The following is a 72,089-nucleotide window of genomic DNA, read 5'->3' as shown; positions in this document are numbered from 1 at the left end:
GACCATCTCAAGGTTGTTAGACCTTCTAATGATTCAATCTCTTAAACCAATTGTTGAGCTCGTACAAACAACTAAATATGCCAAGAGAGGGTGAATTGGCCTTTTACCAAGTTTGGTGGAAGCAATCGAAAAATAGAACTTTTTGCACAACGATTTATAATGGTTTGACTTTCCCAACCAAATTCTACATCCACTACCTTAACTCCACACTACGGATTTTAACAAATTCACTATTTTGTTCTTTCTTTTTATAGGCTCGAGAGTAACCTTTACAATTCTCTAGTTTTTTAAGGCTAAACCATAATCACTCCCCTTTTACAAAGGATAAGAAATGTAAACAAGTAACCTCACAAGGTAGGTGTTTACAAAGATTTAAGCTCGAAAAAAATAAAAACAAAAGATATTCAATTAAGCTCTATACACTTATGTACAAGAGAAAAATGAAGGAAATATGAATGAAAACTCTTTTCTTTTGATCTCTAAGCTTGGATAGGTGTAGTAACCTTCTTCAAGTTTCATTGGAGTGTTTTATTGTGTAAAATGAGTTTTTAGCCATTTATGACCATTGGGGATGCGTTATAGCCATTGGAAAGCTTTAAATCCATGCAATAAAGGCTACATGAACATGCAGTTTCGAAACTTTGAAAAAAGTTTCCAAACTTTTGAGAAAGTTTTGAAACTTTGTGAAAGTATTGAAACTTTTAAACACACTGTTCTTGAAAGTTTTGAAACTTTGATGAGAGTTTCGAAACTCTTAATTAAAAATATGACTGTTGAAGCCAAAGTATCGAAACTTTAAGGAAATCTTTAAAACTCTTGAAATAGTTTTGAAACTCTTGAAAAGTATCAAAACTTTTTGGGAAACTGTCTTGGAAAGTGTCGAAACACTTATAGAAGTTTCGAAACTTCTGGTCAAAATACTCATTTTAAGGTTTTGACTAGACTTTGAATTATTTTTGAAAACGTTTTGAAAAATTTAATTAAGTCCAAAAATCAATTTTTCAATTTAATGTTATATCAAAATATTAATTCAACAATTGGGTCCATACGTACCCTTCAGACAATAGGGCCATTGGTCGAAGCACCACGACGAAGATTAGGTATATAGAGGCACCCGAGGGTTCCATGCATTGGTTTCGTAGTCGCCATGGAGAGAACATGGAGGATGAGCATGATGAATATGAGCATGACAGAGATGATCACATGGACGACGCACATGATGACGTTGGCGAGGAGCTCGAGAGAGCGCCTCATATTGACTCGGCACATCATGCATATTTCTTTTTAGGGTTTGAGGAGAGGATATTAAGTATTTTGATTCTCTTCAATCTCATTTCAATTCCCGCCTTGACGAGATAGTGCGTCGTCAGGATGTTACGACCGAGGAGGTTCGAGCTATTAAACATCAGATTGACAGATTTTCTTTCCCTCATTCGTCACCATCTTAGGCCAGACATATCATATCATTGTTATTGCATTTTTAGACTTTGTTGCATTTATGTTATTTGGATCTTTGATGTTTATTTGATATTTGGTACTTGAATGTTTTATTTGGTTATTTGAATTTTTGTTATTACTTTGGTACTTTATGCCTTATATGGATTCATCTATTTATGTTAAAGCACCTTGATGCTTCATATATATAATTCTCCATATGTCTCTAATTGTTTCTAGCTTTATTTTAATTACTTTATCTCCATTGTTATATACTACTAACATTGCTGAATTATTTTTTATATAACAAAAAGGGGGAGAAGTAAGTATAAAATGAAAATTGATTTTTCAAAATTAAAATTAGAGGTTAAAATTTTTTCACAAATTCTTAAATATATTTTACTATTTTTCAAAGGGGGTATTTTTCAAAAAAAAATCAAAGAGTTTTGTTATATCAAAAGGGGGAAATTGTTGAATTAATATTTTGATATAACATTAAATTGAAAAATTGATTTTGGACTTAATTGAATTTGTAAAAAATTTATCCAAAATAATTCAAAGTCCAAATTAACTTGAAAAATATTTTTTAAATGTTTTTCGACTTACTTGAACCTTTTAAAAAACAAACTCGATCGTTTTCACGCTTTAAAGTTAAGTTTCCAATGATTTTTGGCCCAAAGGATCGATCCACTTGAAAAAGGATCGATCCCTTGGATAATAGTGAGTTTGGGATCGATCCCTTTACAAAAAAGATCGATCCCTATAGTAAAAGGAATGATTCTTTCACCAAAAGGATCGATCATTTACCTTAAAGGATCGATCCCTTTCTTACAACAGTCGAAAATTTTGAAAAAGAATCGATCCCTTGTGCATTAAATGTTGTTTTTAGTTATATGTAACGTCTACAATGATCCCCAACGGCTCCAAACAACTAGATTTAATGGAGAAGGTATAAATTGAAGGTATAAGCTTCCCAAGGTCATCAAGAATCATATTGAACCAATCTACCAACATCAAAGCTTAGTTTTGTGCTTAATTTGTAAAATTCTTTGTTGTAAACACACTTGTGAGTTACAATGTTTATTTTGCTCAAGTGTAATTTAGATAAAAGCTTAATTAGTTTAAACTTATTTGCCTTTGTGAGGTTTTTCTTTAGTTTGCTAAATTTGTAATTACTCTTTGGGAGAGAGTGTATTCAATGTTTTGGGTATAAACCTTAAAATGTTTGTAAGGTTACACCTTGTCCTTAAAGGTAAACAAATCTAGTGGATTTGAGAAATCCTTAGTTTGGATGCGAAGGTAGTGGTTGTAGAATTGGTTTAAAAGTCGAATCACTCTAAATCATTGTGCAAAAAGTTCTATTTTTCGATTGATTCCACCAAACTTGGTAAAAGGCCATTTCACCCTTCTTGGCATCTTCAGTTGTTCGTACAAGCTCAACATAATTTCTTTAAATAAATTTATGAGTAATTACTATAATACCCCAACTATTTATTATTTTTAATTATGTTCTTATTTTATATCGAGTCAGGTCGGTTAGATTTATACTCTAAAAATTTAGGTCGGGTTAGAGTCGAGTAAATGATATATATTTTTCTAGTCGAAAGAAAGTTATATAATTTTTTAACCGGGTTGGGTTCGAATGGAGGATATATATTTTTCGATCAAGCAGGATTAACTAAAAATCTGACACAATCTGACCCTTGTCATCCCTAATTTTATCTACTTTCAAATAGTTTCAATGATTGAAAAAAGGTGAGATTATAGAAGTGTGGAGTTTTTTTTTTATGTTCATTTAATAAAAGAATAATTAAAATATAACATATTCTCAATTGATTTATGTTTACGAACAAGCTCACCTATTTGTTAGTTTATAATCTCAATTATCAATTCTTTTATTGGATTCTAATTTTCTTTTTATATTTACATTTTAAATATGGTAAAGTTATGGACTAAATTGAACATAAAGTAAACTTTAAAGATCAAACTTTAAGGATTAAGAAACTTAAAGACTAGTGGTACAACTTATCATATTTCGTTGGCACGAAAATAAAAGAGTAAAAAGAGAGTTTTGTTTGTCGAACATTTAACAAATATGTTTGCGAACACTAAATGAATAAAAACAAATACTTGTAAAAATAAATAAAATAACATGAAGACAATAATAAAAATTTAAATGAACATGAACGCTTTAAAGATTAATCAGACGAACACAAACAAAATTTTATTTGTTCAAGCTCTAATCATTCATACCCTTAAATAAATTAGGCTTGAACATATAAGATTTTGTTAGTATATGATTCATTTTTAAAGTATTCATGTTCGGTTCGTGTTTATTTAAATTTTTAACATTATTTATGTATTCGTCTATTTATTTTTTAAGGTTTCGTGTTCGATTCGTTTAGAATTCGCAAACAAGATCATTTAATATTCGTGAACATATTCATTTATACGTTCGTTAACACGTTTGTTCCCTTTTTACATTTTATTTGCAACCCAAAAATGGTGAAATTATGCCATTAGACCTTAAACTCTTTTAGAATTCAAAATTTAAACTCCAAAATTTATCTTATATTCAATTTAATCCTTACTTCACCAAAATTTAAAATATAAAAAAAATGAGAATTGAATAAATGAGTTTTTAAATGAGTTTGTTCGTAAATATAAACAAGCCAAACATATATCTATTTATATTTATTCTTTTATTAAATAAATATAAAAAATATTCATATTTATTTATTTAAATTAAAAAAAAATATAAACGAATATTATAAGAATAATTTACAAATAATTCATCAAACATTACGTTTTATTTACCTCCCTAATTTTGTGTAATGAAAAATAAAGAAGGGAGAGGGAGAGGGAGAGGGAGAGGGAGAGAGATGATGAATGAAGAAGTAAAAGGCACGTGAAAGTAAATGGAAGGAAAGGGCTGAGGAGAGTGGAAGTACCTGCCCAACAACTTCACGTGGTGCACGGGCCCGCCCTTTTCCTAAAACTTCCTCGTTCTACGTGTCAGGCATTAGGGGTGTGTAAAAAAACTCGATCTTAGTGATCCGATCCGTTGATTCGATTCGAAAAATCGGATATCCGATTTTTTAATTTTCGGATAGTTCAGATCGGGTATCTGAATTTTTTTTAGATTATCGGATCGAATATGGATCGATACAAAATAATTTTTGGATTATCAGAAAATTCGATTTTTTTTTTGCTATTTTAGATAAAGAGCTGTTGTTGTTTGGGAGGAGTTGTAGATAGGGGTGTAAATGAGTCGAGTCCAGTTCGAGTATTGATGAGCTCGACTTGACTCGAAAACTTTGAAATAGAGCTCGACTCGACTCGAAAACTCGCGAGTTTAAAATTTTCAAGTTCGACTCGAACTCGAAATCCTAAACTGAAACTCGTGAGCAGCTCGAAAAGGCTCGAAATGAAAAAAAAAATTCTTAAACTTAACTCGATTGAAGCTTCAAACTCAAACTCGAACATGAACCATAAATACATAAAAATCTTACTGTATTTTTTAAAATAAATCAATACATAAATATTAATATTATTAATAATTAATTTCTAAAAAATAAAATCTTAATATATTATATTTTTGAGTTGCTCACGAGCTTTTTGAGTCGAATATCGAGTAGCTCGTTTCGGCTCGTTAAGAACTCGAGTCGAGCTCGAGTCGAATCCATTTGATCCGAGTATTTATCGAGCCTTAATCGAGTCGATCTCGGGTAGCTCGCGATCTGTCTCGTCTCACTTACAACCCTAGTTGTGGAGCTCTGCTGACAGCATTTGGAACCATTTGCAGGGTCTTTTCGTATCTATTCTTCAACATGCTGCAGAATTTCGTCTAGCAGTGAGTGTTTCTTCTCCACAAATAATCTATATTTTTGCCAAATCAAGCTAACTTTTCTAATTGAAATCAAACATTTTCAATAACTGAATTTTCCTATTTGTACTCGCTGCATAAGAAGAAATATTAGATTTTCGACCTAAGGTGTTTGTCTTCATTTGTTTTCCACCAATGTCAGTGTTTCATTATGGTGCATATATTTTTTAAATGACCATGGTATTGTTTTTGCTGATATCAGGGGTATAGAGTAATAACAAGATTAGTAGCTCGAGTATGGTGTTTGATGGAGATTTGTTCGAAACCAGAGATAATAAGCATAATAGTTGATCCAACTATTGAAACTGCAAAAATAGGTATACTGCTTTCATTTCTAAATCAAATAAGAAAGTCCCATCATATTATCTCCATTGCTCCGTCTCTTGTCCCAATGAAACCATCTTTCGCCATTTAAATTTCTTCTAATATTTTGAGCATTAAAGGAGATCCCAATCTCTTCAATATTGTGTATGATCGACTTACAACTATTTCTATTGTTGTGAGGTATGGAGGCTAGATACAACTGTTGATAAGAAATCCATAGGTCATTCATGTCAAGTAAACTTGGGAAGGATTGGCGTGGAGGACTAAAATTAGATTCGGATCCGAATATTTAGATATTCGATCCGAAATTTCGGATATCTGAATTTTTGGATATCCAATTTTTTCGAATCAAATACGGATCATTACTTTAAGTATCCGAAATATTCAGATATCCGAAAATTCAGATCGGATAATATTTGATATCCGATAATGCACACCCCTACCAGGCATTGCCTCAATCACCACAATCATCTCTTCACCCACTTTTTCTCACCGCGCGTGGCTTCCACTCCCAACGTGGAACTCAATCCGTACAAAGCAGTTTGCACTGTGCACGTGTGCATTAGTGACGTCAGTAATGAAGGATAAGACGTATGAAAAATATGAAGGAATTAAAATTGGGGGCGGCCGCAAGTAAATCCCGACACGTCATGCCTCCAAGGTGGACTTTCCAGGGAGCGTAGATGCCACGTAGGTGGTTTTCATTGAGCCACGAGTCCAGGGCTTTCCTACTTTGACTCCAGCTTTGTACACGTGGCAGATGCATGTTACAAGGGGAACCCATTTTTTTTCCTTCCTAATCCTAATGCCAGGGAGACGTCATTCACCAATGGAAAACCCTATTTCTCCATCCCACTGGTTCGGGACTCGTAATTGGGGCTTTTCTAAGAACGGATCCTTTACAATAAAGTCTGCTTTTAGTAATATTTTAAACAACGTTCTAATGGAGCAGCGAGGTGAGAAATTCGACTGGGTTTGGAATATTGAGACTATCGAAAGGATCAGAATTTTTATCTGGTTAACCCTTCATAATAAACTCGACACAAATAAAGTTAAAGTGAAAAAACAAATGACCCAAGACCCAAACTGCAGTGACTGTCAGAACAAAATTGAATCTATTGAGCATATTTTAAGGCTCTGCCCTTTGCAAAGCCTACATGGAAGGAGATAGAAGTGCAAAAAATGAACAGAAATTTCGATTCAGGAGGTTTTAAGGATTGGTTACATAGGAATTGTTGTTCGAAGATCGAAGGGAAAGAGGATATGACCTAGAAAACGTTGTTCTCGGCAACCATATGGGGCTTATTGAAGGGACGGAATGCAAAAATTTTCAACACACAACAGTCAAAATCCAACCCAGATTAAGAGATATAGCTCAAGATTAGCAACAGATATAAAATCGGCGAGGGAAAACTTACATGCAAGGATTACCAAAGAGCCAAAATGGGTAAAATGGAGACGTCCACCTTCGGGTAGCTGGAAACCAAAATCCGATGGAGGCTGTAAATCAAACACATGTGATGCAACTGCTGGCGGAATCATTCGCGACGATAAGGGAAACTAGATATAGGGATTTATGGTGAACATCGGGAAAGCCTCCTCTGTAATGGTTGAAATTTGGGGCCTTCGACAAGGATTGTTGTTGGCCAAATCCCTAGGTGCTCAAAACTTGATCGTGGAAACTGACGCCTTGTGGCTAGTGGAAACCCTAAACAAAGATAGAATCGATGACATTCAAAAAGAGATGATATTCAGAGATTGGAAAACTAAAAAAAAGAAGGTTGGATTTCGGAGATCTGCCATACCTGGAGGGAAGGCAATAGGTGCGCCGACCGCCTCGCTAACCTTGCTTTCGAAAAAGGAGGAGTTCACATTCTGGCATCCCCACCGGAGGAAATGAAGAAATTGATTCAGGCAAACAAAGTGGGAATTGAATTCATTAGGTGGTAGGGTTAAACGCTGTCGTTTTTTCCTTTCTTTTGTACAAAAAAGGAAAATAGCTTTTTTTTATTTAATGCAAATAAATGATTTCGATAATTAAATATATGATTATTATATTTAGAAAATTTTAATTTAGATATAACGTTTATGAATATATTTAAATATTTATCATTGAATGATTAAGAGTTGTTATCTTAAAAATTATAATCACTTCATACTAATTTAAAAAAAAAACTTTTTTCTGCTTATAATTTATAAGATAAATTTCACTCATGTTCCAATTTTTATTACAATGCTTTCATATTGAACTTTTGAAAGTCATGGTTGTTATAATTTTTCAATGCATCTATTAGAAAATAACAAAAAAATACAATGATAGTCCAATAAAATAGATATTAATATTTTATGTAAAAAATTCTTTCGAGAAAAATCACAAATAGAAGAAGAGAATTTTTACTAATGTCAAATATACATATATATAACCTGGAGGACAAAAAAGAAAATATATACTTCTAATCAAACTAGGTTTTATACTATTTTTAATTATATATTAATTAATTTGTATCATATTAAATTCGAATCAAACGTTTGGTCCGGTAATTCCATATAAAAAGGATAGATTACATTCGAGACCGAAGAAGATTTGAATTAAATTAAAAGTTTCTGAAACTCTAGTGCATTCATCGTTCGTTTAAGAGTAATATCATAATTAAACACTGAGAAAGGAGAAACAACAAAGAGCTGGAAAGAAAGCTGATTGATCTTGAACTGTTTCCCCATTGCAATTTCTTTTTAGTTTCCCAACTATTCGATAAAATTTCTATGTTGTTTATAGTTTAAACTCTATTTACCCAACCTTAAACTAGAGTTCATAGTTAATCCTGGTAGCTCCACTCATTGCTATAGCAATTGATTATTTGCCTACTGTGTTACATTCATAGTTAGAGTGCACAATGACAATGAATCGATTAATGTTAGTTGAAAAAATTTATTATGAGAAGTAAATATATGTATCTTGTTAGAGTTGTGATCCGATTTTTTTTTGTTGGATCCAGCCATGAAATTACAATCAAACAATACCCTCATCGTATAGGCCCGCAAACCACTGTTTTCATTGTAGCTTCATGACCTGATCCAAAAAGAAATTGAGTCATAACTTTAACATATCCTTCCACGAAGAAGCTTAAAAATGGAATAAATTACAATATGATATATCACTAGGGCTTTATCCCACGAGAATGGTTATATCCTCTTGTGATCGATATGTATGCTTGGTTTTACCATGAGATAGTTTTAGAGTATGTTGAAATGATTCAAACATCATATCATACTAAGGATCATATGTGATTAGAGTTGTATCTAAGATAAATATTCTCGAGGGGACTGAAAATTCAACTGAATTACATGAGGTATCCTGAAATTATGAAGATTGTTGGCATAATTAAGAAACCAATAACTCTAACTAATTAATGATTTGAAGATATGTTGACCGGTGAAATAGACAACAACAGTAGATGACGGTGAGTTAATGGTCCTAGTGGTGATTTTGGTGGTTTTGATAATGTTGATTTGGTTTTGTGGTTGAAAAGAGTGTACATGTTTTTATTTTCTCTTGCATGACTATTTGTAATATTTTGGATAGACGTCGATCGAGAATTGCTGTGATATTAGTATTGAGTAGATGTCTTAAAAAGTAGTGATATAGACTAGTTAGTCATTAAATGAGACCACGTGTATCAAAAAGTGATTAAATGTGATTGTACGCGGGACATGTTCACGAGAACCATACGTTCCTGACACATGGCAGTTGATGGTCGCTCGTGTTGTACACTCTGTATATTTAGAGGTTCTCATGAGTGTTAGTCTCACATGCTGAAGATTCATATAATCAGGGGTTCGCAGGTAATAACAGAATAAGATTATAAGTGTTCATATTTCCATTATTCCTACGAGGAATACGATATTAAGCAAAATTACTCATCCTTATTGCCACTAGGGCTTGTAGAATTGAGAAAGAACGAAGATATATGTGTTAAAACCAAACCATAAATAAATATGAAAATCTAACCAGGATCTAATCATGTCAAACTATCAAAAATAAATGTTAGATTTGCAGAAGCGTACCTTTGTTGAAGATTATATAGAAGGTTGAGTTCTTGAATATTACCTAGAAGGTTGAGCTCTTGAAGATTGCTTTCCGGTTGTGCTTTTCTAAGAATATAGAATTTCCTTTAGTATTAAATCTCTGACGGGATAAGAGAAATACGAGATATTTATTTCTTGGGGACCATAACTCCTTTATAAAGTTGATTGAATACGTTATTGTTTATACTTATAACTCTGTCCCTCATCAAATTATAAATACAGCTTTAATAGTGTCTATACTTTTATTTCCATGATACTTCTAATACCTTGTGACTTTATAACATAATTGTTACCTTAATTTATTCATATTTTATAATAACAATATACATTATAAACATGTGCTCATAATTATGGATTTTAATCCAACAATCTCCCACTTGGGCAACATATGTTTCTTGATAAATGTATAACCTTATCAGCTCAAAATTTGTTATCATGCAATAGATATTCTATAATAATCTCGTCCATCAACTATATCCATATAGGATCAAAGCGACCTTTACCATAACTATCATGACTAGACACATCAATGATCACGTATACAAACACAATCAAATGACATAGATCAATCATGAGCGTAGCATGGAAATTACATGCAATGTGAACCACACATGTCTATTTCCAACTAGTCCTCTTTAAACATAAGTGAGGTCAGTCTCTAAACAATAAAAGAGAGCGAATAAATTGAATACTTTATTTCTGATCAGAAAATAACCAAATACTAAATGTTTGAAAACTAACATAAGTAAACAAAACTCCCACTCAAACAATGATATCATCAAGTGATATAACACCCATATGAGTAGTGCGCTCATGAAAGACCTTAGGTACTAAACCTTTTGTGAGCGGATCAGCTATCATGAAGTTTGTTCCAATGTGTTCAGTGGATATTTGTCCATTTTGCACTCTCTCTTTCACAACTAGGAGTTTTATCTCAATATGTTTTAACTTAGACGAGCTCCTATTTTTGTTGGAATATAGAACTACTGACTTATTATCACAAAATAATTTAAGCAGTATTTCAACATTCTCCAAAATATGCAGCCCAATGAAAAAAAATTATGCAGCTATATTCCATGGTTTGATGCCTCATAGCATGCTACAAACTCTTCCGCCATAGTGGAAGAAGCTACAAGTATTTGTTTGGCACTTTTCCATGATATAACTCCTCCAGCTAGCATGTAAATATAGCTTGAAGTGGATTTTCTACTATCTTGGCATCCAGTGAAATCAAAATAATAATACCCAATGACCTCCAAATGATCTGATCTCCTATAAGTGAGTATGTAATCTTTTGTTCTCCGAAGATACCTCATAACCATCTTGGCTTCCATCCAATGGCTCATACCAGGGTTGCTTGAGTATCTTCCTAACATCCCAATAATGTACGCAATATTTGGATGTGTACATACTTGAGCATACATAAGACTCCCAACAGCTGAAGTGTAAGGAATCTTTTGTATTTCTTGAATTTCAAGGTCGGCTTTAGGATATTGAGAAAGACTAAATTTGTCTTCTTTAGCTACAGGGACGTCAGCTGGTTTACTATTTTGCATGCCAAATATTTTAAGTACTTTATCTATGTAATTCTTTTGTAAGAATATAAGAATACCATGTGATCGATCTTGATGTATCTGTATTCTTAAGATAAAAGAAGTGTCACCAAGATCTTTCATTTCAAAATCTTAAACAAAAATCTCTTTGTTTCATGTAACTAAACTACATAATTTGACGCGAGCAAAATGTCATCAATATATATAACTACAAATATGTGCTTACTCCCATTGAACTTGTGATATACACAATCATCAACCATATTCATCTCAAAATTGAATGAGATAACTACTTGATGAAATTTTTTGTACCATTGAAGATAAGCTTGCTTGAGTTCATATATGGATTTAGTTAATTTACAAACTATATCCTTTGGATCTCCCAACTCAAAGTGTTCTGGTTGCACCATAAAAATTGTTTCTTCAATGTTGCCATTTAGAAACGCAGTCTTAACATCCATTTGTTGCAACTCAAGATCAAAATGAGCAACAAGTGCCATGATTGTCCTAAAAGAGTCTTTTGATGAAACTAGAGAGAAAGTCTTTGTAAAGTTAATGCCTTCCTTTTGAGTATACCCTTTAGCTACAAGACATGCCTTATACCTCTCCACATTACCATTTGTATCCCCTATTGGTTTCAAATATCCATTTACAGCCAATTGGTTTTTCACCTTCAGGTAATGGGACAAGTTCTCAAACTTTATTGTATTGCATGGACTTATATTCGTCTTGCATGGCATCAATCCACTTTTGAGAGTTAGTACTTTCCATGTCCTGATGAAAGTTGATTAGATGATTTTCTTTCATTCCATTATCATCCTCATTTTCTTAAAGAAATACAATGTAATCATCCATAATATCATTTCTTCTTTGTCTCGTGGATCTCCTTAATGACACATGTTGAGTTTGTTCTTCTGGAACAATTACCTCATCTTGAATAGGGAGTTGTTCAACATTCTCTTGTTGAGGTTCTCGATTCACTTACCATTACAACATCAAAAGTGATAGTAGGAGCTAAATTGGAATTTAATTCCTCATTAAAAGCAATGTTTTTAACCTTATTTCTCCCTCCGAACTCAACATCCTCAAAAAGTGTTGTAATTCCCATCTAGAATTTTTTCTTAATTGTGGGATCATAAAATTTATAGCCCATAGATCGCTTAGAATAGCCAATAAAATAGTTGCTCACTATTTTTCAGTCCAATTTATCTTTATGTAGCCTATAAGGCATTGTCTAAGTTGGACATCCCCAAATGTGAAAATGCTTTAAACTAGACTTTTTACCTGTCAAAAGCTCATAAGGTGTTTTTACAACTGTTTAAGTAGGCACTGTATTTAGAATGTAAATTGTTTTCTTTAATGCTTCTCCTTAGAGAGACTCAGGTAAAGTAAAATGAAGAATCATACTCCTTACCATATCCTTAAGAGTCATGTTATGTCTCTCAGCTACACTATGCATACTAGGTGATCCTGTCATGGTGTACTATGGGACAACACCACATTTGTAATACCCAAAAAATTTGGATTATGACCAAAATGAAAATTTTGAAAGTTTGATGGTCAAAGTATAAAACTTGGGAAAAGTTTGAGGAATTAAGTGATAAATTTCCTAAAAAGAATTTTATTCCATAAATAGATGGTTTACTCTTGAGAGTGGGGTTTTATGGAAATCATATTTTTTTGGAATTTGAATTTTAGTAAAGAAAAATTTGAAAGAGCTAAAGTCCAATAAGGATCGGTAATTCCGATCGAATTGAAATTTTACAAAAATTTGAAGGATGTTATAAATTTGTTGGAAATATTATTTTAATATTTTGGATCAGAGAAATTTGGTTTGGAATTGTGCAATTTTTCAGATTTAATCGAAACAGTGGAATTCAGTGACTAAAACGAAAGTTTTGGAAATTCAATGGGAAATTCGGAAATAAAAGTCAAAATAATTCATGTTTGACTTTGTAATATGATAATGATCAGATGGCTTGGTTTTATGGTAATTATGAAGTTTCATTAAGGGTATATTGGTATTTTCCCAAGTTAATGATTTAAATATGATTTTAAAAGATGATAAGCATGATATCAATCTAAAATATCATGCCAATGTTCATCTTCTCCAACATCTTCACGTGAGAAAGCTTCCAAGGTAAGAAAAATAATATTTATTTTCCACTTTTGAGCTAATTCCTTTGGAATTGGAGTTACGTCATGAGATATGAAAGTGATCTAAGCGGAAAAACGTTATCATTTGGTACCAATATTGCTTTCTAATCTTGTTGGATTTCAAAGATCCCAAATCTAAGGGTTTATGTTCATGATAAGATTCATGAAATTGATGATGAATCTTGATTTTTTAGAGTTTGTAGATTCATTTTCAAGTTTGATTTATGGTTATAACACGTTCAATCTTCCTAAGAATTGATTTATGTTTTAGAGCTAATTCTTCAAAATTTCGGCCAAATCATAAGTTGAGAAAGTGAAATTAAAGAAAACAGTTTGGATTTTGAATATGAAAGTAGGTTCGAAAATTCATCGGAAATTATATAAAAATAATTTCTAGGTTATTTTTATGTATTGTGTTCATATATCGATCTAGTTTTGTTTAAAACAAACGGGGATCAATTTCAAGGTGTGTACAAAAAGATATGAATTTTTAACCAAGAAAAGGTCAGAAAAATCGGACAGCAGATTCTGCAAAGCAGATTCTGCAAAACAGATTCTGTTGATCAACTTTGAAAATTCACCATAAATTGTACAGAATGAATTAGAAAGAATTATTTATATGGATAGATTCATATTCGAGTCTAGTTTTTCAATGGAAGAAACAGATTTGAATTCCAGTGTGTATATAAATAGATATTGATCTTTAAAGGTAGTACGAGCTGTCTGAATATGGAAAATTGATGGGTTGTTGTGTAAGTGTTGTATAATTGATATACTATGCTGGAAAATGTTGTTTTGGAATTAAAATGAGAGTTAGATGTGATATATGACTGTTTTGGAAGTTTGAAAACATTTGTGGTTTAAGTAAAATTTTGTATTGTTGGGGTACTTAAATGTAATTATGCTTTTGTCAAAGCATTTGAATGGTAATAATTTCAATGATGGAATTATTGGTATTAAGAATCTAAGTGATGAAATGGTGAAGGACCATTTTGTAAATTGGAAAACTTGGTTCCAATGTTAAAAGGAATTATTAAGTATTGAGTATTTGGATAGAAAATGAGTTCAAATATATTTTGGAGTTATTTTGGAACGTGTTTATGTCAGTACAATACTAACATATGAAATCGTTATGAATGATGATTTATACAGTTTGTGATTGAATTGTGTGGACAATAGTGAGGCTCATATATTTTGGAAGACATAAAGTGTCAAGGTGAGTGCAATACATGCATGAAATTATACATGGATGTTTTATACATCATCAGGAAGACTTGTGATAAGTCGACCTTGTTTTATTAGCATGATATTATATCATATTTTTAGAAACTGACATGACATTGATATGTCAGAGTATGAAATTATAATGCATTAGTTTTGGAGAATGTGATATTTTACCATGAATGTTATTTCGGGTATGAACTGCCCCATTGTTAAATATTGATAATATACTTTGTCATGGATGGATTAAATAAAATAGATTGTACGCCCAAGTAAGTCATTGAGGGACATGATATAGTTGGCATGCCATAGAGTCCAGCAGCAGACTGCATATCCGGGAATACACTAAAGGATACTAGTGTATATGGTGGGCACGACCTATGTGTCATATTCGGACTGTACTTAAGGATACCTAGTACAGATGGTGGACACGACCTTATGTGTCATACTCGGGATTGCATTACGGTGCATATATTTGACTCGTGTACCAGGGTCCTCATGGTTTTATATTGGGCTATTGTCTATGGTTTATGGTTTATTGGTTAATAAATCGTAAGCATGTAAATAAGCTTATGAGCTTATGGAGTAAATGACAAGTATATTGGTAAGAAATTTTATACTCAATTTCATTATTTTGATCATGGTAAAATATTGGATATGTTGGTAATATGATTTTAAGGTATTTGGTTTTTATAATGAAATTCATGCATGAGTTGTATTGCACTGTTATTGTTTTAATTGCCTCACTAAGTATATACTTAGCGTGTGATGATTTTCACGCGTAGGTAAAAAGCCAGTAATGGAATAAAGAATTTTAAGCGTCATCAAAGATCAAGAAGTATATTTCAATATCAGTAAGACATCCTAAGTTGTGTAATTTTATTAGGTATGTAATTATAAATGTTTTATTTGTTTTGTTGAACAATTTTGGGAACAAAAATGAAATTTTTATGAATTTATATGTATTTTCGAAAGTTACTGTAGCAGTTACTATAGCGGTTACTGTTTATTGCTACAATAACCACGCTTTAGCAAAATTTTCCAAAATATAAAAGGGGAACCGATTCCCCCTACAGGGAACCGATTCCCCCACTGTTCATCGCCACTGTACAATGTTCACTGTTCACGGGTACTGTTCACTATTTATAAAAAACAATCTTTTGAATTAAATTTGTTTATAACATAATATAAATTATATGATATGATATTTTTAAAATATCAATTACCAATTAAGAAATTAAAAATTCTAAATCGAGTTTTAAAATGAAAATGGTTTTCGATATTCGGGTGACATCTATAATCTGTATAGGTATAATTATACGGGTTATGGGTGTTACAACATTCCTCTAGGAATTTAGCAAATTGTCCTTGTTAGGATTTATGAAGCTTGATCGATCAACTGAAATATGCCAAGAGGGGGTGAATTGGCTTTTTGAAAATTTAGGGAGAAAGGAGATAAAGGAAAGACAATTTACACAATGATTTATAATTGTTCAATTTCCTCAATGAAGTCTACATCCACTACCTAAGCTTCTTGCTTAGGATTTTCCAACAAATCCACTAATTTGTTCTTTCTTTTTCAAGGATCAAGAGTAACCTTTACAACTCCCTAGTTTTTCATTTGGCTAAACTAGAACCAAAACCCTTTTAAAAAAGAATAAGAAATGTGTAAACAAGAAGACTCTCTAGATAGATGTTTACAAAGATTTAGCTCACAAAAAAACCCTAAAGATATACAATTGAGCTCAAAACACAAATATTTACAAGAGAAAGAAAATAAGGATTGAAAAGCTTTTCTCTTGTGTTTGATTGCTTGGATAGGTGTTGGTAACCTTCTTCAAGTGTCTTGAACTTGTTTTTATATGTTGGAATGAGTTACTAGCCGTTTCTAGTCATTGGGAATGTTTCGGACGAGTCGTTGGGGATCAAAATAGTCATTACCTGTAACTTTTAAGGCACAATGGATCGATCCCTTTACAAATATTTCGAACGTTATACCAAAGGGATCAATCCATTTTGGGAAGGGATCGATCCCAATCTCACTGTTGTCCAAGGGATCGATCATTTTTAAAGGGGATCGATCCTTTGGTCAAAGGGATCGATCTTTTGAGCCAGAGAAGCTTGGAAACAAGACTTTAAAGTACGAAAACGATCAAGTATGTTTTGAAAATGTTTGACTAAGTTTGAAAAACATATAAAAACATATTTTTAACTTTTATTTAGACTTTGAATTATTTTTGAAGACTTTGAATAAATTCAATTTAGCCCAAAACATTTTCCCTTATTTGTTATATCAAAATATTAATTCTACAGTCCTAGAATTTGTTCACCCGAGCCATCATAAATTACCACCACGATCAGATTTGGCTTTCTTAATTCTTTTGTTTTGTTGATTCCCAACTTCAGCTTTATAAGCTTTAAACATGTCTAAATACTGAGCTTTTATCATGAATGAGATATAGGTACCCATAACGTGAGTAGTCATCTATGAATGTTATAAAATATGTTTGATCATTCTAGTATGCCGTAGGGAATATCCGTATGAGTTAATTCTAAGACGGCTGTAGATCTGTTGGCACCTAATCTCTTAGTTTTGATCTATTTTCCCTTAATACATTCAACAAATACATCAAAGTATGTAAAATCAAGGGACCCTAAAAGACCATTAGACACTAAGCGCTCAATTCTACCTTTTGAGATGTGATCTAAAGGCTTATGCCATAATGATGTTAAATTTTCCTTATTTAATTTTCTCTTAGTACCACATGATTCCACGTGCAAGTTTTCATTATAGGATGCAATTGTATCGAGTAAATAAAGTTTGTCATACGTATTCAAATAACCAATTCAAACAAAATTTAAATTTAAAAACAAAGTAAACTGATTGTTTCCAAATGAACAATAATATTCAGATTTGTTCAATAAAGAAATAGAAAGAAAATTCTGCCTAAAAGACATTACAACGAAACTGTCTTTTAAATCCAAATAATAACCAGTTCCTAATAGCAACATAAAATTTTCAATTGCTTCCACCTCTACCGATTTTCTATCATCCATAAAAATGTATATTTCACCATCATTTGGCTTTCAGAAGTTTAGGCAACCTAACATAGAAACACTTATGTGAGTAGTAGCACCAGAATCTATCCACCAAATATTTCTAGGTACTAAAGTTAAATTAACCTTAGAACATACCAAAGTAAGAATCATACCTTTCTTTACACGACAAGCGTTACAATCTTTCTTCACGTGTCCAGACTTATTACAAAAGAAATAACTTTCTTTATCTTGTTTTTGTTTCTTTTGAGTTGGACCCTTAGCAACTTCATTCTGATTTTTCCTTCTCTTGCCCTTATCTTTAGAGGCACAGGCCAAATGATCACTTTCAGTTTTTTCTTGCTTCAACATTTCTTCCTCTTGCATGCAATGAGAACTATGCTCATTTAGAGTCCATTTCTCCTTTTGGCATTTATAACTGATTTTAAATTGGTTAAACCGCATAGGAAGCGATACCAAAACTAGAAGAACAAGTAGATCTTCAGAAAGTTCGATCTTAACTGCCTTAAGTTTTGAAGCAATATGGAACATTACCATATTGTACTCCCTCAATTTTCATTACTCTCTTACTTCATAGACATCAAAGAAGTCAGAAGTGATGTCATCTCAACCTTATCATTTTTAGCAAAATGTTTCTCAATTTCATCAAGGAAAACCTTAGTAGTAATCCCTTCAGATTTTGTACCCCTAAAGGCTTCCAAAATACTGTGTTTCATGATCATCAAACTCATGCGATTTGAACAATCCCACCTCTCAAAATCCCTTTTTGTATCAGGGTTGCTTTTCGCAGTGAGAGGTGCATGTTGTTCTTCCCTTAATGTAAGGTCTATGTCCATAAAGCCAAACACTATAAGTAACTGCCTTTTCCATTCCTTGAAATTTGTCCCATTAAGAATGAGAATAAAATTGATGTTAGCAATAACTGTGGCAGCAAAAGAACTAGCTCAACAAAATAAATAACAAGCTCACATAAGCAAAAAAAAAAAATTCGTAATAATGGCTAATTCCCATCACAAAATATCAAACACTACATTAATACAAAGTCTTTGGACAGTAATACTAACAGTAAATGGTACTCCTGTTGTAGTAATCAAACATTGATAATAAACTATGTCGAACAAAAGACTAATCTTTGGACTAATGTAATTCTCACATAAAGATTACCTTATAATTGTCACATATTTATTATCACATGTGTCACTTGAAATCCGGCCAAATATTAACTTTCATTTGAGTCAATTAATAAACGCATGAATTACAAGAACACATAATCATCTTGGTATTTTAAATTAATTAATTTACGCAAAAGATGTCACTTTAGCAACATTTTATTTCAATGAATTTACTAAGATATCAGACATAGCCAAAAGACGAATTTATTTGTTCCTAAACAATTTCCTTAATAATCAATGATTAAAAGTGAAATTTTAATCAAACCAGATTTAATATATATTTTAATTTTAAATATATATTCACCATATGACAAACCACAGTAAATTAAGAATTAACCAAATTTATTTTTTATACGCAAAATCCAGAGCATAACAGAATCAAGAATTAAAACAAATTTTTAAATAAAGGCATGCAACATTACCACCCAAAAGTAATCAGGTTTAACATTAAAAAATTAAAACAATTTGAATAATCCCACAGATGTGAAATCACCGAAACTAGATTCATGAATTGAAATTAATCATGAAGTTAATTTACCAAAACTTAATAATTAAGTTTATCGCACATGTGAAATTAATTCTGAGCAATCGACAAACAAAAACATAAATAAAGAAAAACAATTGTTTATCGCAAAGTGGCAGGTAGTTTATGACATACTTTTTCTAATCAAGATTTTAGTCTCAAAATTATAAACCTTAAAATTAATATATTCTTAACGATATAACATGATAAGCGATGATACCACTTGTTAGAACCAAACTATAAATAAATTTAAAAAATGTAACCAGAATCTAATCATGCCAAAGAATCAAGAATAAATATTAGATTTGCGGAAGCGTATATAAATCCATTGTTGAAGATTACCGAGAAGGTTGAGATATTGAAGATTGTTTTCCAGTTGCGATCTTCCAAGAAGTTATAATTCCTTTTAGTATTAACTCTCTGACGGGTTAAGAGAAATGCGAGATATTTATTTCTTGAAAAGCATAGCCCCTTTATATAGCTGATTGAATTAGTTATTGTTTGTATTTATAACTCTGTCTTTCATCAAATTATAATACAACTTTAATATTATCTACACTTTTATTTTCATTATACTTCTAATACCTTGGGACTTTATAACATAATCAGTCACTTAATTTATTCATTATTTTGTAATAACAATATACATTATAAATATATGTTCATAATTATGGATTTTAATCTAACAATATTAAGAGGTGGAATGATCAAAAAGTTATACCATTATTAAGAGCAACTGGTCATTGTTTAATAGCTAATAGATGGCTGACATCAGTGGCTAAAAAGTTAGAATCCAAGCTTATAAATGACTAATAAAAGGTTTTATCTCTACCAATACTTAAATAACATGATGGGGGCATGAATTGATGTGTTTACTTCGACTCAGGTTATGAAAATTTGACCAAGAGATAATAGCTAATAATGGTATAACTTGGGTTTACCATTGAATAGTCATCTACTATAAGTCGGAGTTAGACTGATCGATGCTATAAATATAGAGCATGCTTTACTCTTTAAAATTAGGTGAGAGAATTATTCAAGAGAAATGTAATATTTTATGCGATATCTATAAATTTTCGAGTTTATGTTGCATGATAAGTTATAATTAGATACATCCTTTTATGTTTAATTCCTCCATATCATTATTATAATTTGAGTTTAAATGTGGAAATTATGATTGTTTTGATTTAGGAGATGAAATATAGATGTAAAGGTGAAATTTGACTCAAAAGCATGTTTTTAGCATTCTATGTGAGATTCAAGTCTTTTGGGAGAATGTGGAATTGAGTCGAAGACTATCTTTGATAAGGTGTGACCACGTCTTGTCACACCCCAAAAATATTGAGATTTAATTATTAGATTAAAGCAAGTTAATTAGGGACTCTATTGTGAGTTTTTGAAATAATAGGTTAATATTCAAGTTCTCAATAAATTTAGGGACTTAAACCCTAATTATTCCATCTCTTTAACTATTAGGAAAAATGTGATTACAGTGAATGAACCTATGCCCTTCTAAAGTGTTCACCTAATTCCTAGCCGTCTAGGTTAGGTTACTATAGTTGATTTGAAAAGAGAATTTTTCTTAAGTTGTTCTAGGTAAGATTTTATAAGTCCCTTTTCACCCAAACCTAAAACTCTCAATCTTGAAAACACCTAAAACTTCAGAAACCATCTCACTCCCTTAGGTCGTTGTTGTCTTGTCGTGTGCTGCCTCTGGTCAGCGATGGCTTGCACTGTTGTCACCATCAATTTATTCAGTGTCTCGTGATCATAACCCCATCCACCAAGCACCCAAATTAGCCATCTTTGGTCACAAATCGTGGAAAACCCCATTCGAAGATCCAACATTAATCTTCGTCTCTGTTGGGTGGTGATTGTCACCACTAGTATCAGTTTGAGCGCCAGACCACCACGACCAAAACCCCGGTGGTCGATCGTTGAAACTCTTCACCGTTTGTCGTGGAGGACCGATCGAAGATACATTGAAAAATTTAACACCCATCACTATTTTAGTCAATTTTGGTCACCACGATCATTCGTTTGCCTTATCGTCACCACCGTTGGAGTCCTCGCACCGTTCAAACCAAAACCAACTAGTGGGTTGCTTCATAATCGTCGATTCCTCCGTCGTCGCTGTTGGGTGAGTTCTGAACTTATTTTCGTCAAGTTTCGTCAACGTTTTGGTTGAATTTTATATTGATCTGGATTGTTATTGGTATTTGGATGCCTTCCGAGTAACTGATCATTCGAAACCAACCCTGATGCCATTGCACACACCTCCACCACGCGTGGGGCTGCCTTCCCAAGCTAAATTCTTCTAAAACTGGTCTGGTCAAACCGAACCAATTTGAATCAGCTTGAATTGGGTTTGTCCGAACCGGCAAAACCAACCAAACTGACAAACTAAACCATTGACCCTCTAGATCATTGACTTTAACCAGACCATTGACCTAACTATTGACTTTTTGACATGACTGTTGACTTGACTTTGACTGTGTTGACTGTTGACTGTTGACCGAAAAGTCAAATTTTTCAAAAATCATATTTTATCTTTTTCGACGTTCTGAGTCCAAATCTGAAGTTCGTTTCACCAAATTTAAACCAGATAAGTTGTTTTCTAGCATTTTATCTTTCGATTCGAATAGTTTACCTAATTAGGTTATGTTTCTAACGTAATTTGTTTGCTTTGTATCTGAGATATTACGGGATGTTGAATTCAAGTTCAAAGGTGATCGAATGGAATTTAATTGGTCGATTGATATGGCTCATAAATTGAGGTAATACTTTTCTACCCTGTGTATGCATTATGGTATATGTTGGTAATTTATGGATGTATGATTTAAAATGGTTGGTATAGTAAATCCCGATGAGTATTCTTAAATTCGTACTGAATATGGGAAAATGATATTAAATTGGTTAAGACTCGATTGAAGTGTATAGAAACTAAAAGATCAATAAGAAATAATTTCAAGGATGGTGATTAAGCAATAAATGAATTAACCTCATGATCCATAAATTTTGATTATTCTCGTTAAAGATTAAATATAAAAACTTGGTTAAGAAATTATGGAAATACCCTTGAAATGAATCGGGACCTGGATCTCTCATGATAGTGAAACTGACATAAAAATTTATTCTTGACTTGATAGAAATATGGACCCACTGATTAAACTTATGATCTGATTAGAAAATTTTGAATAATTAATGCCTAACCTTTCAGAAGTCACAAGAACTAGAATTTCTGGTTCCTGAGCAAACACCCGGAGACTAAACTATTGAAAGTACTCTTTACGTGTGAATGTTTGAAGTGATTGAACTTTCTGAAAAGATGATCGAATAATATGATTAAAATACCTCAGGACCGAAATAACCTAAATACCCTCATGACCTAGGAATAAGTGGATGTCACTAGATGAACTCTAGAAACACCTACAAACTTAAGTGATGTACTGCCCTTAAAGGATTTGGAGCATGACCCAAGCATACCGATCATTTTGAATATTGTTGCAATACAGAAATAAATAATATCATTAGAATCATGTTCGTCCCCTCGAGATCTATTTAATGGTGAATTTGATGGAGATCAGTTCAACTAGTGTTGTCAGTATTAAGGAATGAATATTCTTGAAACATATCGATCTAATTGATTGGCAAGAATCGTAGTATAGGGGTCTGTTAGTTCAATGTGACTCTAAATCCTAAGAATTGATATAGTTTCAGAATACTACAAATTATCGGTTTATGCTTAATGGGTTATTTTACTAAGAATTCTACCAAAATCAAAATGTCTAAAATATCCCTAATGGCCTAAGTAACGGAATCACTCTTATTACATCTGAATCTTAAATAATTCTGATGTAAGGTGCCTGAAATACCTTTATATTTCCCCTAAAATTCTAAATGCTCCCGAAGCATCAATTTTTGAATATCTGATTAGATCTTTTAATAATCGGACCCTTTTAGTAGGACCCTCATTTCTGAAATTTGATCAACTCGTAGAAATTCGTGTTTCTATTCCTAGTAATCACCGCGTGCCTCCAAAAAGATATTTGAATCCTCTAGCTTGTTCTTTATGCAATAATTATTTTCTCTAATTTTTAAGAAGTATAACTCTGATATTTGAAATAAAAAGATGGTTTCTGATCTCTGGTTTCTGATTCTAGATACATCTAGCTCTTGATTATGATATTACTATTTAACTTATTTTATATTGGGGGTACTATCCAGGATCTGTTATGGAGTTCTGTAGGTTCAACCCCAATCAGATTGGTAAATCCTTATGGACCTAAGACGACCCTTGGGTGGCTCTTGGACCCAATGGGCGTAATGGTAAGACTTTATGGACCCTAAGGCACTTCCTTAGGGTGGCTTCTTTTCTTTGTGCATTGGGTAAGTCCTTATAGACCTAAAGTCACTCCCCTTAGGTGACACTTATGCTTTGGCTAGGGTAAGTCCATATGAACCAAAGGTGTTCCCTTAGGTTGGCTCCTACGCCCAATAGGCCTAGGGTAAGTCTTTATGGATACAGTTCAGGGGAACTACATATGGAGTGTTTGGTTAAAGGGCATTACTATGATTTTAAAAATCTGTTTTACTGAAATAAACTATTATTTATGGTTGTTTTGGAACACACTAGACTCCCTAACTCCATCTTCTGAATATGTCTATCTGAACATTTTCTCTGAACTATAAGCTTTTTAATTGTAACCTGGAGAATTAATTAGTGAAACCTCAACTCATCACTATGATTTGTATATGCTTGTATAACTGAGGAAATGTTATGTCTTTCATATTTGCTTGTCCTTTAGCATTCATCTAATAGTTTTGTATTATTGATCTTTCCTAAAACTCACTTTGTTACTCACTCTTTCAGGTTAAAGAAATTGATCCTATGCACAATGTGGAGGTTTCTTCAGCGTTGCTTACAGAGTATGGTATCGGTATAATTAAGGGGCATGTATGTCAAATTTGTTTTCATTTGGAGTCTGTAACTTGATTTGATGTATGCATTATTGAATTATCTTTTAATGTATGTAGATTTTTTTTAAATTGTGTTTTTATTTATAAAATTTTATGATTTGAAATAGTTTATCAAAAATTTAGTTTTTGTATTTTTATTGTGGGTCGCTCCGATGGCCCTAATATGATACCTCGGATATCATCAGGTCATCAATATTGGTATGGGGGTTTTACACACCTTCTTAAGAATGCGTGAATGATGTCTAATACACAACTGAGCAGAAGACCATTTTTGATAAGGCGTGACCACACCTTATGACTTATACAAGAATGTTGTATGATATGAAGGGTCCAACTTTTTGGAAGCAAATCCAGGATGAAACTCACTTTTATGGACATTTTCATTATTTTCAAAGTATATGGTCAAGAACCAATCTCTTTTCAATTAGGAATTTATTTATTTGAGTTTATTTTAGCTTCTTCCTTATTTTATTTAGACTTTATTTAAAGGGACCTACCATGAGTGGCTAAGCTTTTATTTCTTATTCAAGCATGAAACGATTCTGCTGTAATTTTGTGAGGCTTGTGCTCAACTAGTATTTATCCTTTAATCCAAGTTATCTTTATTTATTGTTCTTATTTTATGAATTATTGATATTGATTAAATTGATAACTTAGTTCGATATTGAATTTTCTATCTCTAATCACAAGTACATGTAAATTTCATGATTTGTATTTGTTACGGTTTAATATCCGAACTTTGCATCACGTATGATAGTCTCTAGGGAAATAAATATACAAAATTAATTGATTTTTTTAGTTGTTCCCATGATTCTAAATGCTATCATTAATGGTAAAATTTGATTTGAATGCTTGATGCAAATGAGTAGGCTAATCAATTATAAAAGGGGAACCATACTTGTTACGGTTCCAAGCAAGTAACTAATTACTTGGATATTGAAAAATTGATCTTTTAAGCTTATGATCAAAATTATAGTCTGATAAGGAACACACCTTTGAATTAGAAGTTTGATAAGAATTGATTTTCCTTATTTATTTTTAGCTTTAATTCTCGATTTTAGTTTCATAAACCAAAACCCCCATTTTACTTTTATTGTTTTAAAATTGAGATTCTAATTTTAACTCTCTTGGGATTCAACCTGATCTCGCTATTACTACAAGTTAGTTTAGTAAAATCAATTTTTATTTTGTAGGACTTCGACAATGTTGTCAAATTAGTGTCATTCCTGAGGAGATATTTTAGTTTCTCATTGCGTTTTTTTTATATTTTATTTTCTATTTTTTAGGAAGTTAAAGAAATAATGGTGAATAGGACTCTCAAGGAGTTGGGTGCACCGAATTTAAATCAACAACCTTTATGCATTATTTTCCTGATTTTGAAGGTGATTTTAAGTTAAGATTTAGTTTAATTCACTTACTTCCTTTTTTTCATGGACATGCATGCGAAGATCTATACAAACATTTCAAAGAATTCCATATTGTTTGCTCCAGAATGAAACCACATGGAGTTGCCAATGATCAAATCAGTTTAAAGGCTTTTCCTTTTTCATTAAAAGATCAAGCAAAAGATTGGCTCTACTATCTATCATCCGGATCAAATACTAACATGGAATGTGATGGAGACACTATTTTTGGAGAAGTTTTTTCCTGTGTCTAAGGCTGCAAACATCAGAAAAGAATTATATCATTACACAACTCACCATCGAGAGTTTATACGAGTATTAGAGAGGTTCAAGCAATTAAGTGTTAGTTTCCATCATCATCAAATCTCGGACTAGATTTTAATCCAACTAGGAAGCGAGTATTGGAGAGGTTCAAGCGATTATGAAGGCTTGTGCTCAACTAGTATTTCTCCTTTAATCAAAGTAATCTTTATTTATTGTTCTTATTTTATGAATTCTTGATAATTATTAAATTAAAGACTTAATTCAATATTGATTTTCTATCACTAATCACAAGTAGCAAGGGGTAAGTTTCATGATTTGTGTTTCTTACGGTTTATTATCTGAACTTTGCATCGCGCATAATAGTCTCTGGGAAATAAAGGTACGCAATTAATTGATTTTTTAGTCATTCCCACGATTCTTAATGTTATCATTAATGGTAAGATTTGATTTTGAATGCTTGTTGCAAATGAGTAGGACAATCAATTATAAAAGGGGAACCATAGTTGTTTCGGTTCCGACCGAGTGACTAATTACTTTGATATTGACAAATCGATCTTTTAAGCCTATTATAAAAATTATAGCGGATGAGGATACCTTTGAATTTGAAGTTTGGTAAGAACTAATTTTTTTATTTATTTTTAGCTTCAATTCTCTATTTAGTTTCATAAACTAAAACCCCCAATTATACTTTTATTCTTTTAACACTGAGATTCTAATTTCAGCTCTCTTGGAGTTCGACCTGATCTTGCTATTACTAGAAGTTAGTTTAGTGAAATCAATTTTTATTTTGCAGTACTTCAACAATCCTGTTGTAACACCCTTATCCCGAATACGAGTCAAAGATGTCACATAGCTCTACATACATTCTAAGGTTGAAAATCCAGTAAAAGTTTGAAAATTTGAAATTTATCCAATTTAATCCTTTCAATAAATAATGTAATCATGTAAAATCATATTATAGTATTTAAGCCTCCAAATCAATATCAGTTTCAGGTCATAACTAAACAATTCTATATTGTTCCATATCATAAGATAAAATGTCTAATTTAAAATATTTTTGTACTTTGTCAAATTTTAATTTTTATCTAAAATACAAAACTTAAATTCATATTTATATCCATAATAACATATCTTAGACTTTTCTTATTTTTGTATACATTTTATCTAGAAAATTTAAAATAGTAGGATGATATTACTGATAGTTGTAATTTTTCCTTATTGATTGATGCCCACTCAGTTCCTTACGTTAGTTGCTTTTCTTTACCAACGCGTGAAAATCATCACACGTTAAGTATACACTTAGTGAGACATTATAAACAACTAAAGTGATATAAATATCAAACAACTTAACAACATCCAAAGAACATATTCACTTATAACATTAATTTTTAGTATAATACTTTATGTATTGAATAATTACATATCAACCCATAACTTTTCAAAATTATTGAATAGGTCGCCTAACTTTTTCAAAATTATAAATTGGTCCAAATAACTTTCTAAAGCTTGTACGATCCTTCTTACATCATTTCTAACCCTTGTATAGTTTTTTCCATAATTGTTCTCACTACCAAAGCTTAGGCCAAATGTTAAAGGGGGTTTTATGATTTCAATTTGATTAGAGCATGAAATCAACCAATATTCAACATTTTAAAACCTCTACAGTCAAACCCCTTACTCACTTTCATCAAATCACAAAATTCCTCTAATTTAGGGTATAGGCTGAAAATCAATATAGCATTTCTAGGTGGTTTTGACCATCAAACAAGCTTGGAAATGATTTTACATCCTCAACAACCTCAAAATCTATCATCAACTCATAAAACCCTCACATGAACATAAACCCTAAAATTTGGAAACTTAACATTCAAGCAATATTAGCATGCAATAATGGCAACAAATGATAGAGCTCTTCGAATAAAACAATTTTCTATTCCATGGTTCAATCCAAAATCCAAAGAAAATTGCTCAAAAATGAAAAATAAAATTTTTCTTACCTTGGTTATGAGGAGCGTGAAATGGAGGTTAAAGGTCTTATTTTCATGAAATTTCTAGTTAATTTGTCATTTATTAAGTTTAAATGAATTTAAAATTCATTTAATTAGGAAATGGAAATTTTTACCATTAATGAAACTTGATAATTACATCCATACCAAGCCACATGTTGGTTATCATGTTCCAAATTCAAAGATTAACAAAATATTATTCCCTTGAAAACTTTATCCATGCAACTTTCCAAGAATTTCAATCTTGTCATTTTCATCCAACTATCTAAATTGAGATGACAATAAATTCTCAAATCCAATGCTCCATATTATTTTCCATCATTTTAAAATGTAGAAATAATATTGCTAAGCTTAATTTAATATCCTTGAAATTTTCTCAAAATTTTTGTTCAATCTGATTTACCTAATTTTATTAGATTTTAACACTTTACAACTTTTAACATAAATTCCGGATCAAAAATTTGATTCCCACCAAAATGTCATTCTTGGGGGTGAAATATTCATTTATGGGTTAAAAAACACCTAACTTTTGAAAATTACATTTTTGATCCCTGAAGTTTTCCATACTATATACCTTACCACTAAGCTTTCGAAATTTACATTTTGCTCACTAACCAAAATTTTTGGTGTTTCAATTCTTCCCCCTTAGGAAAATTCATCCTCGATTTTCAATGCACACATGATGTAAATAGATGAGGACACTACTATTTCATATCTTGTTCTCTGTTCCAAATAGTTTTTCCAACTTTTGATTTCTCTAATGAACTTTAATAAGTACTGATTTAATAAGTACTGAATTTAATATCCTCCAGAGTAATAACATGAGAAATATATGATCGATACTTTAAGAACACTTATCACCAAATTAATAGAATATATCTTTTCTTTTCAAATCTGAATGTCTTTTGTAGATCGGCAACTATCTTGAGATTATCTTAAATAATCTTTACCCATTACAAAGTCCATTGTAACTCATTCCTATTACCACTAAGGGTTGGAAATCGATTACAATAATCCAGAAGGCACTTAATGCTCTACTTTAACTTGTTGACATATCAGCCATTTAGAAATAAACTCGATGATGCTTATTTCCATGCCTGCCACTATTATCGACTTTTTCCTCGATAATACAAACATACATCAGGCTCAACTTCAACGTCTTTGGTTTCAACTTTTACCGCTTGTTCAATCTTTCACAAGCACTTTTCATCATTTCTTTGAAGATCCTTTACTCGATCTAGCAAATTTAACTTTAATTCTACAATTAAAGCACCATTTTTCTTTAAAGACAATTATGTATTCAAAACTCCTAGAACATAATTGTCTTTCGATCTTATTATATCAGCAACCACATTAGCCTTTACTAAGTGTAATCAATAAGCACATCATCGTTATTTAAGGAATTTAATCCATTTACTTTATTTTTCACTCTTTCAAGTTAACACATACTTTTGGCCTTTATGATCAATGTAAATATAGCATCACTCACCATATAAATAGTGACGTTATGTTTATGAGGTGAACACAAATCTTGCTAACTCAAGATCATGAGTTAGAAAATTTCCTTCATAATTCTTAATTGATATAAAGCATAAGTTATAACCTTTCCTCTTGCATGAGTACGCATCCCCAAACCATTATGAGACGTGTCACTATAAATCACACAATCCTTTCCAAATTTGTTTGCACTGACATTGGATGTCTGTCAGTATTCACTTTAATGCCTCATAATTTCTTGTCACTTATCAGTCTAAAGGAATGACACATCTTTTCTCAATAGCTTAGTCAGAGGGGAGACAATCATTGAAAAGCTCTTTATGAACCTTCAATTCAATAGTAACCAACAAGTCACATGAAACTTCAAATCTCAGAAAAACTCTTTAAACTATAGCTTGTACTTTCTTGAGGTCTATTCTTATCCCCTCTTCTAAGACCACTTGGTCAAGGAATGCAATTTTAGACAATCAAAATTTACACTTTGTCAATTTAACATACAATTTTTTTCTCTCAAAAAGTTGAGAGAATTATGCAGCAACAAAAAAATACGCTCGTATTATTTCGTAGTCTTAAATAGACCAACTTATCATAAATACTACAACCAAATAATCCAAGTATAATTGAAATACTCAGTTTATCATATCCATGAATATCATAGAAACATTCGTTAAACCAACTAATATTAGTGTAAACTCGCAGTGTCTATACTTAATTCTGAAAAATATCTGAAAAATATATTCTTCCTGAATCTTTAACTATTAATATCCAAATCGGAAATGAATCATAGAAAACATAAATACACCTTTTAACTGATCAAAATATCATCAATCCTCGGAAAAAGATACTTATTTTTTACTTTTCCTTATTTTGATTGACAATAATCCCTACGTAATTGCATAGACTCGTCTTTTTCACAAATAACATTGGTGCGTCCTAGATGAAAAGTTTGGTCTTGTAAATATTGGATCCTAACAATCCTAATAAATATACCTTTAATTATCTAGGCTCGGTCAGAGAAATTCAATACGAGGCTATAGAAATAAAATGAATGTCTGGTAACATCTCCTTTCTATATCTTACATCTCAATCTAGGGGTAATCCAAATAATTCTTCTAGAAACATATATAATACTCTAAATTAGTTGGAATATCTTCCAACCTAAACTTTAAATTTTGCATATCCTTCACATTGATTAAGAAGACTGAACAAATTTGTAGCAATAACTTCTTGGCAATTACTGCTAAAATCTCATCAATAAACGGATTTACTTCCCACTATAATTTTAAAACCTTTTGAGTTCTTTAAATCAGTCGCTTTAAGCGATAATTCATTATGGCTTGGTGGGAACCAACCAATCCATACCAAAAATTACCTTCGAAAGGTAATTTTATCAAGTCTGTCAAGACTCAACACTTTCAACCTTTAACAAACAGTTAATGTCTACAAATATGACTTACCCTCGCATTCTGTCCTAAAGGGTTAGTCGTACAAATATCACTTAGGGTCTATTCTATTAGATTATCCCTTTTTTTAAATCAGTGTGGTACTTGTAGATGAACAAGAGTTTCTTAATCTTACATTGGCACTTCTTATTGTGTCGGTGCATCATGTTAATCAGTTTAATCAGGAGGATTATAATTAATTATATTATTATCACCATATTCCTATTCTTGAACATTTTATTTGATCATTTACCTTAAACATTCAATTTCAGATATTTTATACATGTACTATACTTATCCACTTTTGTTAGTAAGGATTGGCATCAATCAAATCACATAAACATCAAATTAGTAGTAATGACATTCTAGTGGCATGTATACACTTTTTGACTTAAAATAGGCTCGATTTAGGCCTAGAATCGGCTAAACTTGTACTGAAATGTAACACCCTTAACACGTATACGTACCCGAATATGAGTCAAAGATGTCACATAGCTTTACATACATTCGAAGGTTGAAAATCCAGTAAAATTTTAAACTTTTAAAATTATCCAACTTAATTCTTTCAATAAATAATGTAATCATGTAAAATAATATTATAGTATTTAAGCCTCCAAATCAATATCAGTTTCTGGTAACAACTAAACAGGTCTATATTGTTCCATATCAAAAGATAAATTGTCTAATTTAAAATATTTCTTTACCCTATCAAAATTTAATTTTTATCTAAAACACAAAACTTAAATTCATATTTATATCCATAATAACGTATCTTAGACTTTTCTTATTCGTATAAATTCCCTCTAGAAAATTTAAAATAGCAAGATGTCATTATTGATACCTGTAACTTTTCTTTACTAATTGATCCCCACTCAGCTTCTTACATCACTTGCTCTTCTTCACCTACGTGTGAAAATCATCACATGTTAAGTATACACTTAGGGAGACATTATAAACAACTAAAGTGATATAAATATAAAAAAAACTTAACAACATCTAAACAACTTATTAACTTATATAAAACTTAATAATATCATAACAATTTAAAATATTAACTTAAATTCCAATAAAATCATTAAATATCCAAACCAATTTATTCAAGCCATTTTTCCTCATCAAGGACCTGAAAATCATCATCTCATGATTTTATCTAAACCATGATAAACAATATCATACATAATAGTCAGATCATAGCCATGATAAACAATATCATACATAATAGTCATATCATATTCTTTTTCATTCATATACAATACAAAACTTTCATATCTCATTTTCATCTTTCACTTTCACATTTCACTTTTATAATCCGTAATACACATTTTAGAACTCATTCACATATTCAGAACTTGTTTTCGGACTCATAACTTAATTTCATATTCATAGATTATTTTTAAATTCATATCCCAATATGCATATTTATGAGAATGCAAGGTACGTGAGTCATACATAATGTGCGCATTAGGTACTTCACGGTTCCAATCATCATCATAAGATGCACTCCAAGTGTAAAACATATCATATACACCAGCGATGCCATATGTAATGTACACGAATGTACCATAACTTGACTTAACCTGAACTTTACTCAACTTCCTGGTATGCCAAGTGTACCTACGACTCTCAATGCAACATACAATGGGCTTTTCCATTAATTATTATACATTATTGAATATCAAAGATATCAATATATCAACATAAATGACTTTTCATATCATAACAAAAGTTGCAGTTCATACCCTAAACATTTCATTTCCACATAACATTTATATATCAAAATCATCATCAATTACCTTTCTTGAACATAAACACATCATATTCATCATGAAATAAATAATCTTAACTATCATTCCCAATATAAATTTGATTCATTCCAAACATTTATAATAGCATATAACAAAGAAGTAACATGAAAACATAATTTATGGCAAGTTTCATAAGTTGGTAGTTTGCACTACCTTTAAAGAAATATTATTCTGTATCAATCTACACACCTAAAAATTATTATGCTTATACCAATGGAAACTAAGCTCAAATAAAAATCTAACCATATAAGGAAATCCTTCTAGTTCATCTTGTACAATTTATAGTGAATTTTCAAAGTTAACTTACGGAAGTTGTTTCGAGCAAAATCTGAAGCCCTATTTTCTTACCTATCATCAATTAAAAATTCATATCTTTTTTGTATAATTCTTGAAAGCATTATTAGTTTTTACTAAAAAAGAGATTGATATACGAATCCAATGGCATAAAATCATCTACTAATCATTTCTATAGAATTTATGGTGATTTTTAAATTTACTGTTCATAACACAAATCTGGGCAGATTTCACTAACTCATATTTTCAGCTTATTCACTATTTCTATTAGCATACCAAATATGCATGAATCACAAAACTTCATAATATTTAGGAGTTACTTCTTACCAAAGTAACTCCTTCACAGGCTCATATCAAGTCAATGTTGGATATCATAAATACAAATTAAATATGCACTCACCTGTAGTCCTTAGCTTGCAACTTTTCTTAGAAATTCACATTTCATCCCTAAGCTCTCCTTAGATTTAACATTGTTTAATCTTGATTTCAAGCACACAATCTAAAAACATCATTTACAAAACATGTACATTTCAAACCACATGTTAGAATCTCACTAATATAGGCACACAATAGAAAATAAATTCCTAAAAACATTCTGATGCTCATTCGATACTAATTCCATGTCACAACATAAATATCGACTTTAACTCTTTAAGTTGACCATTCAAGTCCCTTTTTATCCAAATTCACCCAAACTTCACAGAATCTTTTTCAACTTTCCATTTTAACTACTAATTATGAATGCTCTTAGAATTCATCTCAACTTTTCCATTTTATTTTAAATAGTCCTATGCCCTTTTTCTTCAATTCAAGTCTCAAACAACTTAATTAAATTACATCATAATTTTCATCCCAATACCTTAAAAATCCATTATTACAACTTAAGTCACTAACTTTCTCAATATTTGCCATTTATTACTCAAACTTTGAAACTTCCCAAAATAGTCAAATTTCACATTCTAACCAAATTCATCACTAACATCAATTCCAGCATACAACTTCATGTATTGAATAATTACACATCATCCCAAACTTTTCAAAATTGTTAAATAGGTCCCCATACTTTTTCAAAATTACAAATTGGTCCAAATAGCTTTATAAAGCTTGTAGGATTATTACATCATTTCTAACCCTTTTATAATTTTACCATAATTTTATCACTACCAAAGCTTAGGTCGAATGTTAAAGGGGCAGGGTTTCATGATTTTAATTTAATTTGAGCATGAAATCAATATCCATTTAATATTTAAAAACCTCTACAATCAAACCCCTTACTCAATTTCATTAAATAAAAAACTTCCCCTAATTTAGGGTTTAGGTCGAAATCAATATAGCATTTCTAGGTGGTTTTGACCATCAAACAAGCTTCGAAATGATTCTACAGCCTTAACAACCTCAAAATCTATCATCAATTCATAAAACCCTAACATAAAAAAAACCCTAAAATTTGGCAACTTAACATTCAAGAAAGATTAGCATTCAATAATGGTACCAAATGATAGAGCTCTTCAAATATAACAATTTTCTATTTCACGATTCGACCCAAAATCCAAAGGAAATTGCTCAAAATGAAAAATAATTTTTTTCTTACCTAGGTTATGAGGAGCACGAAATGGAGGTTGAAGGTCTTATTTTCATGAAATTTCTAGTTAATTTCAAGTTAATTTGTCATTTATTAAGCTTAAATGAATTTAAAATTCATTTAATTAGGAAATGGCAATTTTACCATTAGTGAAACTTGATAATTACATCCATACAAAGCCACATGTTGGTTATCATCTTCCAAAGTCAAAGATGAACAAAATATTATTCCCTTGACAACTTTATCCATGCAACTTTCCAAGAATTTCAATCTTGTCATTTTCATCCAACGGCCTAAATTGAACATGAAAATAAATTCTCAAATCCAATGGTCCATATTATTTTGCATCATTTTAAAATGTATAAATAATATTGCTAAGTTTAATTTAATATCCTTCAAATTTTCTCAAAATTTTTGTTCGATCTGATTTACCGAATTTTATCTGACATTAACACTTTAGAGTTTTTAACATAAATTACGTATCAAAAATCTAATTCCCACCAAAACTTCATTCTTGGGGGTGAACTATTCATTTATGGGGTCAAAACATCTAACTTTTGAAAATTATATTTTTGATCTTTGAACTTTTCTAAACTTTGTATTTTGCCACTAAACTTTCAAAATTTAAATTTTGGTCACTAACCAAAATTTTGGGATGTTAGAATTCTTTCTCCTTAAGAAAATTCATCCTTGAATTTTCAATGCGCACATGATGTAAATAGATGAGGACAATACTCTTTCATTTCTTGTTCTTTATTCCAAATAGTTTTTCCAACTTTTAATTTCTCTAATGAACTTTAATTATTATTGATTTCATAATTCCAATTCTGACTGAATTTAATATCCTTTGGTGTGATAACATAAGAAATATATGATCGATACTTTAAGAACACTTATCACTAGATTAATAGAATATCTCTTTTCTTTTCAAATCTGAATATGTCTTTTGTAGATCGACAACTATCTTGAGATTATCTTAAATAATCTCTACCCATTACAAAGTCCATTATAACTTTTTTCCTATTACCACTAAGGGTTGGAAATCAGTTATAATAATCCAGAAGGAACTTAATGCTCAACTTTAACTTGTCAATATATCAGGCATTTAGAAACAAACTCGATGATGATTCTTTCCATGCCTGCCACTAGTATTGACTCTTTTCTCAATAATACAAACATCCATCAAGCTCAACTTTAAGGTCTTTGGTTTCAACTTTTTCCATTTGTTCAATCTTTGACAAGCATTTTTCATCATTTCATTGAAGATCCTTTACTCGATCTAGCAACTTTAACTTTAATTCTACAATCAAAGCACTTTCTTTCTTTAAAGAGAATTATGTATTCGAAACTCCTAGAACATAATTGTCTTTCAATCTTATCTTATCAACCACCATATTAGCCTTTCCTGAGTGTAATCTATACGTACATCATCATTATTTAAGGAATTTAATCCATTTCCTTTATTTTTAACTCTTTCAAGTTAATACATACTTTTGGCTTTTGCGATCAACGTAAATATAACATCGCTCACCATATAGATAGTGGTGCTATGTTTATGAGGTGAACACAACTCTTGCTAACTCAAGATCATGAGTCAGATAATTTTCTTCATGATTCTTAATTGATATAAAGCATAAGCTATAACTTTTCCTCTTACATGAGTTCGCATCCCCAAACCATTATGAGACATATCACTATAAATCACACAATCCTTTCCAGATTTGATTGCACTGACATTGGATATCTGTTAGAATTCTCTTTAATGTCTCGTAATTCCTTGTCACTTATCAGTCTAAATGAATGACACATCTTTTCTCAATAACTTCATAGGGGAGACAATCATTGAAAAGTTCTTCATGAACCTTCAATTCAATAGTAACTAACAAGTCCCATGAAACTTCAAATATAAAAAAAAAAAACTGTTTAAAATTTAGCATTTGACTATAGCTTGTACTTTCTTGAGGTGTATTCTTATCCCCCTATTCTAAGACCACTTGGTCAAGGAATGCAATTTCAGACAATCAAAATTTACAGTTTGTCAATTTAACATACAACTTTTTCTATCGAGAAGTTGAGAGAATTATGCAAAAAAAAATACACTTCACATTCTTTCTTAGTCTTAAAATATACCAACTTATCATAAATACTACCATTAAATAATCCAAGTATAACTTAAATACTCAGTTTATCATATCCATAAATGTCATAGGAACATTTATTAAACCAACCGACATTACTGTAAACTCGTAGTGTCTATACTGAATTCTGAAAAAATATCTGAGGAAGATCTTCTTCCTAAATCTTTAACTGATAATATCCAGATCAGAAATGAATCTTAGAAAACATTAATACACCTTTTAATTGATCAAAAGATCATCAATCCTCGAAAAAAGATATTTTTTCTTTAATTTTCCTTATTTTGACTGACAATAATCCATACGTAATTGCAGAGACTTGTCTTTCTTTTACATATATAACACTGGTGTATCCTAGATGGCACGCTTGGTCTTTTAAATATTAGATCTTAACAATCCTAATAAATATGCCTTTAATTCTCTTGGCTCATTCAGAGCCACTTGATACGAGGCTATAGAAATAAACTCAATATCTGGTAACATCTCCTTTTTATATCTTCTTACATATCAATCTAGAGGTAATCCAGATAATTCTTCTAGGAACATATCTAATTCTCTCAACTAGTTGGAATATCTTCCAACCTAACCTTGAAATTTTTCATATCCTTCACATTGATTAAGAAGACTTAACAACTTTGTACCAATAACTTCTTGGCAGTTACTGCTAAAATCACATCAATTAACGAATTTACTTACCACTATAATCTCATAACCTTTTGAGTTCTTTAAATCAATCACTTTAAGCAATAATTCATTATGGCATGGTAGGAAGAAACCAATCCATACCAAAAATTACATGGGAAAGGTAATTCTATCAAGTCCGTCAGGACTCAACACTTTGAACCTTTAACAGATAGTTACTGTCTACATATACGACTTACCCTCACACTCTGGACTAAAGGGTTAGTCATGCACATATTACTTAGGGTTTATTCTATTAGATTATCCCTTTTTAAATCAGTATGGTACTTGTAGATGAATAAAAGCTTCTTAATCTTACATTGGCACTTCCTATTATGTCGGTGCATCATCTTAATCAAATTAATCAGGAGGATTATAATTAACTATATTATTATCATCGTCTTCCTATTCTCGAACATTTTATTTGATCATTTACCTTAAACCTTCTATTTCATACATTTTATACATGTACTATACTTATCCACTTTCGTTAGTAAGGAGTGGCATCAATTAAATCACATAAACATCATATTAGCAATAATGACATCTTACTGGCATGTATACACTTTTCGACTTAAAACATGTTTGGTTTAGGCCTAGAATCAGCTAAACCTGTAGCTCTGAAATGTGACACCCTTAACCTGTATATGTACCCGAATATGAGTCAAAGATGTCACATAGCTTTACATACATTCTAAGGTTGAAAATCCAATAAATTTTTTAACTTTTGAAATTTATCCAATTTAATCCTTTCAATAAATAATGTAATCACGTAAAATCATATATATTTTAAGCCTCCAAATCAATATCAGTTTAGGTAACAACTAAACAGTTCTACATGTTCAAATCATAAGATAAACTGTCTAATTTAAAATATTTCTTTCCTATCAAATTTATTTTTTATCTAAAACACAAATTAAATTCGTATTTATATCCATAATAACAACTTAGACTCTTATTCGTATACATGCCTCTAGAAAATTTAAAATAGTAGGATGTCATTATTGATACCTGTATCTTTTCTTTATTGATTGATGCCCACTCAGCTCCTTAAGTCACTTGTTGTTCTTTACGTACGCTTGAAAATCATCACACAAAGTATACACTTATTGGGGCATTATAAACAACTAAAGTGATATAAATATCAAACAGCTTAACGACATCTAAACAACATATTCACTTATAGGAAACTTAATAATATCATAACAATTTAAAACATTAACTTAAATTCCAATAAAATCACTAAATATCCAATTGATTTATTCAATCCATTATTCTCATTGAGGACCTGAAAATCATCATCTCATTATTTTATCAAAACCATGATAAACAATATCATACATAATAGTCATATCATAGCCATGATAAAAAAAAATATCATACATAATAGTAACACCATATTCTTTTTCATTCATATACAATACAAAACTTTCATATCTCATTTTCATCTTTCACTTTCATATTTCATTTTCATAATCCATACTTTCACATTTCAGAACTTATTCTCATATTCAGAACTTGTTTTCGGACTCATAACTTATTTCAGATTCATAACTTAATTTCATATTCATATCTTATTTTTAAGTTCATAACCCAATGAATATTTATGAGAATGCAAGGTACGTGAGTCATACATAATGTGAACACTAGGTTCTTCATGGTGCCAATCATCATCATAAGTTGCACTCCAAGTGCAAAACATATCATATGCACCAGCGATGCCATATGTAATGTACATGAATGTACCATAACTTGACTTAACTTGAACTTTACTCAACTTCCTGGAATGCCAAGTGTACCTACAACTCAATGCAACATGCAATGGGCTTTTCCATTAATTAGTATATGTCATTGAATATCAAAGATATCAATATATCAACATAAATAACTTTTCATATCATAACATAATGGGCAGTTCATACCCTAAACATTTATAACATTTATATATCAAAATCATCATCAATTACCTTTCTTGAACATAAACATATCATATTCGTCATGAAATAAATAATCTTAATTATCATTCCAAATGTAATAAATTTGAATCATTTCAAAAATTTATAATAACATATAACAAAGGAGTAACATGAAAACATAATTTATGACAAGTTTCATATGTTGGGAGTTTGCACTACCTTTAAAGAAATATTATTTTGTATTAATCTACACATTTAAAAATTATTTTATTTATACCAATGTAAAATAGGCTCAAATAAGAATCTAACCATATAAGGAACCTATTCTAGTTCATCATGTACAATTTATAGTGAATTTTCAAAGTTAACGTACAAAAGTTGTTTCGAGCTGAATCTGATGTCCTGTTTTCTGACCTATCCTCAATTAAAAATTCATATCTTTTTGTATAATTCTTGAAAGCATTATTTGTTTTTTTCTCAAAAACATATACTGATATATGTATCAAGCATAAAAAATCATTCTAATCATTTCTATAGAATTTATGGTGATTTTCTAAACTTACTGTTCAGAACACAAATCTGGGCAGATTTCACTAACTTTATTTTCAAGTTATTCACTATTACTATTAGCATACCAAATGAACTATATGCATGAATCACAAAACTTCAGAACATTTAGGAGTTACTTCTTACCATAGTAACTCCGTCACTATCCAATTGCAATCCAATGTTTGCATGATATCATAAATACAAATTAAATATGCTCTCCTTAGCTTGCAACTTTTCTTAGAAATTCACATTTCATCATTAGGCTCTCCTTAGCTTTAACATTGTTTGATCTTGATTTCAAGAATGTAATATAAATGAATATCATTTACAAAACATGTACATTTCAAACCACATGTTAGAATCTCACTAACATAGGCACATAATAGAAAATAAATTCCTAAAAAATCTTTCGATGCTCATTCGATACTAATTCCATGTCACAACATAAATATTAATTGACCATTCAAGTCCCTTTTTATCCAAATTCACCCAAACTTCACATAACTTTTTCAACTTTCCATTTTAACTACTAATTATGAATCTCAGAAGAATTCATCTCAACATTTCCATTTTATTCTAAATAGTCCTATGCCCTTTTACTTCAATTCAAGTCTCAAAAAAAATTATTTAAATTTCAGCATCTAATTTCCAGCCCATACCTCAAAAATTCCATTATTACCACTTATGCCACTAACTTTCTCAATTTGCCATTTATTACTCAAACTTTGACCTTCCCAAAATAGTCAAACACATTCTAACACCAAATTCATCACTAACATAATTTCCAGCATAGTACTTCATGTATTGAATAATTTCATCAACCCATAACTTTTCAAAATTGTTGAATAAGTCCCCAAACTTTTTTAAAATTATAAATTGGTCCAAATAACCTTCTAAAGCTTGTACGGTCCTTCTTACATCATTTCTAACCTCTATTCAACATTTTAAAACCTCTACAATCAAACCCCTTACTCAATTTCATCAAATCATAAACTTCCCCTAATTTAGGGTTTAGTCAAAAAATCAATATATCATTTCCAGGTGTTTTGACCATCAAACAAGCTTGGAAATGATTCTACAGTCTCATAAACCTCACAATCTATCATCAATTCATAAAACTCTAATATGAAAATAAACCCTAAAATTTGGGAACTTAACATTCAAGCTAGATTATCATGCAATAATGGTACCAAATGATAGAGCTCTTCGAATATAACCTTTTCTATTTCACGGTTCGATCCAAAATCCAAAGAAAATTCTCAAAAAATGAAAAATAAAATTTCTCTTACCTAGGTTATGAGGAGCAAGAAATGGAGGTTGAAGAATGTCTTATTTCCATGAAATTTATAGTTAATTTCATGTTAATTTGTCATTTATTAAGCTTAAATGAATTTAAAATTCATTTAATTAGGAAATAACAATTTTACCATTAATGAAACTTGATAATTACATCCATACCATGCCACATGTTGGTTATCATCTTCCAATGTCAAAGATGAAAAAAATATAATTACCTTGACAACTTTATCCATGCAACTTTCCAAGAATTTCAATCTTGTCATTTTCATCCAATGGTCCAAATTGAACATGAAAATAAATTCTCAAGTCTAATGGTCCATATTGTTTTCCATCATTTTAAAATGTATAAATAATATTTATAAGCTTAATTTAATATTTCAAACTTTCAAAATTTTGTTTGATCCTATTTACCGAATTTACTAGACTTTAACATTTTACAGCTTTTAACATAAATTCTGGTTCAAAAATCTGATTCCCAGAAAAAATCATTCTTGGGGGTGAACTATTCATTTATAGGGTCAAAACACCTAACTTTTGAAAATTACACTTTTGGACCCTAAAGTTTTTTAAACTTTATACTTTGGCTACTAAACTTTCAAATTTTATTTTGGTCCTAACCAAAATTTGGGGTGTTACACCTGTCATTGCACAAATGATTTTAGGGAAATTGAATGAGTGATTTGAGATACTTTGAATTTTATGATAAATACCAAATTTTAGGATATAAGAGATCATGTATTTGTACGCTTTTATGATCTATACATTATTGTGGATTATTGTCATTCGTATGTGGAAGTAGAACCACATTAAATCCTATCTCTTAAGTGTATTATTTCATATTATCACTTTGATTTTTTCATCTAAATTCGTAATACTTCTAAAACTTTTAGTCATTGACAAAGAGAATGGATTTATGGAATTATGTGGACTTATCATTAAATTATACCGATACGATAAAAGAATCTTATAATGGCTAATAAGCTTACATAAAGTATGAAAATAATGTTTCGCGAGGCATCTTAGTCTAAATTAATTTACTCATACTGATAGAATTGATCAAACTCTTTTTAGATATTCTGGAACCTTGTGTCAAAAAAAATGGTTCCATAAATGGTGATCATCTCACCCGATTGGGTTGTCTCATATGGAAAACTCAAGTAGCACTGCAAGGTTGAAATAAGAATAACCTAAGATTAGAGCATGATACATATTCGAAGCTCAACAAAGAGGGTGCTTGAAAGTCTCACCTCAAAGATTGATTACCGTGATTTTTTCTTTTAAAATTTTCACGTAAATTTTGATATTTTTTAACTTTATTCATATTGTTTGTCATTAATTATACCGATAATTACAACAACGTTGAATATATTTATCCGATGTTGATCATGAGTTACTCTAAGTAACGTCTTCATTCATAATGACGAGTTTATATTCGTTAGAAGAGTCCTCTTGGGTATGAAATGCTAACTGTAACATCTTTCAAGGTCCTCAATTTTTATAAGTCGATAGAGAAGTTCAATATAAAAAGACTTGGTTGACTCGTAAGATCTTTAGGAAACAATATAAAAAGACTTGGTTGACTCGTAAGATCTTTAGGAAGCAACACAGATAGTGTCTAAATTTGGTGATAGAGTTTGAGGGAAAACTTAAAACTTTATAAAATTCTAAGTTGTGAATTAAAATTTTCAATTTTTTTTTGAAGGGTTTTGTTTATATTTTTTTCAAAAAATTAGGGTATAACTAAAAAAAATAAATTTGAGAGCTTTAATGAGAACTTTTAAAAATTTTGGCAACGAGTTCAATAAGAACATTAAAAATTTTTAAAGTTCAATATGAATTTATAAAAATTTTGTGGGGACAAATTAATTTTTTAAAAAAAAATTTAAGGAGTTAAATTATAGTTTTTTAAATTTTTGGGGTTGACCATGGCCCCCACTAGTCTCTATTGTGTTTTGCTACAAAGTATATGCGTATAAATTTAAGCATAATTATGGATTCTTATCATTAATCTCCTTTATCATATTCGATGAATTAAAAATTTATAAGCGTAAAATAACTAAGTGTCTCATTAACAAAAAAAGTCATGTACAAGAGAGGATATTAATGTGGTTCGATTTTTTCTTACCTCCACGGACGAGAAGAATAATAATCCACTATAAATGTAGAGGTCACGAAAAATAAAAATACATGACATAACATGTATCTCAAGATAAGCATTTACTTATTAAATAAACTCAATTACTAAATAATCGAACCATTTATCGTTTGTTGTTGATTGTCATTGACTGTTGTCATCACTAGTGGTTATTTTGCCCCCATCTTGGTTAAGATATTTCTGATCTCTTAATCTCAAATCTGGCCTCTGGTTATCAAAAAAACAGTTCCAATTGTTATAGATCAAGTAGAAAATTTATATCCTCAAACCTAGTCTGTTTCATTCGTCCTCACCGTCAGATGATCCCACCTTTAAGATATGTAAGTCCCGTTATCGCGAGAAGTCCATCTGGATCTCCCAATCACAGCCTCTATCACCAGAAACTTAAATGTTAATCTCATCGAGATTTTTTTTTGTCTCTTTTTGTTTTCCCCATGGTTTAACCAATTGTTGACTTTGTAGGTTAAGGCTGGTGGTGTAAAGAGAAGGAATGGTCGTCACTGCTATCCTTATATGATGTTGTCATCGTTGTAATCGTTGTTATAGGAAGCATCTTCTGTTGATTACAAAGTGTGTGATGTTAAAGACGCATATTAGCACAATCATGAGCATGAGTATGGCGGTGATAACGATATATGTATTATTCTTGTCTTCATTCACTCAAATAGTGTATGTTTAAAAGATTATTTAAAATCTTAAAAAAAATTACATATCTAAACAATGTGAAATTTGAGAATCTCAAGAGTAAACATGTTGATTTTGACTTGTCAAATATACATTATGAACTTGATCCACTCCTAAAATTGATCAGATTGTATCCTAAATTTTAGCGGCTGCTGTCTTGAAATACTCAGAATCTAGTATAAAAAAAATTATCTTTGATTGACGTACTGATGGATCTGATTAAATTTAGAACTTATTTTAACAGCTCAAAAATCAACATGTTTAACCATGAGCTTCTCTAATCTCACACTGTGTAGATATGTGATTTTTTTAGTATTTAAATATAATTTTTTTATAGCAGCACCATATATAGATGAGTTTTAGGTCTTCTTGGTTCTCCAATGATTGATCCTAGTAATTCGAGATGGGTTTTAGGTCTACTGTTAGGATGCCAGATTTTCTCAAGATGTAGTTATTCTGTTTGTCACCTCGAAAGTCATGTTTGGGGTTCTAAATCATTTCTTTATTGAAATCTCTGGTGTTATAATGGTTTCTTTTTCATTTTGTAGGATTATTGTCTTGACATCCTCCAGTTGATCACTTAAAGATTGGTAAAAACCGCATCACGAGTTATTTATGTGGAATTTTCACAGAAGCCAAAAGCTTCAGTTAGAAATGTTAGACCTGGCTTTGAGTTGGTTGCCCTTTTGAAAATCTATACCGTATGGACCGTGGAACCTAATATCACAATTGGCCCCCTCCATGACTTCTCGCCAAGGACCACCTGATAGTGGGTTCGCTAACTATTTCAAATTCGAAGACCGTTGGTCTGAAGAAGAAGGTTGTACTCGTACTGTTCAAACTACTTGATTTTGCACGTATGGTCCAACGCTAGATAAACTTCGTATTGTGGGAGCTAAACTTGACAAGTGACAACGAGATCGCTGGAAAAAGGATTCCTAAAAAAAATTAATCTTCTGCTCACTAATTCTCTCTCTAATGTAAACGTTTGTAACCTAAATGATCATAAGAAGGAAATAAATTCTATTATTGAAAATGAGGAAATCTATTGGAGATAACGCTCCCAAATTGCATGGCTCAAAGATGGAGATCCCAACACAAAGACTTTTCACGCTCGTACTAATGGTAAGAGAAAAAGAATTGGATCAAGGGTATAGAAAACGAATCTGGCTAATGGGTTGATGGTCTTCGAAATATCGTTGGTGTGGCCACGCGCTTTTTTACCAATCTCTACCGATCATCTGGCAATATTTCAATGGAGGCAATCCTTGCACACATTCAGACCATTATAACACAAGAGATGAACACAAATCTTGGTAAAGAATTCACATCCGATGAGATACGATATGTTTTCTTTCAAATTAACCCCTATAAAGCTTTTGGTTTAGATGGTTTATATACTAATTTGTTTCACAAATTTTGGGATTTGATTGGTACAAACTTTGTGAACCTTTGCCTTAAACTTCTTGATGGTGAAATGGGCTTAAGTTTAGTCGATGAAACTATAATCTGTTTTATTCCAAAAGCTGACAACCCCAAAGTAATGAAAAACTTTAGACTCCTCATTCTTTGTTCAATTTTCTATAAAATGGTCTCTAAAGTTAACTAAAAAATATTGTCATCATGTATCTCTAAGAATGAAAATGCTTTTGTTGCCCATGAACTCTTCATTACATAAATAGCTCATGAAATAGTGAAAATAGATGAAATTTTTGTTAAATTGGACATGGAGAAAATTTTCAATAGAGTGGAGTGAGGTTTTCTTAAAAGTCATGCTTAAAATGAGTTTTAATTTGAGATGAGTAGACCTTACTATGAATTGTATTTCTTCTGTCTCGTATTGTATCCGTATAAATGAGAAACTTTCTTCTATTTTTAAGCTTGAGAAGGGACTTCGTCAAGGAGACCACCTTTCTCCGCTCTTATTTTTGTTCTACACACAGGGTCTTTTCGCTTTGCTACTAACTGATCAAGAAGCTGAAAACATTAAAGGAATAAGAGCAAGTCAACGAGGACCAATGATAGATCACCTTCTCTATGTCGATGATTGCTTTCTTTTCCTCAAGAACTCGGAGAATGAGGCTTGAAGACTTAAAAGACACTTTAAAGCTTTATGAAGAAGCCTCGAGACAAAAAGTGAATTATGATAAGTCATGAATATTATTTAGCGAAGGCATACAAGACCACCTCAAAGAATCTCTCTCCCACGTCATAAGAGCACCTATTATTTCGACCGTTGGTCATTATCTTGATGTTCCTTTAATAATTGGAAAAAAACAAAACAAATGTCTCTGGTTTTCTTCATGGTTGAGTATCCAAAAGAGTCACAAGATGGAATCTACTATCATACGGTGGTCGAGAAGTTTTCATTAAAATTGTTGCCTAAGCTCTCACCACCTACACTATGTCATGATACATTCTCCCCGAAGGTATTCTTACAAGATTACCTCTACCGTTCGTGCTTATTGGTGGCAAGGATAAGCTAATGAAAGAGAATGGGCAAACGTCGCTTGGCTGAAACTTTTCCTACCCAAAAGGAGATGAGGACTCGGATTCAGAGACCATAAACTTTTTAACATAACTATTGTTGGGAAGGCAGTATGGAGACTACTACACAATAAAGATACACTTTGTTTCAAAATCTTAGCGGCCAAATACTTCTCGAGATGTGGCATTTTATATGCTAAATCGTCTAAGGAGGATCCTATACGTGGTTTAGTATTTTTTTAAAGCAAAGGAATCTCTAAAGCAATGCTTCTTTAAGAGGATTGGTATTGAGAGTAGAGCTAAAATTCATATTGATAATTGCGGTGGAACTTCTAAAATAATCTTTGAAAATACCTACAGTGGCAGCCCGATTAACCCTATTAAATAAAGAGAACTCATAATACTTGTAATGTCCGAGTGGGATGCTTTAAAAATCACTCGTATTTTCAACCATGATGCAAAAAAGATCTTTGATTGTCTGATTGCCCCAATGAAACATGGCTTAAGAATTTGGAGTCACCATTCATCAGGAGTTTATTCAACCAAATCAGCCTATCTTTGACATGTAAAGAACGAGAATCTCGACTGGGACCCATCCAAACTATAGCATGCACTGACGAAGGCTCAAATTCCCTCAAAGATCAGAATTTTTAACTGGAACATTTACCATGAAGTCATCCCTGTAGGCTCCAAACTCCATGGAGTAGACTTAGATAATGAAGCTTGCAAGCTTTGTGGTGTTGCAGCATGAGAAACTTCTATCCATGTACTCTGTGACTGCACCCTTCTTAGAGAAGTTTTATCTTTCACCATTTAGGATAATAGAATCTTCAATCCCTCTCTTCTAAACTATAAAGATTGACTCAATAATATCTTTCAATTCTTAGATGAAGACCATTTTACAATGCTGCTCGTTTTTCTTTGGCATATATAGAACATAAGAAATAAGCTGATGCATGAAGACACCCTTCTGTCGTCCAAACTAGTCCACAATAATGCATTGTTGCTACTTTTTGACTTCCAAACTGCTAGGGGCTAAAAAAAACAAACGCTGCAGTTTTGAATTCTTGGAAGTGTCCACCAGAAGGCTACTTGAAGAGTAATTTTGACGGTGCATGGCATGCATATTCTAGATAAACAACTTTAGGAGTCCTTGCTAGAGAGGAGACTCTCAAGCTACCACTCAACTGAATCCATCAAGGCCCATGAGTTTGCAGAAGGAACTAACCTAGCCATTGAAAATGGTTGGAAATCTATCTTCATAGAAGGTAATGCAAGGAATATAACACTCATGTTAGCCCACCCCTCTCTTGACTTGTCCATTGCTAGTTTCCACTTGAAAGAAACCCAAAATTTACTTGCTTTGTACCCTAATATTAAAATTGTCTTCACCTGTAGAGAAGCAAACATTGTTGCTCATACTCTTGTCCACTGGGCTTTCAATTGTTTTTCATCTATTTGATTTGTTTCATGTATCCCGAGTTGTCTCTTGAACCTTGTTATTTCAGATGCAATAAATAATTAAATAATATTATCATAAAAATATATATATCCTTTTAAACATGCACTTATTTTATGATTGAAAATAAAATTAATATGTGTGTCATTGTCACTGCTCGACTTGTGCTCTTGTATCACATGTGTTTATTCTCTTTAAAAATATTCATATATTTTTTTATATTTTTAATTTTTTTTCTTTTATTTTAGCTCAGCTTATGCCCATACTACTATTTTAGGGACTCTTCACTTACTTTATCCTAATATTTTAGGTGTTATTTAGGTTAAAATAAAAATAAAAATAAAAACTTTTTTCTTACCGCATCTAATCCTAGCATATCCCTTAACGACACCAAAACCCTAAAAAGGGTTATTGTAATAAACAATCGCCGCCAAATTTGATCTAAATCGTTAACTCTTTCTTTCTTTATATAGTAGGAGTACTAAGCTTCTTTATACTCTATTCAAGCTTTCTCCTTCCCTCGCTATTCAACTCTATTTTTGTCTCTAATTTTTGTTTTTTGCTGTTGCTGATATCCAATTGAATATTGAATTTGGTTACTCTTAATTTTTTTATCTTATTTCTGATAACCACAAGGTAATGGGGATTAAAGCTTTCATCTTTGACCCTTTTGGTACTTAAAGGTAGCATCTTTGCAGTATGTATATATGCGTTTAGCTGTACTAGTGTAGGGTTTAGAGCTGTACTATCAATTTTACTTTATTTGAGAATGTTATCTGAATTGGGCAGGAGACCAATGATAAGAAACAATGAAGGATCGTTTGGGGATGATTTGGCGGAGATAGACCTTTTGCTCCGCGAACAGCGTTGTAGGCAAGACGCCGATGATCTCGAACGCGAGCTAAACTTGTATAGAAGCGGTTCTGCGCCTCCTACCGTGAAGGGCTCACTGAGTGCAGTCGGCGGGTTGTTTGGCGGTGGAGCTGCCACTGCCGGTGGTGGTGGGGCTACCCCGTTTTCAGCTTTTTCTGAGGTGAAAAATGGGAATGTGTTTGCTTCTGAGGAAGAGCTCAGGTCTGATCCTTCATATCATTCATACTATTACTCTAATGTGAACCTCAACCCAAGGCTCCCGCCTCCTTTGCTTTCCAAGGAGGATTGGAAGTATGCACAGAGGTTGAAAGGAGGGAATTCAGGGTTAAGTGATAAGAAAAAAATAAGTAGGACTGATAGTGGTCGGTCGTTGTTTTCGATGCCACCGGGGTTTGATTCCGGAAAACAAGAGATTGAAGTAGAGGCAGAAAATGTTCACAGCTCAGCGGAGTGGGGTGATGATGGACTGATTGGTTTGTCTGGTATCGGATTTGGAAGCAAACAGAAAGGCCTTCCTGAAAATTTTCAGGTGATAACCAGTTTTAGTTTTTACATTTGCTCATAAATTCCGCTTGTATGGAGGTTTTCGAGTTTTTAACCGTCTTTGCCTTCTGTTGCTGGTTGGTTTGCTTATCCTGCATTCTCGCTTTAATTATTTGTTGCGACTTTTTCGATTTTTTTTTTTACATGTAGCATCTGCACGTCCTTAAAGTACATTCTTCTATTTGATTGAAAATCTACAGTTTTAATAATGATATACGTATGAGGAAATACTATCATTGGCAAACTATCTAGCAGTTTGCTACATCTCTTAGATGAATTTGTTGTTTCACTCTCACTTCATTAGTTTTAAAGGCTGTTGAAAATTAGCTTGTTTATTGTTAAAAGTGGTTTGTTTTTGCCAGTAGTTGTTTTCTCATGAGCATGCCTTCTTAAGAATGTCTAAGTTTCAATTATATAGGCTTTTTGTAGTCAATGTGCTTGCTTTTATGGTTTCATGGGTCCATTCCTTTGGACTTTATGGTTAGCATTCCATCTGTGAGTTGTCTCAAGATTTGTACATCGCATGACTCACGAAATGACCATATGTATGACTGATACAAGTATTTGTCTTTCCTTTGGTTTCCAAGGTAGTAATTGTACGAAACTAACAGGTAAAGTTTTTATTGATTCATGTTCTCTCTCATAAATAGCTAGTTTGTTTCCAAATTGCATTTGGAAATCTTTTTCGTATAAATTTTGAAGTTTTCTTCTTTCCTTAACCCTCCTGGAAACTATCATGCAAGTTCTTGTCCATACATCAAAAGCTTCTGGAAGTAGGCTTTTTCTTTTGTTTCAGTAATTTCATATATAGTATTTTTGCAGAATGTTTTGGGACACTCTGCTCCTCTCACAAGGATACCATCTCTTCCTGCTAGCCGTAATGCTTTCGAGGAGAAGTTTGAGACTGTAGGTTCTGCTGAATCTGAGCTGGCTCATTTGCGCCATGAGCTGACTTCTTCAGGTACTTCACGGTCAAGTGTGAGTGTCCAAGGATTATCTGCAGTCCATACCATTGGGCCACCTTCTTCATGCAGTTACGCTGATGATGTAGGTGCTTACTTGTCTAGGAGTGCTACTCCTGATCCCCAACTCAGTGCTAGGGCTCCTAGTCCTTGTCCTACACCAATTGGAGGAGACAGAGTTGGTAACTCAGAAAAAACAAGCATAAATAGTTTAAGCACATTTGGTGGCATTAAATCTAGTGTCAATGAGTCTGCAAGTCTGGTAGCTGCTTTATCAGGCATGAATCTGTCATCTAATGGTGTTATAGATGACGATAATCAATTACCATGCCAGATTGAACAAGATGTTGAAAATCACCGGAATTATTTGTTTGGACTTCAAGATGGTCAGAATCATATTAAACAGAAAGTGTACTTGAAATCTGAATCTGGCCATTTACATCTGCCTTCGGCTAAGAGTAATGGGGGCAGATCAGACCTGAAAAACCCATCCTTGCTTTCTGATAGGCAAGCTGAACTCCAGCAATATGCCCTTGCATCAAAAAATTCTAACTTGAAAGGATCACCTGCTTCCCCTCTCAATGGTGGAGGCATCTTGCCTGCTCAGTATCAGTATGATGCGTTAAGTGGTTACTCTTTAAATCCTGCTTTGGCCTCTGTGATGGCTAGCCAATTTCGAGCTGGTAATCTGCCACCATTGTTTGGAAGTGTTGCTGCTTCGTCAGATATACCCGTCCCTGGAATGGACTCCAGAGTGCTTGGAGGAGGTTTTGGATCTGGACGAAACATTTTGAATGCTTCTTCTGAGTCACATACTTTTGGTCGAGTTGGAAGCCAAATAACTAGGAATGGTGTGCAGGCGCCTTTTATTGATCCTATGTATCTTCAGTATCTGATGTCATCTGATTACTCTGTGGCACAGGTTGCACCTCTTAATGATCCTTCCATGGATATGGGTAATCCATACATGAACTTGTTTAAGCTTCAAAAAGCTTATCTCGGAACTCTGCTATCACCTCAGAAATCACCCTATGGTGTGCCATTAGGTGCCAAATCTGGTAGTTATAATATTGATGGTTTTTATGGAAGCCCCACTTTTGGAGCTGGCATGTCATATCCTGGAGGTCCCTTAGCTAGTCCTGTTATTCCAAATTCTCCAGTTGGACCGGTTAGTCCTATGATACATGCTGATCGGAGTATGTGCTTTTCTTCTGGGAAATCACTGGTCATGTTATTGAGTTCAGGTATGCTCTTATGCAGTTCTTGAATTTTTATGTTGACATATTGCCATCTTCACATTTCCATGCTTTTTGTGAGCAGCGCGGATCAGTATGGCAGCCGGTTTATTCAGCAAAAACTTGAAACAGCTACTACTGAAGAGAAAAATATGGTTTATGAGGAAATATGGCCTCGAGCACTTGCTTTGATGACCGATATGTTTGGGAATTATGTCGTTCAAAAGGTATTGGCCTTGTACTGTGCTGCTTCTATGCTTAGTTGTGTAAGTCTATTGTTTACTGTATTTACCAAACAAATCTTTATGTGTACAGTTTTTTGAGCATGGACTTCCTGCTCAGAGAAGAGAACTTGCGGGCAAGCTTTTTGGTTATGTTTCAACACTTAGTCTTCAAATGTATGGTTGTCGGGTGATCCAGAAGGTATTAGTAAATGATTTCTCTCCTTCTAGAGTTTATCTTCTTCTTTTGTCATGTTTTAACACTTTGTCTTCAAATGTATGGTTGTTGGTGATCCAGAAGGTATTAGTAAATGGTTTCTCTCCTAGAGTTTATCTTCCTTTTTCATGTTTTAACTTTTAACACTTAGCCTTCAAATGTATGATTTCTGGGTAATCCAGAAGGTATTAGTAAATGTTTTTTATTCTTCAAGAGTTAATCTTCTTCTCTGTTTGCTCATGATCTTGGAGTTGTATGTTAAAGAATTTCTCCTATTGATTCTGTTCGTTTATCAAACTCTTTTTCATAATAATTTCACAGTTTATTGACAAATTATGAGTTTCTTCCTAATTGAGATCAGCATAATTATTTATTAAGTGGCAGAATTATTGATCAAGTGTCTGCTTATGATCTTGGAGTTGTATGTTAAAGAATTTCTCCTGTTGATTCTGTTCGTTTATTGAACTCTTTAATAATAATTTTACAGTTTGTTGACAATTTATGAGTTTCTTCCTAAATGGGATAGCACAATTATTGATTAAGTGAACAAGTTTCATTTCTTTGGTCGAGTTATACTTGTAATCATGTGCTTACATGCTTCAATAATGTTTATAGGAATTTAAACTTTTTTCGTTGCTTTATCTTGCTTTTTTCATAGAGCGCTTGTGTTTTTTAATCTGTTTCTGAATGGTTACACGACAAATACTTCCTTGCACTCTGACAAATATTATAAGCTTTTTTTACATTCAAGGCCATAGAAGTTGCTGATATGGATCAGAAGATTAAAATGGTTCAAGAGCTTGATGGTAGTGTTATGCGTTGTGTACGTGATCAGAATGGCAATCATGTCATCCAGAAGTGTATTGAATGTGTTCCTGAGGAGCACATTCAATTTATAGTTACAACATTTTTTGATCAAGTTGTGACCCTTTCCACCCATCCATATGGGTGCCGAGTGATACAGGTGTGGAACCTTTGTTTTGCTTATCTTTTAATCTTCACAATTGTTCTATGCTAATGGTCAATGTGTATCCTGTATAACTTTTTTCTGATACTCCAGAGGATACTGGAGCACTGCACGGACCCAAAAACACAGAATAAGGTGATGGATGAGATCTTAGGATCTGTTAGCATGTTGGCACAAGACCAGTATGGCAATTATGTTGTCCAGGTTTGTTGTTCTTTCGGCAAACTTATAGTACCTATAAGTATTTTTTTTCCTGTTACAAATTGCTGATAAAAATTGTTGTATTTGTTTATTTTACGGTGTAGATTCGAAATGTGCTTGTACTTATCATTAGGCATCGCTGTAGTATTTCTTTTACTGCTTAATTGATGGAAGAACTTACCTCTTTCATTCACTTAACAGCACGTACTGGAGTATGGAAAGCCTCGTGAGCGGTCGATTATAATAAAGGAGTTAGCTGGAAAGATTGTCCAGATGAGTCAGCAGAAGTTCGCCTCTAATGTTGTTGAGAAGTGCTTAACTTTTGGTGGTCCTGCCGAACGACTGTTGTTGGTGAATGAAATGCTTGGATCTACGGATGAGAACGAGCCTCTACAGGTTTGTGCTTGATATTCTTCTCGAACTTCAAATAGAAAACTCAGATTTGTGTTGTAAAATTGGCATCATACTGATATATGAATGTTATGATACTAGATTGTTACCTAATGCTTGATATATTGTTCCGGATTCGACTTTTTGGTTAATTTTCTCTAGAAAGCTTTCGATAAATTTCATGTCGGTCAGGGGTCCTTTTTCTGACGGCTGTTTGTCCATCCCAGGCAATGATGAAAGATCAGTTTGCAAATTATGTGGTACAGAAAGTACTCGAGACTTGTGATGACCAGCAACGCGAGCTGATCCTTTCTCGAATTAAGGTCCATTTAAATGCATTAAAGAAGTACACTTACGGAAAGCATATCGTCGCACGTGTAGAGAAACTCGTTTCTGCTGGGGGTATTGATTCTTCTTTGTCTTAACATTTGCATCTACTGCTACAAGTTCCCTTTAAGCCCCTCTGTCACTGTCGGATTTTCTGTTTGTTGAACCCTTCTAACATGGGATTTTAATCATTTTTCAGAACGGAGAATGGATGAGCAGTCAACGCGTTGCTCAGTCAGTGCAGGAAAGAACGCATCTGCAATTGTACAGCTAACTGAAAGCTTATAGGAGCTTCCGCGTCTTCCTTTTCGTTCGGTATCTGAAGCTATGGTTCGAGTTCGAGTTCGAGTTTTAGAACGGTAAGAGGTGTGTGGAAATAAATTTGTTGATTGCACTCGGAACTGTACATTGTGTAGCTTAAGGTTTTATACATAGGATGGAGTATGGAACAAAGCTGATGTTGATGACCCCGGTGAGGACTTAAAATGATTCTTACAAGTGTTTGAGGGTGTAAAAAAGAATTTTTAAAAGGCTGAGGTAGTTTAGTTTAATATGAACTATAAAGAGACTGTACAAAGTCGAATGTTGTTGGCATGATGTTTTAGTTGAGGCCACACCTTCAATGTCTGCTTAATGATATAGTATTTTTTATATTATGTTTATAACCTTTGTTGGTTTTGGTTTTTTCTTTTAATCATGACCTCAATCTAACAATCAAACGAAGAAAAGAAAATTTCTAATAAAAAGAAATGCTTAATACCAAAATAAGTGTTCAAATCATATCGTTTTTTCGAATAAGTGTCTAAATTATTTTAACTCATACAGATGTTTAATGTTTTAAACATTATTACTAAGTGTCTAATGTTATAAATGTTATTATTTTAGGTAATTTTGTTGTAGCAGTCGTTAAAAAAATTTGTTAAGTGACACATGAAATTTAAGAATTTAGGAATTTTAAGTTTTGAGATGATATTAAGAGTTGTAACCGGTTAGTAGGTGGTCAGTGACATATGAGTAGCCCTTCTTCGGCGAATGGGTGACTGGAGGAGTAAATGAGATTAGAATAAGAGATTTTAAGAGTTTGAAGTTATAATTAAGATTAAATAGATGGTATGTTATTCGAGTTTGATTTGGTTAATGTTTAGTCAACATTTAAATTAAAAGGACTTAATTCAAGTTATTAAAGAGATAAAACAATCTATTTAATATCTTACTCTAAAAAATTGTAAATAATTTAAAAATATATATATTAAAATTTTAATTTTTTAAATTAAATTTTTAATATTTTTATGTAATTTTTTAAAGAAGATGTTATATAAAATTTTCATGTACTTAATATTTAGATGAGAGTTTGCGTTTAAACTTTAATCGAATTAAATCTAAGAATATTTTGAAATCAAGATTTTTCGAGTTCAAATTGAGTTTGAGTTTAAATTTAAACTTTTCAAATCAATAATATTCAAACTCGACCTAATAATATTTTTGCTTTCATTAACCAAATTTTTCTTGTGAAAGCCGTTAACCAAAATTAAATGAAAGGAATATGTAACTTTAGTGATGATATAATCTATTTTATAAATTAAGTGACTAAAACAGAAACGTAATAATAATTGAAGGACTAAAAAAAGTTGTTTATCCAAGAAAAAAAACGGCACAGAGTAGCAGAAATTATTGTCCAAACAATGCCTTGCATGAAACAAAGGCAATGGAAATGTAAAGTTTAGAATGAAATTGGTAACCTAAAAATCCTCATCGTCTTCATCAACCTTTTGACCAAATCCCCTAGGCCCAGCTCTGGCTCTCACCTTCTTCTTTTTGACATTCTTGTTCTTGGCAGCCTCTTCTTTCTCGTACTTGTCAATCTCTCTCTTCTCCAAGAAATCCTGTACTGCTATGTATATAACCTGCAACCCCCAATTCAAACCCACACTTCAATATCACGATTTCATGTTAAATTCATGAAGAAGAAAAAAAAGCTGCAAATTTTGTAAAGTTACCCCAATAGTGAGAATTGTAAGAGCAACAAAGGCAACAAATAGAAGAGCCTGAATAACAGTGGCAACGCCTTCATCACCTGTAGTGGACACAATCTGCCGGGAATCTGATGGCAGAACCTCTTCAGGAGTGGCTAAAGTTATCCAGAATTTGCTGCCCTTGTTCTTGCGATTATTTGGGTTGTGAAAAGGAATGGGTTTTGGTGATAAGGAGAGAGGAGTGAAGAGTAAAGAGGGATTTTGAGAAAAGTGAGATTTTGATTTGGAAAGGAAAGGTAGAGCAATGGGGATGTTGGGAATGGAAATGGAAGCCATAGCTCATCCAAACTCTGCTCTGCTTTCTTCTTAGCCCCACCGGGTTTTGAGATAAAATGGCTGTATTCTAGTTTAGGCTAAACTACCAATTTAATCACTTAATTATTTATGTTATTTTATTTTGGTCACTAAATTTTTATCAAAATCATATATAACATTATATTTTTTTTCTCACCCATCCTTAAAAATTAATAATAATGTTTACATACCATCGTATTCATAAAGTGATATCACATCATCATTGAAAACAAAAGATATAAAGTCAACAGTTATGTTAACATTTAAATGACGTGTGACTAAAATGAAACCAAAATATAACGTTAGACAAAATTTTAATAAAGTAATTGAATGACTAAAACATAATTGCATGAATAAAATTAGGGAAGGGCATGGGTCGGATTTTTTGTCTACCAGACCCGACCCGAGAATAATGACTCCTCCACCCGAAATCTGACCCGACCCACATAATATATACCTGAACCCGACCTGACTTCTTGAAATAAAATCCGAAAATAATAAAAATATTATTTTTATTCAATAAAAATAGTGATTTAATTGAAAAAAATAAATATAGATGGGTATTATTATAATTATTCCTAAATATATAAGGTAAAATTATATTTTTTAAGGTCGGATCGAGTATTTTTTACCTTAAATTCGAATCCGATTAGACCCGAACCCCACTTTAAAAAAACCGACCCAATCGGATCAAGACTGATCGGAACTCATCGAATTCGAGTCGTATGTCCATTCCTAAATAAAATACACTAGTACCGTATAGTTTATTGGAAGACAATCGGGCTGATGGAAATTTCGGGCTTCGCCGTTGGGCATTTGAGTAATGCAGTTATAGGTTTCACTTGAATGGTAATATGCCCAATTTGAGTCTTTTGGTTTGTCTGTCCATCACTCTTTTCCCTCCCTAGATGTATTATAATTATCAAGATAAGTGTTCGGCATTATTTTTTTAAAATTTAAAAGTACTTTTTAAGTTTAATTCAATTAAGAATATTTAAGATGTGCAAATTAACCTGTAATTAAGAATGTAAGAATCTCGTAATTTTTTTCTTTATATTTTAAAGATGGGTAAACTACAGAGTTGGTCACTTTGTTTCATTTTTATAAACGTATGGTCACTCGATTTAAAAAATTTAATTCGTAGTTATTTTCGTTTCGATTTAATTAAAATGTAGGTACTTTTATTTCGTTTTAATTAAGATATAGACATTAAGACGTTAACTTCTGTTAGTTTGATGACGTGACATGTTATTAAAACGGTTTAATTTTTATTTAAAATCTTGAAATTTAGATAAATTACTAAACATGAGTCATTTTGTAAACAAAAATAGTTCAGTGATAAAATATCGATTTACTCTTTTTTTTCATATATTTTCTTCTCCAAACCTATCTTCCGCCGCTTCCACTGCTTCATCTTCCCCAAACGAAATCGATAAAATATCAAAAAGTTGTTGAATTTGTTGATTGTGAAACGTAATGGAGGAGAGAAAATTGTGTTTCGATGCTCCGTTCGATCTTTGTTCCTTAATTTGTCTCCCGATTTCCTTCTCCACTCTTTTCAAAGTCCCATCCATCGCTAATATTTAGTTATCGATTTCATCCTCCGATTTCGAAATTCTCTCTTCTTTCCACACGCGATGGGCACAATTAGTTCTATTGAATTGACACATTTTAATTAAAATGAAACGAAAATTACTACAAATTAAGGTTTTTGAAACTCGATCATACATTTATAAAAATAAAACAAAAGATAATGAAACAAAAGTGACCAACTCTATAATATATCATTTAATGATTTACAATCTCCAAATAAATCTTTGTATAAAAAAATACTAATGATGTACCAAATACTAATGATGCAACAAACACCAGCACGTGTTTCCTAAAAAGAAGATAACTCCCACGTCTAACTGTTGGTATTTTATTGTAAAAGAAAATTCCAATGGTTTATCATAAAACTATTAAGTTTGGATATGTTAGATTTGGCATTGACATACATAGCTAACATTTCAACGACAATCTCTCTCCTTTTTTACTTTCCTCTACCAAGTAATCCTACAACCTTGTATGACTCATTATGGTGCTATCTCAGAATTCCAGCTTCACAAGCTCTCGGATCCAACGGATTAAAACAAGGTATTGTTGTCCCTAAAATGGATCAATAATCATGTTCTTGTGCTTTACTTTGTGAAGAAAATAGCCTCATAAATAACTTATTAGCCGTTGTTGAAAATTTATCATTGCATAACGACTTTTTACTCCAAATTTTCCGTTATCCAAAACAAGGCCTTCATTGTCCACCTCTCTATTTTTCAACTTTTTTTCTTCTTTTAAATGTCTTCCCATTGCCATGCATGCTTATGATTAGCCATTGAGAAGATAAGATCGATTTCAAGAAATGGAGGAGAGTGGGAACATATTTGAGAAAGGCGTAACTGGGATAAGCAAAACCAAAGTAGGGAAGCCGCCCACCAGGCTACAAACGCATGCCCCTCGATCTCTTAAGCTTGATCAAATGAAAGCTCCCGTTGCCAGGACCGCCCCCGACGAAGCTCGATCTCCGATTCCTCTGCTCACACCGCTCACCGCATCGCCTAGTCCGTTTCCGGAGGCGGATGAGTTATTGTTTCCGACACCAAAGGACGTGAATGCTGCTGCCACACCAACATCATCTGGGCAGAAACAAGCAGTTGGGGCAGGGTTTAATGTGAAGGCTTCCACTTTCTTACCTCTGGTTCGAAACAAATGTGTTCTCGTCAATGATGCAAAATGATGCCATGTTTCTTCTTCTGCGTTGTACAACTGCCACTACCGATTGTGATGTGATTCTTTCCTCCATTGCATATTTTTTCCCCATGAAGGCAAGCTTATGTATTATTTGATTTTCTATTCACTTGTATAACTTTCATTTATGCAATTTTTTAACGTCTTACAATCTTTTCGCTGTAGAAAAACAACTTGTTTCTATGGAATAACAAATTCTTCTATTTATCTGGCTATTGACAATGCGTTTGTAAATGTTTAGGGTTCAATGAAAAAATAAATGTTTAAATCTATACTAAGAGTTGAGGGGCCTAGGGTGAGTACTCATCAAGTCAAAATTTTTGAATAATTCAAGTTAACAAATCCTATTTTATTACTTTTTATTTAATTTTTTAAGTCAAATCAAATTATTCGAATATTTATTTATATTTATTTATAAATATTTATAATATTATAGTATCAACTAATTCTAATTTAAAAAAAGCTTTCTAAAACCATAAACAATATACAAATATATTTTTTCATATCATGCAGCGTTAGAGACTCTACTCGAGTTTATGAAATCACTAGTCGAGTTTTTTAACGTCAAACCGAATCAAAAGTTAAATTTTTCTATAGTCGAGTTTTGCTCTCCCATAGTAGGGATAATAAAGGAAGGATATGTGATTCCAGGATGTTAACCAAAAAGCCTAAAGCATAACAAGTATAAATGCCATTGCAATAGTTTATAAAACTGCATGAAGCAGTGTCCAAGTCATCCATTCTAAGCCCGAAATAGCTCTTCCTTTATGTACAACACAACCAGAACCCAAGTCTATAAGGAAAGCCGAAAAATTACGAAACACTGAATAACACCCCCATTGACTTGCTCTGCTGCAATAAGAAGGCAACTACATTTATCTAACATAATCAAAAGTCAAATTCGCTTGTTGCCTGCAAAAAAAGGATAAATAGCATCCGGCACAAGAACTAGGGTTCAATGAACAATGCCATCAAAATTATAAAAAGTAATGGTCCTAAACAGTAAAAAAGAATGTCGAATATCATTCGGTGACATGCATACCTTATTGAAGAGTTAATGTCCTTATTGTTTATATGCATGATACCATCCTTCAGCGTGCATTTCCATCGGCTCTTGGTACGAGTCACCTAGACACAAAACATATATCATTTTCTGTATATGAGATAATCATAACTTGTATAAATACAAATTATGAACAGGTCATGGGAAGTGATGATTCATAATGTAAAAATAGTAAAATCACCTTGTCAAATTGGGACAAAACTAAATGTTGTGTGTTCAGCTCCTCTCCCTGGTCCACATCATCCAAATCATCTTCATTCAATGGCTTATCGTTGTCGTCGTCCCCTATGTCATTTTGGGGAATGGGAGCAGGAGTTGCAGCTTGAAGGTCTGGCCAGGAAACAAGAAAAGCTGGTCAACCAAAAAAACCAAGGTGCTTAGATAAGTCATAAGATGCAATCCTAAGCTCTTCCACCGATTAAAGTTGCCATTTGGAGCCGGCGTGTTCACTACATTTTAATCTTCATTAGCAACTCCTTGATAATTGTATATCTTCAAGTCAAGCAAAGAAAAAAGGCAACAGCACAAAGTCCATCAACTCTCCAATGATAGACACGGGAAACATAGAAAAAGGCCCATTCCATAACATATACACAAAGTAAAACTACGTTGCAGAATTACACAAAACAAGATTAGGAATTGGTCCATCCAGTTGAGGAATCTTTGTTGATGACGTAGCCAAGTCTGCTAAGATCTTGTTTTTTTTTTTGCAATGGTTGCCGAGTCACATGACTCGCATCTATCCCGGATATTACAACCCTTACTAATTCCCTGAGTTTAGAAACATATGATTTAAAAGGGTGTATAACACATTACAAATTCCAATCAAATATTACAACATTAACTCTGTAGAAACGTGTCCTTTAGGTTTAGTTATGAAAGAAAACTTTCTTTTTCTTCTTCTTCTTCTTCAAAAAAAAAAAAAACTTCCTCACAAATATTCATCAAATTATAGAACAGAGCTTGAACCAATTTTCTTTTGCATTTTAGTAAGGTAGAAGGTAAGCATAAAAATATAATGTGGGGACAAAAGAAAAACAGCTTGTCTGAGGCATATTGAAGTCTCTAACCATAACAGATGAAATGACCAACGCTAACAGGTATAGGGAATTCTTATAAAAGACCTCTTATCACACTGATCTTCAAGTACTGTCGTGTATGTCTGAAAGACCTTTAACCTTTGAGAACATTCTCTCAACTATACTCAACAACACATGATTTGACTTCTGAGAATATTCTTTCCTGATTCATAACTAACCTAAAACCTGTACCTAAACATAAGACCACCATAACTATGATACAGTCCAGAAGCAGAACTTCCAGGATGGTGAGATTGATCTACTACGTCAAGTACTAGTAATCAACTTATCAATCCGTTTGTTTTCATTTAAATAAAAGAAACTAGCCACTTTCCTACCAAATACCAGAGAGCCAATATCAAAGGACTATGAAGCAATCACAAAGGAGAATGTTACGGAAGGCTTTTTTGGTTAAATATTCCTACTTGGAATAATTTAATCTTGGCAAGTATTTTATTGCAATAAAAAAATCCTTAATTTTAGTATCTTATTTACTGGAATAAAGTCCTTAATTTTAGTTTCTTACTTTACAAGAATAAAACCTATGTAACCTCTTTTAAGAGGACGATTTGTAGTAATAAATTAAGACATATCATTCCAATTTATAGAGGTTTAAGACTCTTCGTAACAAGTCTAAGGTTAGGAGTTCCTTCTGATGAGTTCCATATATAAATTACCTGACGTTCTTCCATCTGTCAACAGTTCATCAAGGGATGTTAGATTGATAGGTTGTAAAGCTCTCAACTGCATAAGACCTGCAGCAGTGATAACAGCCAACAGCTCTTAGAAATCATGTAACTACCGCAATTCCAAGTTCCTATATCAAATCAACAGTTTGAATTACCATGCTATTATTTTTATTAGGCTGCAACTAAATAGATCCAAGAATCCTTGTTCTTGCCCTGAAGGAAATTAAAAGAAAAGAAAAGGGTTCTACATCTTTCTGGGAAAGAAAGGAAAATCCATGAACAACAAACACCATCAACCATGATAGATAGACACTAAATAAGAGGAAAACTAACCTCTGCATTTGCAACTTCAGATGTAGAATCTCCAGCTCCATCTTGTTGGGGTATGTATCCACCATTTTGATATTGTGTAACAAAATCATCACGTTTTCTCTTTCCAGAAGACATCATAAAGAAGTCCTGGAATTTTATCCATTATTAAAATCAATCACCAACTTAAGTAATACCAGTTCGTTTCCATGAGAACAAGGATTACTGAAGGAAAAATATCCCCAAATGTTCAAAGCATTGGGATATAAAATCCTTTCTCCATGACCCACGAGGTCTCCTCAAACCAGTGAAAAAGAAAAGGAAAAAAAGACATCAATATGCAGTTTTAAATTTTTAATATTAGTCATATCAGGAGTTACCTGTGTCATGGGTTGATGAGATGTTCCTCCCACCTCCTCCCGCCCTTTCGCATAAGCTACAAGAAAATAGGTTGAATATTAACAAGCAATAGTGGTTAAAACATATTGCTAATTTAATGCCATACTAACCGACATTAACATCAACACTTAGTGGAGTCCTTTGATTAGGCCAAGGAGAAGGAGATTGCTGCAGAAGGAATAAAAGAAGAAAAAGTCAACAAAACATACACAACAACCCAACAAAGGTTAGTTCCTTGTGGCGAGTAGAAAATTGCAACAACCATAACACAATGCTGCCTAAAGGAAAGTGAAACAAAGCACTGCTTACCATACACCCTTTATATTAGTATTACCGCTATCATTCACGGGTGTAGGATAATCAATACTTCCAGTAGAGATGTTATATATAGCACTGTCTGAAAATTATTTATGAAAATTACGTATTTTTGTGTCATGTTCAATGAAGGTATACCCTATTAAAAGTATTTTTCATAAAATATATTTTATACACATATCTTTGTTTTACGTGACATAATCAATCCTAAAAAGAAAATCATATTTTTTTTTACTCAAAACAAACCTTTTAGCGATAATAAACAAGTTAAATTCACAGAAAATGATGTTAAATCAATTTCTAAAATAAACACAAAAAATAAAAAATGTTTGTATAATACTTGTTAGATTAGAAGACTTGATGAAAGAAAGCAATTAAAGATAAATTGGAATTCAATGATGTGAAGATAAATCATATAATTTAGTTATGTTTCTCATTGATTTTAGCTTAGGATTATCTAAATTATTTTTGAATAGGTTGGTTATAGTCATTCGGGATACCATAATAGCCTACTCTCCTTTTAGTTAACCGATAATCAAAGAGACACTTCAATGATTATTTGCCTTTTTATTAGATAATCCCATAGAGACATTCCAGAATTTAATCTTATCAATAACTTTATGAATTAAAGAGACCTAATCCTAGTTAACCAACTTTGTCACAACCCAAAAATTTGAGTCAACATTCAAGCATTGATCTGGGATTTAGCTGAATAAATTAATTATAGTATGATTGTATGAAAGTGTAATGGGTCGGATTTGGGCTTATTCGGATAAGAAATGAGACTAATAAGAGATAAGAGGGGATTTTTGAGCTTTACTTGAAATGAGAGGGACCTAGGGGTAATTTACCAATCGAGCAATGTAACATCTCAAAATCCAGATCCATAGAATCGGGTTTGCAATCGAGTAAAATTTCATAATTATTAGAAAAATGAAACTTTTTTGAAATAATATGAGAACTTTTTTTAATGATAATAAATAATTTTGGAAATTTAAAATATGATTTTACAAGGTGTGCGATTTTTAAAGAAAGGAATGGATTGAATTTTATTAAAATTTAAAGTTCAGTAATTAAATGGTAAAAGGATTAAAATTCACAACTCTAAAACTATTTTGCCAATATTAATCTTTCTTCTTTTTCAACCAACTTTTGCCGTGAACTCCTCTTGTTTGGATCTCTTCGATTTTAATTCAAATTTTAATTGATTTTACTAAATTGTTTTAACTACCTTACTTCATCAAATTCATTTTGTATAGCTGGTCATTTTTTAATTGTATGGTCTCTAAGGACCTTTATTTTATAGATCCGATGGCAAAATAAAATTATTGATATGCTTAGTTTACCTTGTGGGTGTTCAAATCTATTTAAAAAATAAAAATCATTGATAACTTGACATGCTACTCATTCATCTATTCATACTTAATTGTTATTTTGAAATGTCATGTGTTGCACATAGCTCAAATAGGAATCTTTGATTTCATATTTCTATAAACTTACTTGCACCTTGCTCTTTAGAGCCATAGAGGGTAGAATGCATATGACTAGGTCCCAAAAAGATTCTTAGGTAACTTTAGACCATTAAGGGTGATGTGAGAGTGCATTCTAGACCTAAATAGGTCATTTATCAATATTATTCTTGCAATATCAATATCGTAAGAATTAAGGGGAGATTTAGATTTCTTTAAACAAGAGTATTGATACCTTGTTCTAGTAGAATCACTATCGTTCCTCTAGTATTGATGATACACACCTTTATGTATCAATACCATATTATTATTCAATTTTGAAAATTAGATTTAGTACCGATACTTAAGCTAAGCATCAATATGACAAGGGGTGATATTAGTACCCTATGAGGGTATCAATATGACAAGGGGTGATATCAGTACCCTATGAGGGTATCAATACGAGATTTATCAAACATCGAGGTTTATTCTGGTACTGATACTTAGGTGGCGTTTGGTTTGCTGGAATGTTTATGAGGGAATTGGAATCTGTCAGGAATTAGAATCGAATTCCATATTATGTTTGGAGAAATGGAATTGGAATCGAATTCCATATTCTGTTTGGTTCGCAGACATGTCAGATGAATTTGATTTCAGTAATGTAAAATGACAGAATTGCCCTTCTTGTTTTTTTTCTTTATTTTAGTTTGTTTTACAACTTACATGTAGTAATATATTATAAGAAATAAAAAATATTAAATTTTCATTTTATTGATTGATTATTCATTTCAATAAATTATAAAAATTATCGCAATCAAAATATGTTAATAAGTTACCAAAAGCTAGAGTAATATTTCGATACATTCCAATCGGAGTATGTTAATTAGTTACCAAAAAATATACCAAAAACTATTTTTATTCAATATATGAATTAGAAACCCGACCCGACACGACACAAAATAATAATAAAATTATTTTTATTCAATAAAAACATTGACTTAATTGAAAAAAATTATATATAGAGGGGTATTATTGTAATTATTCCTAAATATATAAGGTAAAATTATATATTTTTTCGGGTCGGTCCGGTTTTTTTCACCCTAAACCCGAACCCGACCCGACCCGAATATCACACTTAAAAAAACTCGATCCGACTCGACCCGAATATCACACTTAAAAAACTTGACCCGAACAAAATAAAGTTTCACCCGACCCGAATATATGAATTAGAAATCCAACCCGAAATAATAAAAAATTATTTTTATTAAAAAAATAGTGACTTAATTGAAAAAAAATATATATAAAGGGGTATTATTGTAATTATTCCTAAATATATAAGGTAAATTATATATATTTTTGGGTCGAGTATTTTTACCCTAAACCCGAACTCAACCCGACCTGAATATCACACTTAAAAAAACTGACCCGACCCGACCAAAATAAAGTTTCACCCGACCCGAATATATGAATTAGAAACCCGACCCGACCTAAAATAATAAAAAAATATTTTTATTCAATATACGAATAAGTTACCAAAAGATTGATGAGGGTAGTATGGTCAAATTTCAGTTCCCTCCAATAAGATAATTGAATTCCATCCATTCTTTGATGGAATTCACTTTCTCTCATTTGATGGAAAGTTGAAGCCACGAGGGATTCTAATTCCCTTGGAAAACTTGAACCAAACATGGGAAAGTGGTGGAATTGGATTCCAATTCTCCCCAATTCCAAAGGATTTCATCCAACCAAACGCCACCTTAAGGTGAGTACCAGTACCTTAAGGAATGGGTAGTGGAGCTGATGAAATCAAATACTAAGGAGTGGGATGAGCATCTATTCATGGAGTTGTTACATGAGGAGGATGCGATGAGTATACTTCACATTCCGCTGACAAGTTTTAATTCTGCCATAGATGATTGACTGCAGCGGATAGTGGATCACCGATATATAAAGAGGTACTGTTATCTCGTGTGTGGGAGAGTGCTTGTCAATGGAAAATTCGATTGCAGATTTGGAAATTCATTCAAAATTTTATTCCCAGGAAATACAATTTGTATAATAGGCGTTTGATAAATGACCCTTTGTGCCCGGTCTGTAATAGATGTGTTGAGACAAGTGCCCATGTTGCAAGAGACTGTCAATTAACTACTGCTATCTGAAACTTATTTGGTTAATCATGCACAATAACCCAGATCGTCATTTAGAAATTATTGTGGGAATTTGGTGTTTATGGTGAAGATACTAGTTTTTATTATCCATTTGTGTTTTATTTTTTGATTTATTATAATTATTTTATTATATCATTATTACTATTATTATTAATATTATTATTAAATAATAAATAATTATTACATATTACAGGCCAAATTAAAACTGGACCGGCCCAGTTACAAACAAAACCCAACCAGCTCAAGTTTGGAAACCCTAAATATATTAGGATTTCATCCTCTTCAGCCGCCACTCCTCTTCTCAGCCGTTGGATCTAACCTTGATCCAACCGGCCCACATCCTTCCAGATGAAACCCTAGGGTATCATAACCCTAGGAACACGCGATCGCCGCTTCTGTTGCCGCCGCTCCACGTTGCCGACGCTGCTGCCACGACACCCACCAAAGGCTTCCAGAAGAGTCATTCTAGTCGCACACGTCGCCTAACAGTGAGTCACCACTGGAAGTTTGGTGACTCACCAAGCTTTGGCCTTTTAACCGGTCCGAAGACATCGCCGGTGGTGGCTATAAAAGCCACCGAGCCCTGCCAACAGAAGATATAGAGAAGAATTCGAGAGTACAACAACACGAACCAAAAACCAGCAACCATAACCATACAACAGCAACAGAGACCAAAAACTGAGATAAAACAGAGTGAGAACGGGGGACTTACCAACGAAGAGAGTCCAATCGTCGCCGGAGATGTCGTTTTAACCTAGGTAAACGCTTCGGTTTTCCTAGATCTATGGGAATTTAAGGGGATTTAGGGAAAACAAAGGTTGTATTTGGCCTTAGGAGGTAAAAACCTATATTATGGTGTAATTTGGGAGTTCAGGCCACCGTAAGCGGTGGTCGGCGGTGGTGGTCGGTGACGAATCCCGACTGTTGGCCGGTGGTCTCTCTCTATTTTAGAGAGAGGCGAGAGAGAAATTTCTCTAGGTTTAGAGAGAGAATGAGAGAGAAGAAAATAAATTTTTTTGGCCTTAAGGCCGTTAGGTTTTGGGTTTAAATACCCCTCCCCGAACGGCGGCGTTTATATGTAATTTACTAAAAGTTAAATCATGTTTGCAGTCCCTCTGTTTTATATATTTTACATTTTAGTCACTAAATCAAATTTATGATTCTTTTAATTTGGTCTCTAAATTTTATTTATTTACATTTTAGCCCTTAACCGTAATTATATATTTAAGATAAAATATCAGATTTAGTCCTCTAATTTTAATAATTAATATTTTAATCATGAATAGAATGTTTTAATTTGATGTTCGAATTTTATATATATTTAATTTAGTCCCTAAATTAAAAATAGGAAATATTACATGTTTAGTCACTGAAATACTAAATAATAATTTATAAATTAGGTATTTAATTTTAATAAGTTATAATTCAGTCACTAATTTTAATACTTTTATTTAATTACAAGTTTTATTACTTTGTATCTTTAGTTTTAATATTATTGTTTAAGTATATCTTAATTTATATGTTTATATATTTAATTATTATTATTATTATTATTATTTATTCATATAAATATATATAATAAAAATATTTTTTACTCAAATCCTATTTATAAATTTAATCTTATATAAATTACTTTTAAATTATTTTAATATTTGTTTTTCAATATTAAGAAAGGGCAGTCTTAAAGCAACTGTATCTCCATTTTCTGATATTTTTAAATAAATAAATATCTTACTTTTATAAATTATATCTATTTTTAATTATTTTTAGATAAATGTTTTTATATTTATTTATTTTTAATATTAAGAAAAGAGCTGTCTTAAAGCACCTAGAAGCTATTTTCTAATATTTCTAAATAAATAAATATTTTATATATATAAATTAATAGATTTTCTTAAAATTATAAATTTGAAATAATAAGATTATAAATTAAATATATTTTTGAATTCTTAAATTTCCAATAATAGAGACAATTTATAATTAATAAGTACCAGTTTTGGGCGTTATAGGGGTGATAATCCTTCCCTAAATGTAATCGACCACGAATCCCTTATTTACTAAATTTTTTTGGTTAAAACACAGATCAATTTATCTTTTAAATTATGTTTTTCTTAAAAACTATTTTAAAATATTATTTTTAGGTATTTGATCTACCTAACCCAAAAAGGTCAATGTCGACTCCCAAAATATTATTTAATTAAAAAATCATTTGTTTATTTATTTTAGTTTTCCCGCCATGTAAAAATTCGTGCCCGGGCGAAAACCGATTACGACAGCTTGGCAACTCCGCTGGGGATCGGTCAAACTTTAAAATCAATTATAAATTGTCTCTATTAATTAGAAATTAAAAATTCGTATATTTAATTTATAATTCTTTCTTTTCAAAATTTTTATATATACTTATTATTTTCATAATATTTATATATTACTTTTTATTAATGTTTTTATTTTATTTTCAAGTATTAAATTTCATTATTTATTTGTTTGTCAGAGGTTTGAACATTTCTCCTCACATACAACACTTGCATTGCATAACATAAGCTTTATAATCAAGCTCGTCCCTTTTAAGTGGGAGTGAAAGCGACGTCTTCGTGAGAATTTATTCTGCATGTCAGACCTAGCAAGTAGCTTTCAAGGTTCATATGCTCTATATCTTCGTGAGAATTTATTCTCCGTGTCAGGCATAGAGAAGTGTATCCTCTCGAATTGAACTCGATCTACTTTAGTCTGTGATGGACTAGGATTGAGGGTTAGTATCCCAAGGGGGCACTAACAAGGACAATTCGGTACCTTTACTCTTAGAATTGAAACTCTGCATATAGTAAACCCTAGAAACTCTTCCGATCTGAAGCCATGCCGAAATTTTGTCCAAAATAGGTGTACACAAATGAGAAATGAATTCTAACTTTTTTCCTTTTAATTAATTATTTATTTTTCTGTTAAATAAATTGCATATGAATTTAGATTATTTAAATTATGCTATGTAAAAAGCATGTTAAATAGAAATATTTGGACAGATATTATTATTAAATTAAAATTTTCCTTTATTATGCGAACTAATTCATTTCTTTTTATGTTTTCTTTTATTTTTGTTTGCATATCATCATGAAGGATTAAAGGTATTGATCTTCGAATTAATCGTCTTACTGGAAAACCTTCATCTATGGATAAAAAGTGTTCAAATCAAATAGTTCCAAACTCATAAGTAAGATAGTGGGCTGAGAACTTACAGAGACAAGGGGGAGACAGTCTACAGGATGATTATGTACCCGAGTTAGCAAGTTATGCTCTGGTTCTCTAAAAAGAAATGATATGCAAGATTTGCGTGACATTTGGGAGAGTTGTGATTCAAATAAAAAGCTACAGTTCTATCAGTCTTACGAGGACATCTCATATTTGCTTTATGTTGAAGTTGATGATGACTTGATTCGAGCCCTAATTCAATTCTGGAATCCAGGGTATAATTGCTTCACGTTCAATAAAAAGGACTTGGTTCCTACTATTAAAGAGTATACAACTTTGCTACATATAGAAAGGGCTTTGGAGAATCGAATTTATTCAAGGTCAGTTAAAACTCAACCTTTCCGAGTTAAATTAGCAAAGATTACAGGAGTACGAGAGGAATGGGTAGTAGCTCGCATGAAACAAAAGGGCGAGGGCGAAGGCATTGCTTGGACCAACATCAAAGAAATTATTCAGAGTCATCCAGATGATAAAGTACGATTTGATCTCTTTGCTCTGGGTATATACGGTATGGTTATCTTCCCAAAAAGCATTGGGATACATTGAGGCTACAGTAGTAGATTTGTTCGAGAAGCTACCAAAAAGGGTCAATCTTGCTTCTGCAATTCTAGCAGAGACTTTTCGATCGTTAAGTGCTTGCAGAAGGCTAGGAGGTGGACGATTTTCGGGATGTGCACCATTGTTATATGTATGGATCCGTAGCCATTTTTGGAGGACAGAAAAGGTTGCATACCGTCGCTTTAAAATGGACTACTCACCGTTGAAAGAGTTTCTGGAGCAAGAATGGCCGAAAGAAGTCACGAAAGATATGTGAATCAATGACCTTCGAAATATACAAAGCGATGATATCATTTGGCGTGCCCCGTGGAAAATTCAAAGGGAATTCTTTTACAAATGTGGTGATTACAACTGGGTGATGCTGCTTGGTTTGTGGGGAGGAATTGGATATGCACCACTTCTGGTTATAAGACAGTACGAGGGTCATCAATTTGTTCATGTTACTGCAGGGTTACATTCATCCGAGTTCGTATTTCATAGTAAAAATTACAAAAGAAACATCATGGATGTTGTTACAGCTTGGAAAATAACTTTCTGTATTCGATCCAAAGCAACAAAGGTAATGTTAAGTCCTGATTATGAGGAATGGAGGTCTGTTAGGAAAAACGAAAATATTCCTCTACCAGATCAAAATGAGGATATCTCTATGGAAGACCGCATCCGGGTAGTCCCATCAGAGATTGCAATCCTAAGAGCTAAGTTTAAAGCAGAAAGAGAAAGTTAGTCAAAAGAATTAGAATAAATGAGACGAGATAAAGCTATGATGGGCGTCGATGTTGACTTTAATTCAGCATAATGTGCAATGCTGAGGGAAAACAAAGAAAAAATTGATGGTGAGTTCAGAATGTTAAAGAAGAATTACCATAAACTACACAAATCCAGGAGAGCATCAGGATCGAGCAAAGCAACAATACAGATGACCAAAGAGTTAAATATCGAGAAATGCCGAGTTGAAGATTTGAAAGAAAAAAGTAGTCGTTTACTCAAAAGCCTTGAGAAAGGAAAGTAGAAAATAGAGAATCTTGAGATTGACAGAAGGGAGCAAATTATAAAGCAAAAGCTGAAAGTCGAGAGATTATGAATGAAATGCAAAAAGAAAGGGATCGAGCAAAAAAATTAGAAGATATGAAGAATGACATGCTTAAGAGATTTGAGGATGAGAAAAACACCATGTTTAAGGGATTTGAATCTAAAATGAACAATCTGATTGCCGAACTTGAAGTCAGGGGCCAAAGGATTGAAGAGTTCGATGTTGAAAAAGAAAAATGGGAGTTAGAGAGGAAGAATTTCAATACCAGACTTGAAGTAGAGCAAGAAGTGGCCAGCACTTGGATGCAACGATGTAGAAACAAGAATGTGCAAATCCAGAAAACCAGACAAAAACACAAGAAGCATGAACAAAACTAGAAGAGGATATGGATCAGTCTAGAAATAAAAACTCAGAGTTTAATGCTTACATTTTACAACTTGAAGAATCATTATTCCAAGAGAAGGTTCGTCTAGGACCTAGTGATCTTAAAGAGAGTTATGAGGAGAACGCTTTGCTACGAAGACGAATGAGATCTTGAAAAAACTCTGACTGTTGTCAAGTCAGAATCACTGAATTAGAGCAGACTCTCGAGAGAACTAATGAACAATGGAAAAAATCTACTGACTTCTTTGAAGAAAGAAATGAAGAAAGAGGCAGTATGGTATTCGAGGCTATGATACAAATGAGTGA

General features: G+C 32.2%; 1 protein-coding gene and 2 pseudogenes across 1 annotated transcript; 1 reads left to right on the top strand and 2 right to left on the bottom strand.

Moving 5' to 3' along the window:
* Positions 1–48,780: 48,780 nt before the first annotated feature.
* Positions 48,781–54,591, top strand: LOC120145129 (annotated as a pseudogene).
* Positions 54,592–55,597: 1,006 nt separating this feature from the next.
* On the bottom strand, positions 55,598–56,322 carry LOC120145130. The gene is made up of 2 exons (XM_039159022.1): positions 55,985–56,322; positions 55,598–55,891 (listed from the first exon to the last, which is right to left on the bottom strand). The coding sequence occupies exons 1-2, from the start codon at positions 56,294–56,296 to the stop codon at positions 55,727–55,729; spliced, it is 477 nt and encodes a 158-aa protein (XP_039014953.1). The 5' UTR covers positions 56,297–56,322; the 3' UTR covers positions 55,598–55,726.
* A 3,664-nt stretch (positions 56,323–59,986) lies between these two features.
* LOC120145665 lies at positions 59,987–67,217 on the bottom strand (annotated as a pseudogene).
* Between the last annotated feature and the right edge of the window lie 4,872 nt (positions 67,218–72,089).

This window comes from Hibiscus syriacus, unplaced genomic scaffold (assembly GCF_006381635.1).
Source record: "Hibiscus syriacus cultivar Baekdansim isolate YM2019G1 unplaced genomic scaffold, ASM638163v2 tig00110893_pilon, whole genome shotgun sequence".
NCBI lineage: Eukaryota > Viridiplantae > Streptophyta > Magnoliopsida > Malvales > Malvaceae > Hibiscus > Hibiscus syriacus.
The sequence above is the reverse complement of the archived record's forward strand: the minus strand, read 5'-3'. Positions and strand labels throughout refer to the sequence as shown.

What these genes read in the sequence shown, in the direction of transcription:
- LOC120145130 (XM_039159022.1), bottom strand. Translation starts at nt 56,296, where the DNA reads ATGGCTTCCATTTCCATTCCCAACATCCCCATTGCTCTACCTTTCCTT. An exon ending in TTACAATTCTCACTATTGGG is followed by an intron (nt 55,892 to 55,984) that starts GTAACTTTACAA and finishes TGGGGGTTGCAG; the next exon opens with GTTATATACATAGCAGTACA.